Source organism: Bufo bufo, chromosome 8 (assembly GCF_905171765.1).
Source record: "Bufo bufo chromosome 8, aBufBuf1.1, whole genome shotgun sequence".
Taxonomy (NCBI): Eukaryota; Metazoa; Chordata; class Amphibia; order Anura; family Bufonidae; genus Bufo; species Bufo bufo.
This window is the reverse complement of record NC_053396.1, coordinates 173,163,760-173,235,848: the sequence shown is the minus strand read 5'-3', so window position 1 is coordinate 173,235,848 and position 72,089 is coordinate 173,163,760.

Here is a 72,089-nt window from a genome sequence, read left to right as displayed (position 1 = left end):
GCCTACGGTTCTTAAGAATCTTAGGTCCGCGCTTGTTCACGCGGGTGTTGTGGCGGAAAAGTTGAAGAAGGAGGTGGAGTTGGGGCGGATGGCGGGTCCATTCAAGGAGCCGCCGATTCTGGGATTGAGGGTGTCCCCGTTAGGTGTAGTGCCAAAAAAGGAGCCGAACAAGTTTCGGCTCATCCATCATTTGTCTTATCCAAAAGGGGCGTCGGTCAATGATGGCATAGATCCTGAACTTTGTTCGGTGGTATATACCTCCTTTGATGCGGCTGTAAGATGGGTGAGGCGGTTGGGGCAGGGGACGTTGATGGCTAAGGTCGATGTGGAGGCGGCCTTTCGATTGCTTCCGGTACACGTGGAGAGCATGAGTTTGTTGGGTTGTTTTTGGGAGGGGGAATATTTTGTGGATAGGTGTTTGCCAATGGGGTGCTCTCTGTCGTGTGCTTATTTTGAGGCCTTTAGCTCATTTTTGGAATGGGTAGTGGTGGAAGTTTCAGGTTGTTCATCCGTTATCCATTATTTAGACGATTTTTTGTGTTTAGGGCCGGCGAATTCGCGGGTGTGTTCTTTGTTGCTGCACACGGTGCAGTCGGTTTTTGCGCGTTTTGGGGTACCATTGGCGCGGGAGAAGACGTTGGGGCCGGTGACAGAGTTGTGTTTTTTGGGGATTGTTATAGATACGGAGCGGATGGAGTGCAGGCTTCCGCAGGATAAGTTGGTGGATTTGCGTTTGGAGATTGGCAGGGCTTTGGCCAGGGAGAAGATTAGGTTGAGGGATTTGCAGTCATTGTTGGGTAAATTAAATTTTGCTTGTCAAATTATGTCAATGGGCAGAATTTTTTGCAGACGGCTGGCTGCTGCTACGGCGGGGGTGGCAGCGCCGTATCATTTTATCAGGTTACGCAAAGAGTTAAAAGGGGATTTAAGGGTGTGGGCGGAGTTTTTGGGGCAGTACAATGGAAGGTCTTTAGTGATGGCGGAGTTGTGTGATAGTGTGGAGTTCGAGTTGTATACCGATGCATCGGGGGGAGTGGGTTTTGGGGCTTATTGCCAGGGACAATGGTGTGCGGGCGTATGGCCAGATTCGTGGGTAAGTCGGGGTTGGGTGAGGAACATGGCGTTGTTGGAACTTTTTCCCATTGTGATGGCTGTAGTGTTGTGGGGTGAGAAATTTGAGAACAGGAAGGTGCGTTTCCATTGTGACAATTTGGGGGTGGTTCAGGCTATCAACAGTTTGTCCACATCTTCGCCGCCGGTGGTTAGGCTTTTACAGTTTTTGGTATTACGATGTTTGTTGATTAACATGTGGTTGGTGGCAGAACATGTGGCTGGAGTGTCTAATTCAGTGGCGGATTCTCTTTCTCGTTTACAGTGGGAGCGGTTCCGGCTTCTTGCGCCAGAAGCGTAGCTGGAAGGTCTGGAGTGTCTGCCGTGGCTGTGGGGGGATCCTGGAGGAGAAGTGATGGGGACGTTGAGGGATTTGTTGAGCCCTGGTACTTGGAGGGAGTATGGTAAGGCGTGGGCGACCTGGGAAACTTGGAATGGATCCTGGGGGGCTGGTGTTGGGGATGGTGATGTGAGGTTGTTGATGTTGTTAGGACAGTTGAAGGGCGAGGGGTGGTCGGTGTCAAAGGTGAATCATTTGATTGCGGGGGTAGCATTTGGTCTTAAGTTGCGTGGGTTGCCAGATTTGACTAAAGGTTTTTTGGTTAGGCAGGTGTTGAAAGGGTGGCGTAGGGGGGCAGGCAGGGTGCCGGATTATCGGAGGCCGGTGTCCTTTGAGTTGCTGGTGCAAATGGGTGATAAGTTGAGTGGTGTTTGTAATTCTGAATGGGAGTTAGTGCTGTTCAGGGCTGCATTTGCGCTGGCGTTTTTCGGTGCTTTTCGCTTGGGGGAGTTGGTGTGTGATAGCGTGAGTAGAGCGGGGGGACTTAGGAGTGATGATGTGGAATTAGCGGGGGATAGGGTGTATGTCCGGATTCGGAGGTCAAAGACTGATCAGGAGGGCAGGGGGCAGCGTTTTACGTTGTTCCCGGTACCAGGTTGTAGTATGTGTCCGGTGCGGTGTGCTGGGTCTTATGGGGCGGGGCTACAGCGTAATGAGGTTCCTTTTCTTAGGCATGAGGATGTCTCCTTTTTGTCTAGGTTTCAGTTCCTGGCGGTTTTTAAAAAATGTTTAAAGCTCTTGGGAGTGCTGGTTAAGGATTATTCTGGTCATTCGTTCAGAATTGGTGCGGCAACTGAGGCAGCCAGGTGGGGCGCCAGTGAGGAGGTGATTAGGAAGATTGGGCGTTGGGAGTCGGTGCGTTTCAAATCATATGTGAGGCCTGCATTATTGTAGTCGTATGGTGAGTGATAGGTGGGTCTTAATTTGTTTTTTGTGTTCACAGGTCGGACGGTGGCGGCTTTGGTAAGGATTCTGGGGCACTCCTATGTGTTCTGGGGTGCGATCAGAGCAGATGTGAGGCCGAGTGGTCGTCAGTTGGGGATTAGTCCGGAGTGTGCTACGGTCAGGTGGTTAGGGGTTAGAGGCATGTTGTGGGGTGGAGTTTTGCGGGAGGTGCATCATTTTGTGCGATTGGATCGTCCTCCGGATGTGTTAGTTTTACATGTGGGGGGGAACGATTTGGGCAAGCGTCCTTTTAGGGAGTTAGTTCGGGATGTCAAGTTTGACTTGCTCAGGGTCTGGGCGTTGTTTCCAGGGATGATAACTGTTTGGTCAGACATTGTGCCGCGGAAGGTGTGGAGGGGTGCGAGGTCAGTGGAGAGCCTTAAAAAGGCTCGGATTAAGGTAAACAGAGCAGTTGGCCGGTTTATGGCAAGGAATGGCGGTGTGGTGGTGCGGCATGAGGTGTTGGAGAAAGGGGAGGGGGCATTTTGGAGGGCAGATGGAGTGCACCTGAATGCGGTGGGTACGGATTTGTGGGCTCTGGGGCTTCAGAGTGGTGTTGAAATTGCTTTGCGTATGTGGAGGGACGCGCAGGGTTGAGGTGGTCAAGCTGCGCGTTCTTGGAGGCGGGGGAGGTCCTTGAAGTGGAGGAATATGGTGGTACCTGAGGATGGGAGGGCCCCGCGGGAGGGGCTGGACTCTCATTGAGGAGCTGGTAGGAACTAATTACGCGTCCATCAGTTGCTGCCTCCGAGCTGGGTTCAACAGCTGGGGGCAAGATGGAGACGCAGGTGTTCCAGCGTTTATGGAGTTATTGGGGCTTCTAGGACCTCCCTCAACAGGGGTTAACTAATGTTATATATTTTGGATGTATTCAATAAACGGCTGCTGTGGCCGATTAAATCCAAGCAGTGGTGTGGTGTGTTTATTTCTTGGTTCATGATGTGGGGTTGGGGGTAGGATGATGGTGGAGCTAGTGGGACTGAACAAATAGCCAGTGCCTTCTTCAAGTCAGGCCGGACTGGAGCGCAGCGGTGGGGGAGGACGCACATGAAGAGGCCGGGCGGTGAAGGAGTGGTAAGGAAAGGGTTAGTGGTTTGCGGGGGCGGGTTAGGTAGTAAGGCGCGGGTTGCCAGGGCGGCGGGGGGCGTGGCCGGAGCGGAGAAGGAGGCGGATGTGAGGTCAGGTCGGCCAGGGGATCCAAACGCCCACCCACCCGACTCTAGTGGAGGTGGAATTGGGGGAGTGTTGTTGTGTTATATGTCGCGGCAGTCATGGAGGCGGGGGAGGTCCTTGAAGTGGAGGAATATGGTGGTACCTGAGGATGGGAGGGCCCCGCGGGAGGGGCTGGACTCTCATTGAGGAGCTGGTAGGAACTAATTACGCGTCCATCAGTTGCTGCCTCCGAGCTGGGTTCAACGGCTGGGGGCAAGATGGAGACGCAGGTGTTCCAGCGTTTATGGAGTTATTGGGGCTTCTAGGACCTCCCTCATCAGGGGTTAACTTATGTTATATATTTTGTATGTATTCAATAAACGGCTGCTGTGGCCGATTAAATCCAAGCAGTGGTGTGGTGTGTTTATTTCTTGGTTCATGATGTGGGGTTGGGGGTAGGATGATGGTGGAGCTAGTGGGACTGAACAAATAGCCAGTGCCTTCTTCATGAGGAGAGCGTCAAATAAGGGATGTGGCCCTAGTCATGGTGCTGCTGGTGGAGCTCATGTTGCAGGGAGAGGACATGGTTGATCTGTGCCAGCTACACGCACAAGTGAAACCCCTTCCTCAGGTGCGAGTAGGCGACAGAACCTTCAGCGTATTTGGTAGGGCCGAATGCGGCTCTACGAATGGTGAGGCCTGAACAAGTACAGGCGATAGTAGATTGGGTGGCTGACAGTGCCTCAAGTTCCTTCACATTGTCTCCCACCCAGTCCTCTGCTGAAAGATCAGAGTTGGCACCTGCAGCCCATGGCCATCAGTCTTTCACCTCACCCCCTTGCAAATCAGCCAAGCAGTCTGAGCCCCAAGTCATGCAGCAGTCTCTTCTGCTTTTTGATGACTCTGCTAGCAGGGTTTCAGTGGGCCATCCACATAGCCCTGCCCCAGAAGTGGAAGAGATTGAGTGCACTGACGCCCAACCACTTAAGTTTCAGGATGAGTACATGGGAGGACCACCGCAGCACGTCTCTGATGATGACGAAACACAGGTGCCAACTGCTGTGGCTTTCTGCAGTGTGCAGACCGACAAGGAGGGCAGGGGTGAAGACTGTGTGGAAGATGATGTGGAGGACGATGAGGTCCTCGACCCTAGATGGAATCAAGGTCATGCGAGGGACCTGTGTAGTTCGGAGGAAGAGGCGGTGGTTGCACATAGCCACCAGCACAGCAAAAGAGGGAGCAGGGTGCAAAAGCGGAGCGGCCGTCCCCTAGACAGTACGCCTGCTACTGCCCACCGCAGCAAGGGACCGAGCACACCAAAGCCAGCTCCAAGGAGTTCCCTGGCATGGCAGTTCTTCAGACAATGTGCTAATGACAAGACACGAGTGGTTTGCACGCTGTGCAATCAGAGCCTGAAGCGAGGCATAAATGTTTTAAACCTGAGCACAACCTGCATGACCAGGCATCTAAGTGAAAAGCACGAGCTGCAGTGGAGTAGACAACTCAAAAACTAAGAAAGGTCTCTGGGTCATCTTCATCCCCCTCTGGAGTGACAGTGGCACCTGCCACCCCACAAACAGAGGATGTGCCAGCAACGCCACCACCTCGGTCACCAAGCATCTCCACAATGTCCCATGGAAGCGTTCAGCTCTCCATCTCCCAAACACTGGAGCGAAAGAGGAAGTACCCCCCTACCCACCTGCGTTCCCTGGCCCTAAATGCCAGCATTTCAAAATTCCTGGCCTTTGAAATGCTGTCATTCCGTCTGGTGGACACGGAGAGTTTTAAAAACCTTATGGCGGTGGCTGTCCCACAGTACGTTGTTCCTAGTCGCCACTACTTGTCCAGGCGAGCCATCCCTTCCCTGCACAACCAATTGGGGGACAAAATCAGGTGTGCACTGCGCAACGCCATCTGTGACAAGGTCCACATAACTACGGATATGTGGACCAGTAAGCACGGTCAAGGATGTTATATCTCCCTAACAGCACACTGGGTAAATGCAGTGGTGGCTGGGCCTGAGGCTGATAGCAGTTTGGCGCATGTCCTTCCACCACCGAGGATTGCAGGGTGTTTCTCTTTGCCTCCTGTTGCTTCCTCCTCCTACTCCGCTTCCTCATCCGGTCAGCGTAACACCTTCACCACCATCTTCAGCACAGCCAGGGGTAAACGACAGCAGGCAGTTTTAAAACGTATCTGTTTGGGGGACAAACCCCACACCGCGCAGGCGCTGTGGGCGGGCATGGAACAACAGTCTGATGAGTGGTTGGTGCCAGTGAGCCTCAAGCCCGGCCTAGTGGTGTGCGATAATGGGCGAAATCTCGTAGCAGCTCTGGGCTTAGCCGGTTTGACACACATCCCTTGCCTGGCGCATGTGCTAAATTTGGTGGTGCAGAAATTTTTGGTTTGACGCACATCCCTTGCCTGACGCATGTGCTAAATTTGGTGGTGCAGAAATTCCTGAAAAATTACCCCAATATGTTAGAGCTGCTGCAGAAAGTGCGGGCCGTCTGTGTGCGCTTTCTGCGTTCTCACCCTGCTGCTGCTCGCCTGTCAGCGCTGCAGTGTAACTTCGGCCTTCCCGCTCACTGCCTCATAAGCGACGTTCCCACAAGGTGGAACTCCACCTTGCACATGCTGGCCAGACTGTGCGAGCAGCAGCAGGCCATAGTGGAGTTTCAGCTGCAGCACGCACGGGTGAGTCGCTCTGCGGAACAGCACCACTTCACCACCAATAAGTGGGCCTCCATGCGAGATCTGTGTGCCTTGTTGTACTGTTTCAAGTACTCCACCAACATGGCTAGTGCTGATGACGCCTTTCTCAGCGTTACTATCCCACCTCTATTCCTCCTTGAAAAAACGCATCGGGTGATGATGGAAGAGGATGTGACACAGAAGCAGGAGGAGAATAAGGGATCATTTACAAGGGTTTCAGGCCAGTCATTCACAAGTGGCACCGAGGATGGGTTCCTGCACCAACATATGCCAGGTACACAATTGTCCAGCCAGGACACGGTTCTGGAGGATGACGAGGTGGAGGATGAGGAGGAGATGGAGGAGGAGGAACCGTGTTCACAGCAGGGTGGCAGCCAAATCAGCTCATGGCCATCACTGGTGCGTGGCTGGGGGGATACAGAGGACACAGACGATACACCTCCCACAGAGGACAGCTTGTCGTTGCCTCTGGGCAGCCTGGAACACATGAGCGATTACATGCTGCAGTGTCTCCGCAACGACCGCTGAGTTGGCCACATTCTAACTTGTGCTGATTACTGGATGGCCACGCTGCTGGTTCCTCGTTACAAGGACAACGTACCGTCCTTAATTCCGTCACTGGAGGGTGATCATAAGATGTGGGACTACAAGCGCATGCTGGTAGACGCGCTGCTGATGGCATTCCCACCTGACAGCGGGGGCACAGTGGAAGCACAATGCGAAGGCAAAGGAGAAGGAAGAGGTCGCCAATGCAGCTGGGGCACCTCCAGCACCTCAGAAGGCAAGGTTAGCATGGCCGAAATGTGGAAAAGCTTTGTCAGCACGCCACAACAACCAGCACCACCAGCTGATATGGAATGTCTTAGCAGGAGGCAGCATTTAAGCAACATGGTGGAGCAGTATGTGTGCACACGCCTAAACGTACTGACTGATGGGTCTGCCCCCTTCAACTTCTGGGTCTCCAAATTGGGCACATGGCCTGAGCTTGCCCTTTACGCCTTGGAGGTGCTGGCCAGCCCTGCAGCCAGTGTATGTCTGAACGTGTGTTTAGCACGGCAGGGGGCGTCATCACAGAAAAGCGCAGCCGCCTGTCCACAGCCAATGTGGACAAGCTCACGTTCATTAAAATTAACCAGGCATGGATCCCACAGGACTTGTCCGTACCTTGTGCAGAATAGACATGTATACCGGCCTCACCCAACCACTGTTATACTCCAGCGCACTTTCTCATTGTTTTATTTTTTATATTTCCGAATGTTTTGGGGTGTACCCTAATTTAAACAACAACAAAAATTTAAATTATAATAAATAAAAAATACCAGGGTTGGCTGCCTCCTCTTCCTTTACCGCCGCTTCCATCTACACCGCCACGTCCACCGCCTCCTCAACCTCCTACTCCATATGGACCTCCACCTCCTAGATCAAGATTATTATTTTTATGTATTTTATGTTATTTTAAGTCATTTGACTAATTCGTCTGATACATTGTTGGGAGACATTCCCAAATTTTTGGCTGTGATATACCCCTGCTCTGCATAGCGGACAGGGAAATACATTTCACTAATTCATATGTTACATTGTTGGGTGATATTCACCAATTTTTAGCTCTGAAATACCCCTGCTCTACATAGCGGACAGGGAAATAAATTTCACAAATGCATATATTACATTGTTGGGTGACAAATTCTTATCTTTTGCACGAGAAAGTACATTTGCGGCCTACACTGTATTCAGGACAATACGAATGGTAAGGCCAGAACAAGTACAGGCGATAGTAGATTGGGTGGCTGACAGTGCCTTCAGTTCCTTCACATTGTCTCCCACCTGGTCCCCTGCTGAAAGATCAGAGTTGGCACCTACAGCCCATGGCCATCTGTCTTTCACATCACCCCCTTTGCAAATTAGGCAAGCAGTCTGAGCCCCAAGTCATGCAGCAGTCTCTTATGCTTTTTGATGACTCTGCTGGCAGGGTTTCCGTGGGCCATCCACATAGCCCTGCCCCAGAAGTGGAAGAGATTGAGTGCACTGATGCCCAACCACTTATGTTTCAGGATGAGTACATGGGAAGACCACCGCAGCACGTCTCTGATGATGATGAAACATAGGTACCAACTGCTGTGGCTTTCTGCAGTGTGCAGACCGACAAGGAGGGCAGGGTTAAATATTTGGTGGAAGATGATGTGGAGGATGATGAGATACTAGACCCCACATGGAATCAAGGTCATGCGAGTGACGTGTGCAGTTTGGAGGAAGAGGCGGTGGTCGCACGGAGGCACGAGCACAGCAAAAGAGGGAGCAGGGTGCAAAAGTGTCTGTTATATTCTTGGGTGACATTTTTCCATTTTTGCCGTGAATAAACCCCTGCTCTGCATAGGTGACAGGGACCTAAATTTCTAAAAATCGCCTGTTACATTCTCAGGTGACATTTTACCATTTTTGCCGTATACAAACCCCTGCTCTGCATAGGTGACAGGGACCTAATTTTTGTAAAATCGTCTGTTCAATTGGTGGGTGACATGAACCCAGTTTTGCCGTGAATAAACCCCTGCTCTGCATACTTGACAGGAACCAAAAATTTTTAAAATCGTCTGTTCCATTGGTGGGTGACATTAACCCATTTTTGCTGTTGAAAAACCCCTGCTCTGCATAGGTGACAGGGACTTAAATTTAAAAAATTTGTCTTTAATTGACGCGCGGCCCCTCCTCTTATTCGATTCTTCCGCTTTAATAACTTGTCCCATATTTCCGCCCGATCATATTTCAGCCATTGACCTCCCTTGGATGTGGTATCCCTATCTCACGCTCCCTCTCCAGTGTGGAACCCTGATTCCCCATTACCCGTGATCACCATGGTAGGCGCATAAAAGAACATCGAAAGTTGATAGAGAAGATATCAAATTGGATTGTGGACATTACAGGGAGGTGCGATCAGGCAGAAGTTATCTAGAGTTAACAAAGTGGCAGCAGGGCCTCTCCTGTATAACGTTTCCTAATCCAAAATACCCCAGTGACATTCCCTTTAATTTTTTATCACTCATTCCAATAACAGGGCATCTTAAGAGTCCTGTATTGTTATTTGTCGTCACTACCTCCCTGAGTCGGGAGTGGGTAATTGCCGCGCGCCCCCTCCTTTACTTGGATGCTTCTGCTTCAATAACTTGTCCCACATTTCCGCCCAATCACATTTCAGTCATTGCTTCCCTTGGATGTGGTATCCCTTTCTCACGCTCCCTCTCCGGCATGGAACCCTGATTCCCCGTTACCCGTGGTCACCATGGTAGGCGCATAAAAGAACATCGAAAGTTGATAGAGAACATATCCAATTGGATCGTGGACGTCACAGGACATGCGACATGGTGGGGCAGTATCTGTGCACACTCCTACACGTACTGACTGATGGGTCTGCCCCCTTCAACTTCTGGGTCTCTAAATTGGGCACATGGCCTGAGCTTGCCCTTTACGCCTTGGAGGTGCTGGCCTGCCCTGCAGCCAGTGTATTGTCTGAACGTGTGTTTAGCACGACTAGAGGGCGTTATCACAGACAAGCGCAGCCGCCTGTCCACAGCCAATGTGGACAAGCTCACGTTCATTAAAATGAACCAGGCATGGATCCCTCAGGACTTGTCTGTACCTTGTGCAGAATAGACAAGTATACCGGCCTCACCCAGCCATTGTTGTACTCCAGTGCACTTTCTCTTTGTTTTATTTTTTATATTTCCCAATGTTTTCGGTTCTACCCAAATTAAAAATAAAAATAAAAAATTAAAATAAAATAAAAAACAAAACAAAAAACCAGTGTAGGCTACCTCCTCCTCCACCGCCGCTTCCACCTACACCGCCACATCCACCGCCTCCTCAACCTCCTACTCCATATGGACCTCCTCCTCCTAGATCAAGATTATTTGTTTGCAGAGCACTTGCCATGCTCTTAACCACATTTTGATGCCATTTGCAGCCCTGGGTACTGGGTACTGGGTGCCTGCTCTTTAAAAGAGCAGACACCCATCGGCCATGGTGTCCACTGCACGCGCCAGCGGGCACCATTTTTAAATGCCCTGCCATGACATAAATTTACTTTAGGTGGTCGGGAAAGGGTTAACTTCCACACCTTCACACTGAGATTGTTCCACCAAGTGGAAAGAATATGATTATGCAAAGTGACCTGGGTATACCTGATTTATAGCAATTGGTGACAAATTAATTTGGAACAAATTAAAATTTTTGGTGAATTTCGTTGAATCGGCCAAATCTAATTTTTCAAAACTTTGCTCATCTCTAAAAAAAAAAAAAAAAAAACATTTGGCCCCCAAAACAAAATTTTTCGGACATTATTTTTTAACTTCATTATTTTTAAAATAACTTCAAACGTGTCTGTTTTCCACAGCTTGGGCTACTTTCACACTTGCGGCAGAGTGATCCGGCAAGCAGTTCCGTTGCCGGAATTGACTGCCGGATCCGTCAAAGTCAACATTACCGGATATTTTTCATGCAACGGATCCATCGTTCCGGCAATAGTATTTTATGCCGGATCCGTCATTCCGTTGCATCCGGCATACACTTTTCGACGGATCCGTCTGCCGGATCCGTCGTAATAACGGATCCGTCTGTTCCGTTTCCTTCCGTTTGTAAACGGAAAGACGGATCCGTTATTCAAATTTCAGAGATAAAAGATTTTAATCTGTTAAGCAAATACTACAAGTGGTAAGCAAATACTACAAGTGGCTATAAAAGAAAAAACAAGGTCACTTACCACTCAGAAGTTCCTTCTGCAGAGTGCAAAGATGATGCCAGGCCATATTAGTTTTGGATTTCAGGCTCTTATTCTGGTTTCGCGCTGGAGAAGACGTCTTCGAGACAGACAGCGTAGAAAGCGTCGCTATTGGGTGCATCCAATAACCTCTGCAAGGATAAGAAGGGGAGTTTTTGAAACTCTGTTTCCCGAATTGAGGAATTATCCAGACAAATTTTTTAATTACTTGTACTAGTTTTGATGATCTTTTACAACGGGTGTCACCTCACATTCAAAGACAAGACACCACTTTCCGCCGCTGTGTTTCCCCAGCAGAACGCCTGTTGTTGACCATAAGGTAAAGTAGATAATTATTATATATAGTACCAATTCTGTCTATATTTTTTAAAGCTTCTCTAAAACTATAAAAAATTAAAAATTTTAACTATTTTCCTGTGATCATTGTACAAAGTGCATAGGCCACAAGTGATGATCAGCATTATTATTTTTAATTCTGTATCTTTTAAGGTTTCTATCCATATAATAGTCAAATAATGACAGATGAACTGTGATCAATATAGGTCACCATGGAGAAGAAACCTTTATCCTTTTATTTTTTATTGTCTACATAAAAAATATTGATAAATATTAATAAATTGTCACATAGAATTGTGTCTAATTGATATACCTTGTACATTATATAATTTTTTTAAATACATAAAAAAAAAATTTCTATAGGTTTCTTGCAAGTGGAGAAAGTTTTAGCTCACTCCATTTCCAATTTCGCCTTGGCATATCGACTGTTTCAATTATTGTGAAGGAGACATGCCGTGTTTTGTGGGATCAACTTCATGATGAATTTATTCCACATCCAACTAGACAGCATTGGAAAGAAATTGCTGAAAAATATTGGCAAATTTGTCAGTTTCCCAACTGCATAGGTGCAGTAGACGGGAAACATATAAGAATAATCAAGCCCCAAGGAACCGGATCTGAGTTTTACAACTATAAGAAATATTTTTCTATTATTCTAATGGCTATCGCTGATGCAGAATATCGTTTTGTTGCCGTCGACGTAGGGGCCTATGGACGCACCAACGATTCAATGGTTTTTAAAAATTCTTATATGGGACGGAGTCTATATAACAGACAATTTGATTTCCCTCAGCCTCAACCACTGCCAGGTACTGATGCCCCACCCATGCCGTTTGTATTGGTTGGTGATGAGGCATTCCAAATGTGTGGAAATCTTCTTAAACCTTATTCAAGCCGCGGATTAAATTTAACGAAACGGACATACAACTACCGCTTGACCAGGGCTCGGAGAATGGTTTAATGTACATTTGGAATTTTGGTTGCAAAATGGCGAATTTTTACAAAACCAATTCATATGAAGGTGGAATCGGTGGATGAGGTTGTAAAGTGTGCTGTTGTGTTACACAACTACCTCCTTAAAAAGGAACCACTCAATTTGGACCAGATACCGGAGGACAGCGAGATGGCAAGCATTGAAAGTTTTGGACCACGGTCAAGTGTTGCGGTATCACGGATGAGAGACTGTTTTACAGATTATTTTTGCTCGGAGGCAGGAAGGGTGGACTGGCAGGACCGATTTGTCTAAACATTTTGGATTTAATTTTACTGTTAATTTCTGTTTATTTGGTGGTTTACAGATTTTTGTATTACTTTTAAATAGGATTTGTGTTTGAATAAATATTGTTTTTCAAAGTATTTGAATTTTTAATTATATACCACGATAGAAGAGAAATACATTCTTTGTTTTCAACACTGATGTTATATTATTGTGTTGTTATATACTAATTTTCAATCTTCTATATCACTAGAGGAGCGACACATACTTGTGTCGCTCCGCTGGCGCAGGTAGATTTTATCAGGCCTGTTATTGTGTAGTGATCTGACCAACGCCAGAGGAGCGACACATACTTGTGTCGCTCCGCTGGCGCAGGTAGATTTTATCAGGCCTGTTATTGTGTAGTGATCTGACCAATGCCAGAGGAGCGACACATACTTGTGTCGCTCCGCTGGCGCAGGTAGATTTTATCAGGCCTGTTATTGTGTAGTGATCTGACCAATGCCAGAGGAGCGACACATACTTGTGTCGCTCCACTGGCGATTGGACATTTTTAAAGACCTTTCCTACATACACTAAAGTCATATCCCATCGCTGGTGGAGCAAACCAAGTATAGTTCACTTCAAAAGCGATGTGGATGTTCACTTTTATTAAAAAAAAAAAATTAATAAATACAAAGCAAATAAAATTTTGAAACAATCAAATTTTTATTTTAAAATTAAACATTTTTAAATAATATAAATAACTTTTTGCAATAAAAAAATAGTAAAAGAAAAGGCTACAAATGCCTGTAAGTAGGACCAGTGGGAGTGGTGGGAGTAGAAGGTTGGGTGGTGGTGGAGGTTTGAACACTGGTTGGTCCCCCTCGTTCCTGTGCCCCTGTGGACATAAAAGTGTGTGTTGTGGCAAGCAGAGGGAGTATTCAATCTGGATGGGGGAGCGGGAGAAGGAGTTGACCGAGCAAGAGTAGAAGGAGTGTTGAAACTGGCAGAAGGAAAATATTGAGGAGGAGAAGGAGAAAAGTGGTGAGAAAAGTGCTCGGTGGAATGGGGAGGCTGGGATGGGGGCTGAGGAGGTAGGAAAGGGGGGTAGGTAGTTTGGGTAGGGGGTTGTTGAGGTTGTGATGGGGGATAGGGCATGGATGGGGGATAGGGCATGGATAGGGGATAGGGCATGGATTGGGGATAGGATGTGGGGCGGTGCTGCACTTGCCACAAGACACTGTCCACCTGTCTTCGGGCCTCAAACAACTGGTCGGGCGTAAATCGTTCCATCACGGGGAGCAACGAATACCAATAGTGATGCACAGGACCCAATTGCGATGTATGCACCGCCCCCTCCTGCAGACGTCGCACTTGTTCCTCCAAAGCTGCAATTCTATTGGTATATCCCATCAAGGACTCGTAAACGAGCCTTGTGAGATCCTCGTAGTCCGCCTGACAGGTCCTACCGGTCCTCTGGCGACGCATCAATGCCTCAAAAAGTGGTGCCATTGTGGCCATTGTTGCACCACATGCAGTGCCCATGCAAAACTACATAGCCACTGCATGTGGTAGTCAACAGGACTACTACCCCTAGCATCCCCTATTTACTTGCACCACATGCACTGCCCATGCAAAACTACATAGACACTGCATGTGCTGCAAGTACATAGTGGATGCTAGCGGTGGTAGTCAACAGGACTACTACCCCTAGCATCCCCTATCTACTTGCACCACATGAATTGCCCATGCAAAACTACATAGCCACTGCATGTGGTAGTCAAAAGGACTACTACCCCTAGCATCCACTATTTACTTGCACCACATGCATTGCCCATGCAAAACTACATAGCCACTGCATGTGGTAGTCAAAAGGACTACTACCCCTAGCAACCCCTATTTACTTGCACCACATGCATTGCCCATGCAAAACTACATAGCCACTGCATGTGGTATTCAAAAGGACTACTACCCCTAGCATCCCCTATTTACTTGCACCACAACACATGCAGTCCCTATGCAAAAGTACATAGGCCCCACTGGTGGTACAAGTACATAGTGGATGCTAGGAGTAGTAATCAACAAGACTACTACTCCTAGCATGATCTATACAGCTCCTATGTATAATAGGAGCTGCTTATATATTTTTTCCCTGTAAAATTGAAAACAAACAAAAGAAAAACTAACTTTCTACTCACCTAGACTGGCGTCCTCCCTTCTCCCTCGCAGGCAGGATCGAAGAGAGACAGGAAGTTGACGGCGCCCACAGCTCCTCCTATTCGATTGCGCAGGCGCAGAAAGAAGAGCCGGATCCGTCGATCAGGCAAACAACGGAAATCTTTGTGACGGATCCGGCTCTAATGCATTCCTATGGAGAAAAACGCCGGATCCGTCATTCCGGCAAGTCTTCAGTATTTTTCGCCGGAGAAAAAAACGTAGCATGCTACGGTTTTTTCTTTTGCCTGATCAGTCAAAATGACTGAACTGAAGACATCCTGATGCATCCTGAACGGATTACTCACCATTCAGAATGCATGGGGATATGACGGATCAGTCGTTTTCCGGCATAGAGCACTTTTGACGGAACTCTATGCCGGAAAACAATAACGCAAGTGTGAAAGTAGCCTTATCACAATGTACATGAATGTTTTCCAAAAGAAAAAGCTACTACATTTCCAAAAATCATGACAACAAAAACTATAGGCCTTATGAAATATTCTTAAACTTGGTTAAACTTTATTATTATTATTATTATTATTATTATTAGATTTACTAATGTGTTTGTGTGTAAACTGTGTCTAAAAAGTGGGCAAACTGACGGAATTTAGGTGCAGTTTTCGCGCAGCTAGGGTTTTTAACCTTTTTTCTGACACAGTTTAGTGGGGAGGGGCAGGGCTTTGTGGGAAACAGGGCATGACCTAAGATGTACCGTCTTGTGCCAAAATTGTGTCAGAATTCTGGCATGAAATTCTGTCTCAAAGTAAGGCACCTAATAGCATAGAGTTGGGCAAAAGTGTTTGTCCTTGTACCACATTTATTATCCGGCATGAGCCCCTGGGATAAATCTGATGCAGCTCCAGACGGTCAGTCTAAGCTTATGCCATCTACAGGATTAGTAAATCTGGACAATATGTTTTTGTCTACAGTGAAACAAGTAAAAATAAAGTCCATAAAACAATAGCATAATTCTTTTTTTTTAAAGTTCCATCCCATTAATAATTTTTTCCAGCTTCCCAATACAATGTATGGAATATAAAATTAGAAAATACAACTTGTCCCACATAATACAAACCCTCATATGGCTATGCGAATGAAAACATAAAAATTTTTGGCTTTTGAAAGGCAGGAAGTAAAAATGAAAAAGAAAAAAAGAAAAATTGTTTATGATAGTGTTGAGGAGCGGTTGAGACGTATGCATATATCCATGCATGCCTGCAAACACGTGCGGGCATGTATGGTATATATATGCATACATTAACCACCGCATCATGGGGTGATGTGCGCAGATGTGCCCAGCATCTGCGCACTGTCGGGTATATAAAGCAAATACTTTATATAAAGATGAAAAAATTTAGCGGATCAAAAGAAAAACTATGCAAAGGATATTGATCCGGGAGATGGACATAATTCATCTCCACACGAGTTCGATCAAGAACCTGATTATTTTGTGCAATCAGTAAAACAGGGTACAAGCGTCTATGCAAAAATATAAATGGTTTATTATGCTATAGTTTAATACAATCAAAAATGAATCAACATAAATTTCAAGAATATACAATGATATGCAGTACCCAGAATTCACCACTATATGATGCCAACAAAACAATACTCAACCAACACAAGAATATAATGCAATACAGCTTTAAATCTGTGAGAGAGATACAATCAATGGATTATGCGGAAAACTCAATCAAGAAGATGACAGATACGAGCCCTTGCTCCGCCCAAAAATGATGACCAGTCTCAGATATGGGGTAGTATGGTAGTATTGCATAAAACTTATAAATTATTGGCTTGATGTCAAACTAGGGAATACTAAGATTCCCAACAGAGAGTTTCTCCAATATTATCCCCTTTATTCAGTTATATGCATCGTAACTGAAACAAGAGAGAATACTGATGTGGCAACTAACGTTACACGTCCGCAAATGAGCGGGTATCTGACTAAGTATCAAGCCAATTAATTTAGATCAATACTACATAAAACAAAAATATACATTACCCAAGGGTCAAGTGGTGTGCAGAGTCTTGGGGCAGCCAGCTCTCGAGAGTTTTTCCCGATAATCCCAATGATTCTCCAGAGATCTATAATCCCAATGTTTCTTTGTTTGTTTGTTTTTTTTCCTTTCCCTCTCCTCTTTTTCTTTCCCCGTAACTGGTTTCTTAACCCAAAACTTATCAGATGAACACGCCCTCCGAGTTTGGAACTTTCCAATCATTGTTGGGTGGGCGTGGGCATTGATAAGGAGCATGACGTCATAATACTACCCAGAATGCACTTTTGCTACTGATGTAGTATTAACTGCTCATATCTAGGTGGCACTGTTGTGTAAGCAATAGGCATCATACCATTAAGGGTTAACTCATACATGCCTGATATTTTCACTACTACACCTCTGACGTCTAGAGGCCTTGTCTCAGGGCCGAGGGACAAACTTGGATACATGAATGTATACTTTGAGGAACATCTAGACAATTCTCACACTGTGAAATTCATGTTCAGATATGAAAAACAATGAAGTCTCAGAATCTGCAGGTGCGGTGTATCTTCTAACTTTCTAAATGTATAATATATTGTTACTATAACACTAGCTTTTGAACAGCACAGTAATCTTCTCATGGACTTACTTTGGCCTACATGAAAATCCATTCAAAACAGTGAATATAAATCAACATTGCTCTTAAAGGCAATGTATACCCATTATAACTAAAATAAGTAGATATAACTGTTTACACTTATGAAAAAGCACAACAAATCCCCCTTCATTACAATGTAATCCAATAGAGAAGTTGGACTACATTGGAATGTCACAAAGGGCTTTTCATTCTGATTCCTCAGAGACATTAGTTCTTGTTTAAACTGTTCGTGACTCTCATGAAGATCTATTGAGTGAGTCAATAATTTTGAGTGTAAGTCGGTGGTAACGACAGTATCCTCTACAACTGAATATAAGTCCAATAAATGTTTTTTCTGATTCTCCATCTCTGCATGAATACTCATTAGGTTCCTTTTCAGTGAACCAATCTCAAGTTCCAATGTCTTAATGGAGATGGAATTAACAGCTGATACACCGGTGGCAATGACAGTGCCCACTACGGCAAAGATTATGGCGGCTGTAATCGCAGAAATGAATCGCTTTGGTCGCTGACTTGTTGAAAACTGTTCTCTAGTCATGGTTTTCCTCGTCTGTTCCAGGATCTGTGTAATCCTTTCTTGGGAATAGCCGATGTGCATTTGATTCCAAATCTTTATCTCCGGAGACGAAATCTCGGAAATGTTGAACTGTCTTTCGATGAAGACACGTGGATCCAAACTGACGTAGATCTTTTGGGATAGAATCCTCTTATTCGTCAAGAGGAATCCCGTGGTATCCTGTAGCATGATCCCAGATGAAGGGCCTGGTACAGCAATCGGCTCGGCCTGGAACTCCTTCCCCAAGATCAGGATGATGTAGACAACGGCAACAACACTCAATGCCATCTTGCGCCAATCCTGGGTTTCCATCTTTAGCTGGAACCTTGATATCTCTTTACTCCTCATCATCCAGCAATCCTTCCATTTGGCGAAGTTGTGACCTAGGATGACAAACACGTAATTGATTAATATGCACCCATTTCTCTATAAATTCATCCCCCTTAGGAATTTCGATCTTGTAGACCACAGGTGACAATTTGTCAATGACGACATAGGTCCCTTCCAGGAAGGCAGAAACTTCTTTTCCTTCACCTGATCCCGGGCGAAGTTATAGAGATAAACCTGATCGGAAATTTGGTACTCCTTTTGAGTAGTCTTCAGATCATAATGGGTTTTGGCGCTTACGGCTGCTTTCTCCAGATTCTTCTGGGCAAATGCAAAAGCATGTTGAAGGTGCTTACGTAGATTCTCTATGTATTGATGGGCTGTTGAAGCATTTATCAAATTTTGGTCTGTTGTCCGGTAGAGTAAATGCTGGGGTAACACCATCTTCCTTCCTGTGATCATTTCGAAGGGAGAAAGTTTGGTTGCTACGCTTGGAGTGGCTCTGATGGCCATGTTATGAATTACCATATGCAATGGATCCTGATGAATGTTTACCATAGGAGTCGGCTTTACCTTCAGGCCGAGTGGCTGCATCCGGTTGGACAAACAGATCAAAGCATCTGCATTCTTCAGTCTTTGTCCCTTCTTTACTTGAATGGGAAGAAGAAATGGTTTACAGCCTTCAGGGATTTTAACTTCATCTGCAACCACGATACTCACGGCATAGGACATCTGTTGTCCCCATCTCAAGGCTTGGTCTTCATTCTGGAATCCCTCCGGGTTCCCAGGTAATCTGGACCATAGAGTATTGTTGATCATATCAATCTGCACGGCAAATCAGTGTAGAAGATCATTACCTATGTACATCTGGTACCGTGGTTCATTCAACACAATGAATAAATGTTCCGTAGTTTTATCTCCTATGGAAATAGACAAAAGACATCTTGCAATCACATTATGACTCTGTGAATCTCCATCCAGATCATGAGCCCATTGGTCCTGTGGAGAGGAAACTTTAATCATTTTAGGATTAGCAATCTGTTTCAAGAGACTCAGGCTTATGTAACTGGCTTCGGATTTCAGATCCAACTTGGCGTATTTCACCCGGGCCATATTGTTCACCTGTACGGGAATCAATAAGTTATCATTAACCTTCTCAATCCGTACCATGGATTGAGTATGCCTGGTCAGGTCCGCGACTTCGTAACTTCTCCCTTTAAGAGAAATAGTTAATGCATCCCCATCCAGGGTTACCTTTTCAATTCTGTCCTTCTGGATGGTTATGGTATGTGCGGCACCATTGACGGCTTCCTCGGGCTCACCATTTTTCAGGATCGTGACATCCGGTGTTTGATTGTTCCTAAAATGCACTTCAACAGAGTTAAACCTTTCCTCAATCACATGACAATTACGTTGGGATTGTGCATTGCAAGAGTACTCATAGGCAATGGGTGCCTTCACCTGAGTCCAGACGGCTTCATTGATGAAGTCTACTATGGAACTCAATCTTCTCAGGAGGTCGATTCCTATGATCAGCCGATCATAGGGAAGGTCCACAATCAGTGTGGGATGTCTAATTATCTTCTTGCCAATTTTGAATTTTAACCATGATGTACCTTTTACCTGCAAAGCGTCTCCGCCGACACTTATCAAAGAGCCATCAAACGATTTCAGTTTCGGCTTCTTTGCTGTCCCCTCCAATACTTGTTTGAAATAACTATATGACAATATAGTGGCTTGTGATCCTGTGTCAAGTAAACCCCTGATTGGCCCAATAAGTTCATCTTGGAGATAGGAATCAAGAAAATATCGGCCTTTGATCTGAAACAAATCACATAAAAAATTAGGGTGATCACTTATTTGACATTTGTTAAGGATTTGACCTTTCTGCAGCGTCGCAACCTCTGGTGAATTCTTGGAATTCCTGCTGCTCGCGGCGCAGCAGCAGCCCCCACCTTTGGAGAACACTGGATCACATCACAGCTTACAGACGGCAGCTCGCAGGTTGACGCTGAGAGGATAGGATCACTCACTGGAGAGGACACATTAGTGCAGGAATCATCATGATTAGACTGTAATATAGACAACATGTTAGACATCTCCTCCTTGGCCTCAATTTTAGGGTCAAGAACACTGCAAGGCAAAGTAGGATTAGAAATCATATTAGATTCTGTTACAACCATCTCTGTAGCCTTGCACTGGCCTGGGCTCTGACCCTGCCCTGCCTGCATTATGGGGCTGAGCTGGGTCCTGCAGTTACCCCTAAAAAAGACTCAGGCTGTTTTCCAGTTGACAACTGGGACATTTTACTAATAATCTCCTGTAATTTGGCTACTTGATCTGCCAAATGATCCAAACGATTGTTTGGTTTGCGCACAGTTTGGACTCCTGGTGCTCCCTTATTGGAAGTGGGTGACCGACCTCTAGGTGAGGTAGGGGATTCAGGCCTACTTTCCTTCTGTTGTCTGGGCCTGTTGTTCCAGCGCCTGTATCTCTGGGGACCCCTATTGTAATATTGGGGACGGTAGTTAGACCTCCCAGCACTGGAGTTACCCCCCTCTGGCCCATTGGGGCTCTGAGGTCTTGCTTGCTTGGGTCCTACCTGTTGTTGCTGGGTTTGTTGGACAGGTCCTGTAGCCTGAGGGTACTTACGTGGCTGCGTTTCAAATTTGAAGCCAGGGTTTACCTTAGCTTCTGCTATGCTTTGTTCTGGGGACTTTTTATATCTCCTCTCACCTGTAGCATGGCATTCACTGATGTTATACAGTGAGGTGGCAGCCGTCACCAACCTGTCCAAGGGGGCTTGGAGATCAAGATCTCTAGCCAAGCTAAGTTTAATTTGCATGGGCATTGCATCATAAAACAGCTGTTTGAACTCCTCAGACTCCCAGTTTGGGGATCTATACGCCAACCCATAAGCATTTTTAAGGATGGGGAGGAATTCCCGGGGACTCTGACTGGGTCTACATGTGAGTTTATAGATATCACGTTTTGCAGCAGTCACAGTACGGTAAGGGCCAAATTCTAATTTGACCTCATGCAAAACATCCTGCCAATCCAGAATTCCTCTCTCCCTAAATGAAACAAAGTAGTGGCGATATTTACCATCAAATGCCCATGGTAGGAATCTGATCCTGTCCGCATCAGAATACAATTTTAAAGAATCCATGGTGGATTGGTACAGTTCTAAGTGATTGGCAATTTCAGCAGAACCCTTTTTAGAGAATTTGGGCACAGTGACATTTAGAAACTTAATAATACTCGAGGAGTTCTGATCCTTTTCTGAACACTGAGTATTTTTCTTTCTAGAGACCACCTCAGCATATGTTGGTCGTCTGAAACTCTCATCCCCCTGATGGGCAATCTTATGCCTGCGCGGTAGGGAATGGATCACACGCTTTCCCACATCACTGTCACAATCACTCACGCTCCGCTCACTTCCATCAGACCCACTTGGCACAGGTGACTTAACCCTAACATTCCTCTCTAGAGGAGGACGTGGAGGGGCACTTCTGTACCCTTTTGCGTCGCTGGCACCTAGTAAGGCGGTTACAGCTTGAAACGCCTGATTTAATTGGTTTAAGGCCTCCTGTTTAATCATGCCATCACCCTCGGGTGGCTTAGGGTCTCGGATGGATTGCGCTTTAAGAGCATGTGATGATGACATATCTACATTTTGGGGTGTGAGAATTGGAGGGTCTGGAGATCCCTCATGATCAGACAGATCACTTTGAACATTGGCTACAGTTTGGCTTAGTTCATTTGTTTGCTGCAGACTGCTATAACGGATGTGCAGCTCCTCTGCCTCACTTTTTAATTTGTGATAGGCAGCATGGCTGTGATCGAGCTCGCATTTTAAATCCTCGATCGATGCCTTTGCAGATTCTAATCTTTCTTCCATATGGGATACATATGCTTGCACTTTCGTTATATGCACATGTCTACTCTCTGAGAGAATGCTGACCTCTAATAATGCATACAACATTGATGGCAACATCTTTAAGAGGTGTTGGTTTTTACTGGCAGTATTTTTAAGCACATCAAGATAAGTTAGATGTCTTCTGACTGTGCCAAGTGGCGTCCATACATCCACACGTTCTCTCTTGGCTTCTGCCTGCAACTCATTTATCCATGCAGCCACATCATGATCCAATTTTAAATGTGAATTTACATATTCAACAACGTTCTGGATTAACTGCTCCGGGCTGGATGGACTATCTCCTGTTGCAACGTCACTACCGGCTTCACTACCGGCTGTACTCATTTTCTTGCAATAAAGTTATACACAGATTTATTAATAATCTGGTTAGCCAAGAAACGTATGGAACGGTTTACTATTTGCACAAATAATCAAAGAATTAACTCGATCTCGCTACCGGGGCCTCCATTTTATGTCGGGTATATAAAGCAAATACTTTATATAAAGATGAAAAAATTTAGCGGATCAAAAGAAAAACTATGCAAAGGATATTGATCCGGGAGATGGACATAATTCATCTCCACACGAGTTCGATCAAGAACCTGATTATTTTGTGCAATCAGTAAAACAGGGTACAAGCGTCTATGCAAAAATATAAATGGTTTATTATGCTATAGTTTAATACAATCAAAAATGAATCAACATAAATTTCAAGAATATACAATGATATGCAGTACCCAGAATTCACCACTATATGATGCCAACAAAACAATACTCAACCAACACAAGAATATAATGCAATACAGCTTTAAATCTGTGAGAGAGATACAATCAATGGATTATGCGGAAAACTCAATCAAGAAGATGACAGATACGAGCCCTTGCTCCGCCCAAAAATGATGACCAGTCTCAGATATGGGGTAGTATGGTAGTATTGCATAAAACTTATAAATTATTGGCTTGATGTCAAACTAGGGAATACTAAGATTCCCAACAGAGAGTTTCTCCAATATTATCCCCTTTATTCAGTTATATGCATCGTAACTGAAACAAGAGAGAATACTGATGTGGCAACTAACGTTACACGTCCGCAAATGAGCGGGTATCTGACTAAGTATCAAGCCAATTAATTTAGATCAATACTACATAAAACAAAAATATACATTACCCAAGGGTCAAGTGGTGTGCAGAGTCTTGGGGCAGCCAGCTCTCGAGAGTTTTTCCCGATAATCCCAATGATTCTCCAGAGATCTATAATCCCAATGTTTCTTTGTTTGTTTGTTTTTTTTCCTTTCCCTCTCCTCTTTTTCTTTCCCCGTAACTAGTTTCTTAACCCAAAACTTATCAGATGAACACGCCCTCCGAGTTTGGAACTTTCCAATCATTGTTGGGTGGGCGTGGGCATTGATAAGGAGCATGACGTCATAATACTACCCAGAATGCACTTTTGCTACTGATGTAGTATTAACTGCTCATATCTAGGTGGCACTGTTGTGTAAGCAATAGGCATCATACCATTAAGGGTTAACTCATACATGCCTGATATTTTCACTACTACACCTCTGACATCTAGAGGCAGGGGCGGGCTGGGCCGGGGGGCAGGGAGGCAATTGCCCCCCAGGCCGCCCTAAATAAACGGCCGCTGGGCCGCCCGTCTTAAAAAATATTTTTTTTTTTTTTTTTTTTTTTTTTTTTTTCTTCAGGGCCGCACCGCCGATCATCACCACAGGCGGCGCGGCCCTGGATGTCATTGCGGCCGTGCTGTGTGTGTGCTGTGGGGCAGGGGAGGGAGAGGCGTGTCCCTCCCCTGTTCTTCTGATAGGCCGCAGGCACTAATGCCTGCAGCCTATCAGAGGCCGGCTCAGGCAGAGCGATGACGTCATTATCATCGCGACGCCTGAGCCCGGCAGCACACAGCAGGGACACAGGCCAGAAGAGGCTTGCATCGCTGCTGATGGAGGTAAGTATTAGTGTTTTTTTTTTCTTCTTTGTGGGGGGCTGGCACTATAGGGGGGGCTGGCACTATGGGGGTGGGCTGGCACTATGGGGGGGATCTGGCATTATAGGGGGGGGATCTGGCATTATAGGGGGGATCTGGCACTATGGGGGGGGATTTGGCACTATGGGACTATGGGGGGGATCTGGCACTTTGCAGGAGCTAGCACTATGGGGGGGCACTATAGGGCGATCTGGCACTATGGGGGGGGGGATCTGGCACTATAGGGGGGGCTTGCACTATAGGGGGGGCTGGCACTATGGGGGGGGGGGATCTGGCACTATGGGGGGGGATCTGGCACTATGGGGGGGGATCTGGCGCTATGGGGGGGGATCTGGCACTATAGGGGGAGCTGGCACTATAGGGGAGCTGGCACTATGGGGGGGATCTGGCACTATGGGGGGGATCTGGCACTATGGGGGGGATCTGGCACTATGGGGGGGATCTGGCACTATGGGGGAGCTGGCACTATAAGGGGGCTGGCACTATGGGGGAACTGGCACTATAAGGGGGATGGCACTATGGGGGGGGGAGCTGGCACTATGGGGGGGGCTGGCACTATGGGGGGGGGGGCTGGCACTATGAGGGGAGCTGGCACTATGGGGGCATTTCTTGCTGGCACATTATGGGGGGCCCCATGGGGGAGAGGAGCACTATGGGGGTATCTAGGGGCTCTAAAGGGGCTTTTTTTTTTAATTATTGGCACATTCTGGGGGGCACTATAGGGGAGAGCAGCACTATGGGGCATCTGGTGTTACTATAGGGGCATTATTTGGGGGCACTATGGGGAAGTGGGGGCTCTAAAGGGGCCTTTTGTATTGGAACATTATGGGGGGCACTATGGCATTTGGTAGCACTAAGGGGGCATTTTTTACTGGCACATTATGGCAGGCACTATAGGGGAGAGCGGCACTATGGGGCATTATTTGGGGGCACTATGGGGGAGTGGAGCACTATTGGGGCATATGGTGGCACTAAGAAGGGGAATTTTTTTACTGGCACATTGTGGGGGAGAGGAGCACTATAGGGGCATCTGCTGGGGGCAATAAGGGGCATTTTTTTACTGGCATATTATGGGGGACACTATGGGGAAGGGGGAGAGGAGCAGTATGAGTGCATTTACTGGGGCACTATATAGGGGTATTTTATACTGGCATACATTATGGGGACATTAGCTCAACTGCAGGCACTAAGCGGGGGTATTTCATGTACTGTCATATTATAGGGAAAATTAGTACTACTAGGAGGTATTATGGGGAGCTTTACTACTACTGGGGGGCTATGAGGAACATGATTACTAGGGCACTATAGGGGCATTATTACTACTAAGTGTGCTCTGGCAGAGAATTATTTCTATTGGTGGGATTTTGGGGGGCACTGTTACTTTGGGGGCACCCTGGCATAGTATCAGCTTAGCACAATTATTTTTGGGGGACATTATCTTTATACTATTAGTGTCTGAGCGCAGTTATTTTTTAGAGCACTGTATGCCAATAATTGTTTAAGGGGGCACTATCTGTGTGGTAGTAGTATTCCCAGGGGTACTGTTTCTGCAGTATAGTATTGGGGGTGGCAGGAAACTAATGTCTGTTTCTCAATCTCTGCAGAGACGGGAGATGGCAGAAAAATCATCATGGCAGTCTGGTCTGAATGGAGAAGATGAGGAAAGAGAACGTCTACAACAAAGGTGACATCACTGGATGTAAGAGGTAGGGGGCGCTATGTAGGAGAGGAGATGCTCCGGCTCCTCCCCCTGCCATTTGCAGAAGGAGGATTCAGAGCTGGGTGAGGACGACGAAAGGGGGCAGCAAGCCACGGGCGGGTGGCAGATGTTGGGGGGGAACCACAGGCCTTGAGCAGGATCTGGGAGGGAGGAGAGCGGAGGAGCTTCCTGGCTGTAGCTTGTTGTATAAGCAGGCAGTGCAGCCAGGACAGACCCTCCCCTCTCCGTATGATGTGTAGACAGGCCGCAACTATAGAATGTCAGCTGTACAGTGTGTGTTGGGAGTGGCCTATTATATGTAGGAGGGGCTTCTAATAATGGGCGGGGCTAAAAATGGGCCACTTGACTGGATTTGCCCCCCAGGACAAAGGCTGCCAGCCCTCCCCTGTCTAGAGGCCTTGTCTCAGGGCCGAGGGACAAACTTGGATACATGAATGTATACTTTGAGGAACATCTAGACAATTCTCACACTGTGAAATTCATGTTCAGATATGAAAAACAATGAAGTCTCAGAATCTGCAGGTGCGGTGTATCTTCTAACTTTCTAAATGTATAATATATTGTTACTATAACACTAGCTTTTGAACAGCACAGTAATCTTCTCATGGACTTACTTTGGCCTACATGAAAATCCATTCAAAACAGTGAATATAAATCAACATTGCTCTTAAAGGCAATGTATACCCATTATAACTAAAATAAGTAGATATAACTGTTTACACTTATGAAAAAGCACAACAGCACGTCTGCCCATGGTGATCCCCAGGGGCTCATGGTGGCCCCTGTGGGAAATATGTGGTCCCTGGAAGCTGTGCCCCCTTATATTAGTATATATATGTGCCCTCTTATATATGTCCCCTGTATGCCCCAGATATATGCGAGGGTGTGTGTATATATAGATATGTGTGTATGTATTTGCACACGTGTCTATGTATATACACTTATGTCAGCATGACAGTATGTATGTGGGCTTATTGCTGCCCATTCATACCCCCGGTTTTGTATGTGTTTATAGATGAGCCCCCAAACATCTGTGGATATATATATGCATATATGCAATTCCAACTGTTATCTACAGAGTTGTTATAGCCTGTAGGATAACAGCTGATTAGCATCTAGTCCCCTTTTGTTCAGGCCCAAAGCAATCAGACGCTTTGGCACCGTTTGTGAGGGGACCTTCTAACCAGACATCAAGAACCTGAGAACCTGTTTTTCCACACCTCTGCCCATGGCTAAAACTCCATCCCACTACTCCCAGCATCTTTGGGACTGGGGGGGGGGGACTCTGGGGATTGTAGGCAGGCATACGTCACAGTGACACTATGATGTCACATCCCTGAGGAGGGGGTTGCTTTTGGGCTATAAAACCCCGAACCGGCCAGAGGTGCGCTCTCTTGCAACCAGACTAGATTCAGAGATGCAGGGGAGAGAGCAGCTTCATGATGACCACCTGGATAAGGCCTAAGTATACCTGTGTAGCCCCTACCTACCCCTCACATATCACCCCTGGTCCTGTAACCCCTTACCCTTGCCATGTTACTGGACACCCTGATCCCCCAAACCCTTGCTCCACCGTGTAACCCTTTCCCTACCCTGATTAACCCCTGGTGGTAACCCCTGCTCTACCCCTGCCACCCCCCCCCCCCCCTCTGTACACTTGCAGGGTATTCACCCTTGCATTGCTGTACAGTTCTGATATTATCCCCATTGTTAACCCTTTGTGTTTGTGGTCGGTTTACACCCCTGTGAGGCCACCATTAACCGTCGTCGTACCCCGTAGGGACAGTGAATAGTCAGGTGGGGTGGGTTACTGATATTTGTGTGTATGATGTATTATTGTAATGTATAGATAGTATGTGGGGTGGAATTTGGGATTGTGTAGTGTAGTTAGGCTTGTATTGTGTTTATTGTAGTACTGTTTCTGTATTGCGGTGTGTACGTCTATATGTATATATATTCATATCCATTGATCCATGAATATATATAGATATAACGTATTGCTAGACTGATATAATTGTATTGTGTAATAAATATTCCTTATTGTTCATAATGCAGTGTATGGTGTTTTTAGTAGTCGCCGCCGTAGTATAGTGATAGTAAGGCGCTTGCAGCTAGCGTAGTGATTAGTGTAAAGCATAGCAAAGGTATTATTATTATTATATAAAGGCATAAATGGGCGGAGTTATCACTAGGTGGCTCCTCCCATTTATGAATATTAATTATCGATATTTGCATAAATATTGGTGATTAATATTCCCCCTTTACAATGGCGAGCCAGGCCCACTGCGTGGATTTTGTGCTTATTTTTGGTCTTAAGGTTGAGGGTCGCTAGTACTGTGAATTAGCGGGCAGGAGAGACGCGGTCAGCGGAGTGTCTGAGCGTCTAGGACCCGATAATTCGTACAGGAGAAGCGATACTTCCCTTAGAGTACCAGAATTAAAACAAAATCTTTTGCAGAGAATCTATAATTGTTCTGTGAATTAATACTTTTGTATTTGCTTTACACGGTCACCGTCGCTGGGGTACACGGAAAAGTACAGCACCAACAAGCATCGCTCAAGTGATTGCAAGGGAGAAGACACATCACTGAAGGAGATCCATCTTCGGGGGAGCGGCGTACAAGTCAGGCTGGTCGGGAAGAGGCGATCCGGGAAAATGGACTTCTTCCAAGCAGCTGCGAAATACGGCGCCAAGGAGAAGATGGACACTCATCAAACGGTGAGTATGGACTTCCCCACACTGCAACACTTGAGCAGACACAGCACATTTAACCCCATCCTCCCCACTACATACAAGTCAGCAGAAATGCTGTGGTCCGATTTGTTAGCACAGGCTTGTAGTTACGACAAGCTTTGTGTTAACAAACGGACGGTTTTGAACAAGGCCACCAAACGGCTTCGGATGCTAGCCAAACTCGTTCATACGTTTGAGGCTAGCATCTGTAAGCCAAAGGAAGTGGCGCTGGTGTCTCAGTCAACGGAGACAATTCCTCCGGCCATTCACTGCCAGTGCTCTGCTAGTAATTCGGACCAGGTTTCGACATTGCAGGCGCAGCTGGCAGAGAATGTGCAGTCTACTGTTGACCGAGATGCGCAGGTGGCTAGGATAGAGTCACAGTTGGTAGAGCTGCAGAGGCAGAAGGAGGAAATTGAGGCTAAGTTGACTCAGTCTTATACTGAAGTCAAAGCCTTCAAGGAGCGGACTGCCTCTACTGACGTGACGGTAGCCAAATTGAAGGCTCAGGTTGCTGTAAGGTCCCAGCTAATGTCTGGCATGCAACAGGTTATCACCAAGTTGGTGCCGGCCCTTTCTTTTTCCGTAAAGCCAGGGTCGGAATCTCCCAAAATGTTGCCCTGTGCAGGGCCACAAGGGGGGAGAGTAGTCTGTGACCGGTCTGATCATCAGGTCAAGCCGGTCCAGACTAACAGAGATTTTTCCCTGACTTTGGGAAAAAGAACTGTGAAGAGTGCGTCCCTGAGTATGGTACAATTCAGAAGAAGGGAGCACGGCTGCAGTGTAGATGGACCTGGGCCATGCAGAGCAAACATCAGATGTTTTGCATGTGGTGGCCTAGGTCACATAGCGAGACACTGCAAAACACACAGGTCAGGAAACCAAGTCACGTGTTTCAGGTGTGGGAACAAAGGACACATTGCAAGGAATTGCCCTTGTGCAAGTAATTGCAATGTGTCCAACAGTATCAGCCAGGTAACAAATTGTGCAGTGGGGTCTAGTCAGCCTGGCCTTAACGGGGTTACCTCTCGGCAGCATCACCAGCTGCTGAGGGGTCAGAGTGGCCAGGCTAGGCTAGGCAACATTTGACACCCCTGTACTATTTGTTACACCGTGTGTTCCCTGTGTATGTCCATGTTGTGTGTTTTTGTTATCTGTTTGTAAGTTTTTCTTGATGTTGATGGTGGTAGTCCTTGTCTACGGATGTGTTCCACCATGCTGATTTATGTAGTGTTGTAAGTCCCATCTGCTGTCTTTGATTATTCTGTGTCCCCTTGGAGTGGAACAGTGTTATACTGTGGATCGAGAACGTATAGGTTTGCGAGCAGATAATATCACACGGGAAATCCTGCTGGTCGGGAGAAGGCATAAGGACCTTCTCCATGCAGCACACAAAGGATGATGTGATATTATTCTGGGCAACCAGGGTCTCAGATCGATACAGATAGCACTGTTGTGCTCCAGGTTTTCGGTAGGGCTGTGTTGCGCTGGGGACTGGGGTGGACAGACAACATTGGTGTAATGTTGTGCTGCGCACATAATTCTAGTCCGGTCAGGTAGCACAGCTCTGATAGGGATTGGACGCAGAGTGTTGGGCAGCAGAGTGTGGACTGTGTTCTTGTGTTGTGGGGTCCTGGGGAGCCAGGGCATAACTATGCCATTGGTTCTGCGGGCCCCCACAGGATGGGATCACAGGGGGAGGTCAGCCTGGGTGCACATGAGTGGACAGGGATGCGGTACCATCAATAACAAGATGGTGCTTTGTCCACAGAACTCCAGTTATCCCAACCTAGTAGGGTGGCCATCCTTATCTGTTGGTGCAGAGGGATGTGCAGCAGAGGATGCAATCCTCTGAAGGTACGGTGTTAAGACACCAGTGTTGGGATAACGAGGGGTCCTGTGAGATAAAGGGCAGCTCAATGCCTTTCTCTACCCATGGGTCAAAGGTATTGGTGCTGGAAATTTTCACATTAATTGCACTGTTAGGGGAGAAATTCCCCTGGGAGCGCCTGGTATTTTCTTCTGCCATAGGTGTGATTTTATATGGAGCGGAAGAAAAACCTAGGAGACGCCACAGAAGAGACCAGCTATTCCCCCTGACACTGTTGTGAAGCTCCAGAGGATCCCACTGGATTTTGGCAACTAAGCGACCTCTGCCTAGAGGTGTTATAGCAATGAAGACTGCCACAATCCAGCGGGAGCATTATTTAGGCTCTGGAGGAAGACTTGGGAGACGTTCGGGTGGAAGAACTTATCACTTGTTTCACCCAGTGAAACTTCTTCTGGTTCTGGTCATCGTAATCGGAGGGTCAAGGGACTTATTGACCAAATACACCAGAACCAGACAGAACTTTACAGAACTATCCGGAGGAGGAGGCTCAGGACATAACTCTAACTTTGTCCTGTAGCCAAATATTTTATGGACACTTTGTTTCCTATGAGGGTTCGGAACGTATAACATGTACTACCCTGAAACCCCATAGCACATTGTATTGTATATATATTGATTATGTTTGTTGGTTGATTGTGTACCCATAGACACTCTAGGTACAAATGTGTGACAGCCTATAGAAACTCGCCCAACGCATTGCGGTGAGTTATAATTTGGCTGTACACATTTGCATCCTATAGTCGTTTCCCATTGACACAGGGGTCTGCGACCTACCTGTGTCTTTGGAGGTGTAGAGATATGCCAGGTTGCATTAGTCTCTATGGGTACACATACATATAATGATTTTGGTGGTGTTGGGAGGGATGTGACATGTGTTTTGTGTGAATGGGGATAAGGTTAGGTCACGATAGGAACAGGCATCATTCATTTGCCACCTTGAACCCTGGAACGGTGAGGTTCTTAAGGGAAGGGCTGGAGGTGTAGTGTGGCGGAGGTGTTCTCCGCAGTAGAATTTAGGTACTATGACATCACCGCTTAAGAGTCTGACCTGCCTGGTAAAGACCTATTAATCTGTCCACGGGAGAACCGCACCCATCAAGATGGAAACAGATGTTGGATAGAAGAAAGGTAAAGACTGTAAGGGTGAACCCGCTCCAGAATTGGGGGGGACGAAGATACCTGAAGATCGGCAGAATTACCGAGAGACTGTGGGGGTGTGGTCACTCCAAAGTGGGGGTGGCCGACACCAAGAGACTGTTAAAGAAAGGCCAGTTAAAGACTGTAAGGGTGAACCCACTCCAGAATTGGGGGGGGACGAAGATACCTGAAGATCGGCAGAATTACCGAGAGACTGTGGGGGTGTGGTCACTCCAAAGTGGGGGTGGCCGACACTAAGACTGTTAAAGAAAGACCAGCTAACCAAGAGACTGTGGGTGTGTGGTATCCTAAAGATGTCAAGAAGAAGACAGAAGGGCAGGTCGGAGGAAGCTGGATTGGGGATGTCTAAGTACCTAAAGATCAGTGTGCACTACAGTTCTTCCTGAACTTCCACCAAAGATGGGGTTGAAGGGGGGCAAACATATCTCAACCCGTTCCCCCATTATATTGTCGTATTATATTCCGACAACAGGGGGATTGTTGAGGAGCGGTTGAGACGTATGCATATATATCCATGCATGCCTGCAAACACGTGCGGGCATGTATGGTATATATATGCATACATTAACCACCGCATCATGGGGTGATGTGCGCAGATGTGCCCAGCATCTGCGCACGTCTGCCCATGGTGATCCCCAGGGGCTCATGGTGGCCCCTGTGGGAAATATGTGGTCCCTGGAAGCTGTGCCCCCTTATATTAGTATATATATGTGCCCTCTTATATATGTCCCCTGTATGCCCCAGATATATGCGAGGGTGTGTGTATATATAGATATGTGTGTATGTATTTGCACACGTGTCTATGTATATACACTTATGTCAGCATGACAGTATGTATGTGGGCTTATTGCTGCCCATTCATACCCCCGGTTTTGTATGTGTTTATAGATGAGCCCCCAAGCATCTGTGGATATATATATGCATATATGCAATTCCAACTGTTATCTACAGAGTTGTTATAGCCTGTAGGATAACAGCTGATTAGCATCTAGTCCCCTTTTGTTCAGGCCCAAAGCAATCAGACGCTTTGGCACCGTTTGTGAGGGGACCTTCTAACCAGACATCAAGAACCTGAGAACCTGTTTTTCCACACCTCTGCCCATGGCTAAAACTCCATCCCACTACTCCCAGCATCTTTGGGACTAGGGGGGGGGGGGACTCTGGGGATTGTAGGCAGGCATACGTCACAGTGACACTATGATGTCACATCCCTGAGGAGGGGGTTGCTTTTGGGCTATAAAACCCCGAACCGGCCAGAGGTGCGCTCTCTTGCAACCAGACTAGATTCAGAGATGCAGGGGAGAGAGCAGCTTCATGATGACCACCTGGATAAGGCCTAAGTATACCTGTGTAGCCCCTACCTACCCCTCACATATCACCCCTGGTCCTGTAACCCCTTACCCTTGCCATGTTACTGGACACCCTGATCCCCCAAACCCTTGCTCCACCGTGTAACCCTTTCCCTACCCTGATTAACCCCTGGTGGTAACCCCTGCTCTACCCCTGCCACACCCCCCCCCCCCCCCCCTCTGTACACTTGCAGGGTATTCACCCTTGCATTGCTGTACAGTTCTGATATTATCCCCATTGTTAACCCTTTGTGTTTGTGGTCGGTTTACACCCCTGTGAGGCCACCATTAACCGTCGTCGTACCCCGTAGGGACAGTGAATAGTCAGGTGGGGTGGGTTACTGATATTTGTGTGTATGATGTATTATTGTAATGTATAGATAGTATGTGGGGTGGAATTTGGGATTGTGTAGTGTAGTTAGGCTTGTATTGTGTTTATTGTAGTACTGTTTCTGTATTGCGGTGTGTACGTCTATATGTATATATATTCATATCCATTGATCCATGAATATATATAGATATAACGTATTGCTAGACTGATATAATTGTATTGTGTAATAAATATTCCTTATTGTTCATAATGCAGTGTATGGTGTTTTTAGTAGTCGCCGCCGTAGTATAGTGATAGTAAGGCGCTTGCAGCTAGCGTAGTGATTAGTGTAAAGCATAGCAAAGGTATTATTATTATTATATAAAGGCATAAATGGGCGGAGTTATCACTAGGTGGCTCCTCCCATTTATGAATATTAATTATCGATATTTGCATAAATATTGGTGATTAATATTCCCCCTTTACAGATAGGAAGTGGTTATTGAATGTGGGTGCACTATACTGATACAATAATGAAATAAAGTGCCATGATCAAACTAAGGCTACATTCACACGACCATATATGTTTTGCGGTCCGTAAATTGCAGATCTGCAAAAAAAAAAGGAAAATGTTCCGTATAGCATCCGTCTTTTTTTGTGGATCCATTGTAACAATGCCTATCCTTGTCCGCCAAACGAACTAGAATAGGATATGTTCTATTTTTTTTTTGGTGGGGTTACAGAACGGACATACGGATGCGGAAAGCACACAGTGTGCTGTCCGCATTTTTTGCAGACCCAGTGAAATGAATGGGTTCTCATCCAATCCGCAAAAAAAAACGGAACGGACACGGAAACAAAATACGTTCATGTGAATCTAGCCTAATATTCAGAGACAGTCCCGACAAATTTGGACCAGTCCCAACAAATTTTCCACCCATAGGTTGGGTGGTCCAAGGTGGGTTAGGGGAGTTCCCAGAAGATGGGGCTTACTGGGACCTGAAAAATCCCACGCCCATTGGTTGGTTGGTCCCAAGTGGTTTTAGGGGAGTTCCCAGAGGCAGAGGCGTACCAGGACGTATGGTTGGAGCAATTAATGGGAAGCTCAAAGAAGGGTGCAAGCAGGCAGGACCAACTAGAAAATACATATGAACATTGATGTAAAAATATTGGAGGATTAGCATGATGATCAAACTGTATAATCCCACTTACTACTTCATGATGACCAGTTGCAACCTCATTAGGACTGCATAGAAACTAATGAGGTAGCAGCTGGAGAAACCTACTGTAATGACCCAACTTACATTAATCAGGTGGTCACAGCAGTCAAATAGAAATGCTGAATTTCCAGAACTGGCTGGGAGCTGGCAACTCAAAGCAAAAAGCCTGGAGCAGGGGCTGCAGCTTTGCCTATGAAGAAGCACCAGACCACAGACCCTTTTGAGAATAGATACTTATCCTTCTGTCCATTCTTATGGTCTCACCCATAGCTCTTTGGTGTTGTTTTGTTGTTGTTTTTTTTCATTTACCAGAAGAAAGTTAATTCTGAGGTCAAAAAGCAAGACTTTGTTGTCTTTTTATTCCAGGAACCCAAACAATAAATAATTTACCATATTTTCCACCACTGACAACATGTGATTCCTGAATAAGACATTATTTTATCTTTTTTTTTTCTTTTTTTTTTTACAACCTAAGTGCTTTTGTCATAGTTTGGTTAGTGCTTCATTAAAAGCTAAGAGAAGCATGTTTTTATATTACGAGAATTGTTTATCTGTATCACATCACATGGGCTTTCAAAGAAACATTAAGATAGAATAATTTATACTGATACATTATAATATACAACATATACATATAATAATCACTATATATATTAAAGTGGTTATATGAGATCTGAAAAAAGAGCCTGCTTTAATCTCAAAAATGGCACCACTTTCTTCAATGGGCTACACCTGGAATTGCTTTTTAGCCCTATCCAAATAAATGGGGTTGATCTTCAATACCAGAAATGGCCCATTGACACGAGTGCTGACCTTTATTTTTCTATTCTCAGATATCCAATTTAAAGAAAACCTGTCACCATGAAAGCCAGTGTGATCTGCAAGCAGCATGCTATAGAGCAGGAGGAGCTGAGAAGATTTTGTGGGAAACTATTCAATAGAACTTACAATGTATACATTTATATCTCTGCTTTTTCTGAGCTCAATTATACATGGTGCTGTCTTATCAGTGATTGATAGCATTCTCTATGTTTGTATACAGTGATAGCTGTCAGAAATAGAAGAGATATAAATGAGTACATTTCAAGTTTTAGTCAATCTTGTCACACAAAACTATACAGTCAGGTCCATAAATATTGGGACATTGACACAATTCAAAATTTTTGGGCTCTATACACCACCACAATGGATTTGAAATGAAACAAACAAGATGTACTTTAACTGCAGACTGTCAGCTTTAATTTGAGGGTATTTACATCCAAATCAGGTGAACGGTGTAGGAATTACAACAGTTTGCATATGTGCCTCCCACTTGTTAAAGGACCAAAAGTAATGGGACAATTGGCTTCTCAGCTGTTCCATGGCCAGTTGTGTGTTATTCCCTCATTATCCCAATTACAATGAGCTGATAAAAGGTCCAGAGTTCATTTCAAGTGTGCTATTTGCATTTGGAATCTGTTGCTGTCAACTCTCAAGATGAGATCCAAAGAGTTGTCACTATCAGTGAAGCAAGCCATCATTAGGCTGAAAAAAAAAAAAAAAACATCAGAGAGATAGCAAAAACATTAGGCGTGGCCAAAACAACTGTGTGGAACATTCTTAAAAAGAAGGAACGCAACGGTGAGCTCAGCAACACCAAAAGACCCGGAAGACCACGGAAAACCACGGAAAACAACTGTGGTGGATGACTGAAGAATTCTTTCCCTGGTGAAGAAAACACCCTTTACAACAGTTGGCCACCTCAAGAACACTCTCCAGGAGGTAGGTGTATGTGTGTCAAAGTCAACAATCAAGAGAAGACTTCACCAGAGTGAATACAGAGGGTTCACCACAAGATGTAAACCATTGTTGAGCCTCAAAAACAGGAAGGCCAGATTAGAGTTTGCCAAACGACATCTAAAAAAGCCTTCACAGTTCTGGAACAACATCATATGGACAGATGAGACCAAGATCAACTTGTACCAGAGTGATGGGAAGAGAGGAGTATGGATAAGGAAAGGAACTGTTCATGATCCTAAGCATACCACCTCATCAGTGAAGCATGGTGGTGGTAGTGTCATGGCGTGGGCATGTATGGCTGCCAATAGAACTGGTTCTCTTGTATTTATTGATGATGTGACTGCTGACAAAAGCAGCAGGATGAATTCTGAAGTGTTTCGGGCAATATTATCTGCTGATATTCAGCAAAATGCTTCAGAACTCATTGGATGGCACTTCACAGTGCAGATGGACAATGACCCAAAGCATACTGCAAAAGCAACCAAAGAGTTTTTTAAGGGAAAGAAGTGGACTGTTATGCAATGGCCAAGTCAATCCTCTGACCTAAATCCGATTGAGCATGCATTTCACTCGCTGAAGACAAAACTGAATGGAAAATGCTCCAAGAACAAGCAGGAACTGAAGACAGTTGCAGTAGAGGCCTGGCAGAGCATCACCAGGGATGAAACCCAGTGTCTGGTGATGTCTATGCGTTCCAGACTTCAGGCTGTAATTGACTGCAAAGGATTTGCAACCAAGTATTAAAAAGTGAAAGTTTGATTTATAATTATTATTATGTCCCATTACTTTTGGTCCCCTAACCCCTTAAGGACTCAGCCCTATTTCACCTTAAGGACTTGGCCATTTTTTGCAAATCTGACCAGTGTCACTTTAAGTGCTGATAACTTTAAAACACTTTGACTTATCCAGGCCGTTCTGAGATTGTTTTTTCGTCACATATTGTACTTCATGACACTGCTAAAATCGGGTCAAAAAAGTAAATTTTTTTGCATAAAAAAATACCATATTTACCAAAAATTTTGAAAAATTAGCAAATTTCAAAGTTTCAGTTTCTCTACTTCTGTAATACTTAGTAATACCCCCAAAAATTGTGATGACTTTATATTCCCCATATGTCTACTTCATGTTTGTAGCATTTTGGGAAATATATTTTATTTTTTGGGGTTACAAGGCTTAGAAGTTTAGAAGCAAATCTTGAAATTTTTCAGAAATTTACAAAAACCCAATTTTTAGGGACCACTACAGGTCTGAAGTCACTTTGCGAGGCTTACATAATAGAAACCGCCCAAAAATGACCCCATTCTATAAACTACACCCCTCAAGGTATTCAAGAGTTATTGCAAATGGGGATGTTGCACAAGAGTTATTGGCAAATGGGGATGAAATTTGAGAGTTTCATTTTTTTGCCTAATTTTCCATTTTAACCCATTTTTTTCACTAACAAAGCAAGGGTTAACAGCCAAACAAGACTGTATCTTTATTGCCCTGACTCTGCCGTTTACAGAAACACCCCATATGTGGCCGTAAACTACTGTACGGCCACACCGCGGGGCGTAGAGTGAAAGGTGCGCCGTTTGGTTTTTGGAAGCCAGATTTTGCTGGACTGTTTTTTTGACGCCATGTCCCATTTGAAGCCCCCCTGATGCACCCCTAGAGTAGAAACTCCATAAAAGTGACCCCATCTAAGAAACTACACCCCTCAAGGTATTCAAAACTGATTTTACAAACTTTGTTAACCCTTTAGGTGTTGCACAAGATTTAATGGAAAATACAATTTGAAAATTTCACTTTTTTGGCAGATTTTCCATTTTAATATTTTTCTTCCAGTTACAAAGCAACGGTTAACAGCCAACCAAAACTCATTATTTATGGCCCTGATTCTGTAGTTTACAGAAACACCCCATATGTGGTCGTAAACCGCTGTACGGGCACACAGCAGGGCTCAGAAGGAAAGGAATGCCATACGGTTTTTGGAAGGCAGATTTTGCTGGACTGGTTTTTTTGACACCATGTCCCATTTGAAGCCCTCCTGATGCACCCCTAGAGTAGAAACTCCAAAAAAGTGACCCCATTTTAGAAACTACGGGATAGGGTGGCAGTTTTGTTGGTACTAGTTTAGGGTACATATGATTTTTGGTTGCTCTAGATTACACTTTTTTGTGTGGCAAGGTAACAAGAAATAGATTTTTTGGCACGTTTTTATTTTTTGTTATTTACAACATTCATCTGACAGGTTAGATCATGTGGTAATTTTATAGAGAAGGTTGTTACGGATGTGGCGATACCTAATATGTATACAATTTTTTTTTATTTATGTAAGTTTTACACAATGATTTCATTTTTAAAACAAAAAAATGTTTTAGTGTCTCCACAGTCTAAGAGCCATAGTTTTTTCAGTTTTTGAGCGATTATCTTAAGTAGGGTCTCATTTTTTGCGGGATGAGATGACGGTTTTATTGGCACTATTTTGGGGTGCATATGACTTTTTGATCGCTTGCTATTACACTTTTTGTGACGTAAGATGACAAAAAATGGCTTTTTTTACATCGTTTTTATTTTTATTTTTTTACGGTGGTAATCTGAGGGGTTAGGTCATGTGATATTTTTATAGAGCCGGTCGATACGGACGCGTCGATACCTAATATGTATACTTTTTTTTAATTTATTTAAGTTTTACACAATGATTTCATTTTTGAAACAAAAAAAATCATGTTTTAATGTTTCCATAGTCTAAGAGCCATATTTTTTTCAGTTTTTGGGCGATTATCTTGGGTATGGTATGATTTTTGCGGGATGAGATGACGGTTTGATTGGTACTATTTTGGCGTACATGCGACTTTTTTGGGAAGTAAGGTGGGCAAAATTTCAATTTTCTCATAGTTTTTATTTTTTTATTTTTATGGCGTTCACCGTTCGGGTAAAGTAGCATGACCGTTTTATAGATCAGGTCGTTACGGACGCGGCGATACCAGACATGTGTAGGGAATTTTCTTTCTTTTTTTTTTAATCAGTGATAAATGTGTTTTTTGATTTTTACATTTTTTTCACTTTTTTTCACTTTTTTTTGGACCCAGACCCACTTGGTTCTTGAAGATCCAGTGGGTCTGATGTCTGTATAATACAGTACAATATATATTGTACTGTACTGTATTTTACTTACACTTTGTCTGAACAGATCTCTGTCTTTAGCACAGATCTGTTCAGCACCATGGACAGCAGGATGCCTGAGACGGCGTCCTGTTGCCATGGGAACCTTCCCCGTCTGCTCAGTAGTTGTCAGAACTTCGCAGACGGGGAAGGGTAAGGTCTGGGCTGCCGGGGGGCTGTCTGTGGCCTCTCCATCAGGGGGCTGCAAAGGCACAGCAGCCCCCCAATGGGAGAGGGAGGGAGCTCCCTCTTACTGTTAACTTTTTCCATACAGCGGTCCGTACGGACCACTGTATGGAAAGGGTTAAACGGCTGACATCGCATCACCGATGTCAGCCATTTATACCAGGGTGTCAGCAATGTGCTGACACCCTGGTATAACCACTGTCCACCAACGATTATTCAAGGGGAGGCGGGGGATCGCGATCCCGCCTGCTGCACCGCCCGCCTCCCGCACCTCCAGCGACACCCCCCCTGCACCACCCGCCCACATAATATCATTCAGGGGTGCAGGGGGGGTTAATAAAACATTTTTTCGGGCATTTTAAAGTTTGATCATAATCGTCTAAAAGCGCAGCAAACCGCAGGTCTGAATTGACCTGCGGTTTGCTGCGATCGCCGATACGGGGGGGGTCACATGACCCCCCCGGCGTTGTAACAGGATTCCGACTGAATGATTTCAGCCGGCATCCCGTTCGGATTAACCCCTGGGGCGCCGCAATCTTATTTTAAACTCATGATGTACCGGTACGTCATAGGTCCTTAAGGACTCGGGACCCATGCCGTACCGATATGTCATGGGTCCTTAAGGGGTAAACAAGTGGGAGGCACATATGCAAACTGTTGTAATTCCTACACCGTTCACCTGATTTGGATGTAAATGCCCTCAAAGTAAAGCTGACAGTCTGCAGTTAAAGCACATCTTGCTCGTTTCATTTCAAATCCATTGTGGTGGTGTATAGAGCCAAAAATGTTAGAATTGTGTCAATGTCCCAATATTTATGGACCTGACTGTATATCAATCTGCTCAGCTCCTCCTGCTCTATAACATGCTGCCTGCTGCATGCACTGCATTTCATGGTGACTGGTCCTCTTTAAATCTAGAAATAAATTGTTTATACAATTTCATGTAATCATATTATAATTCAGTATAGGTATAACTGTAAATAAGAGTGAAGTGAAACAAAATCCTAAAGTAGGAGAAAAATCTGAATAGACATTCAGAAACCAAGCTAAGGAGACTATGGGCAAATTGTGAGGGATGACCGTATATAAGGATGTAACATCCGCTGTGATCCAAGAGAAGTGCTGTTCCCATTTAAAATCATAAAATGCTTGCAGCACCGCTCTGGTATACTGCAGATAACCAGGTATAGATTGTACTAGCGGCTGAAAGATGCTGTCCACCCAGGCGGACAATCTCTCAGTGAAAGAGCCTATGCCAGCGACTATGGGCCTCATGGCTGGAGGGAAACCTCCCTTATGAATTTTTGGTAGGGAATGGAAAATTGGAACCACTGGATGTTGGATAAATATGTAATCCAGCTGTTTCTGGTTAATGAAACCATTCTCTTGGCCCTTATTTCAGACCAGTTGTAGACAGTGTTGCCTTTATAGTCTTGTAGATCACGAGCAAATTTTCCTTGCTTGACTGTCATGAGGCTCTTGTCACAGCTGAAGGTGGGGGAAACCCTCAGCCGTGCGATGTCAATATGAAGGAAAGCTGCTAGGTCAGGACAGGAATCAGGGAGCAGGTCACCTCTTATCACATCCCTAATTCTGACCCTGTCTCCTAGCCGTATGAGCCAACCCTGATGGTAGGAGGGCTCATACACCAGAACCTAGGGTCCCTACTAGCCCTCAGGGTATCCCTGGACGAGGAGCAGGGTAAGACGACCTGTTCCTCCTAGACACGGATGAACAGGAGTCTCACTGGCCAGGCTGCAAAGGAAAGGGGAACAAATACAGCATATGGCAATGGCAGGTAAGTAAGACTAGTACCACACCTACCTGCCACAGACACATAGCCTGGAAGCCATGCACAAGTGCTGCTGTCCACGACAACTAAAATGGACACAGCACACAGCACACATCACACAGGAACCCAGGACCATAAGCTGCAATAAATATAGAGACATTATTAGACATATAATAACATGAGAACAATAATGTCTAAACATAACTTACGACCACACAGGGTGGCCCTCACTGGATAGATGGTAAATAAACCAGGAGGATGACTCCAGCATAAACCATGGCTGGAGTACCCCTCAGACTTCTGGCTTCCAAATAGGCCAAGTAGCCACACCCACACAACGAAAGGAGTTAACCCTTCCATCACCAAACAAGGAAAGTGTCACTAAAGGTAAATGCACACGCAACTAAATCTCGTGCATACCAAACATAGACAGTGAACACATTCAACCACACGTTGCCGGAGGCAACTGCATGCTATGACAGCGAGCAGTCTAGCCACCAGCTCCGGCTGCTACACTGCCAACCACATCATGTTGCCAGCGGCAACCACACGTGAGGCAACATACACAGAGCCCTCACCTGTGATTGACAACAAAAAGGAAACCGCTGACAACTGCATGCGACCAAAGAGTCACGACCATGACCATGGTCGTGACAGCTCTCTTCCATTTTATTAAGGTTATCTTGTAAACCAACATCCATTTCTTTGAAAGTGTCCAAATTTGAAAAGGGTATGATAGATTCTTGCGTGGCCTTAATTTCTTCCCTTAAATTGCAAATGGCTTCTTCCTCATATGACACTATCAAGCCCATAAGTTTGATGGAACAATCAGATAGAATATTGTGCCACTGGGTTACAAAGCCATCAGAGTAGAGAGTGGTGTTTTTTTCTCGGAATCTGAGTCCACGAGGAATCATGTTCTTTTCAATATAACGTTGAAGCGAGGTTAGGTTCCACCAGGTTCGCATTTCCTTTATTAATAGTTTCTCCAGGGAGGTCATTTAAACTTTGAGTTCTAGGGTATCCTGGGATTCCTTATCTTTGTTGTTAAAAATTGCATCCATTTTCTTAAGGCGTTTATTGCAGTCATCTATGACACGAAGAGATGAATGATTCATGTTCAGCTATGCAATGCAGCCGTTGGAAAAATATAAGGTAGCAGTGTGGGAATAATGTTCAGAACATAAGATCAAGGAGCAGCACGTCGATTTCCAAGTGGTGAAAACACAAAGGTAAAACGTTCCGTGGGCTGCGCTCACCTGATCAGTCTTCCGGTGGAAGCACGGACTGTGCTTGGAAAAGGCACCAGTTAGAACTATATAGAAATAAGACATGATGTCCAGCTTCCAAAAAAGACGTAGTTCTTTATTCCAAAGTCACACAGAATAAAAAATCCAACACGGCAAGCAAGTCTACATGTTTCGGATGCTCTAATACTGATCCTTATTCATGACAAGTTTGTTGCTGAATGGCTACATACTTAAAGGGATTCTGTCACCAGGTTTGACCCCTGTCAGCTAAACATATGCTGATGTTCAGGGCCTCATCAGGATTCCTAATGTGGGCTTCTAAATGTGATCCGTAGCCTAATTTTGCTAAAAAAAACTGGTTTTACTAACCTGTCACTCAAAGAAATAAGGTGCCCAAGGGGATGTCAAGGGATGCAAGGTGCCGGCCGCACCCACCGCCGTTCGTGCCCAGGTCCGCCTTTCCAGACTTCTACACCGCCTCCTAATACTCTGTGCCGCCTTAATCCACTTGTTCGCGCTGCCCGGCTACTCTTTTGTCTTCATCTTTGATGTGCAGTAGGAAAATGACCTGTGGTGACGTCACTGCGCTCATCACATGGTCCTTCACATGATCCGTCACCATGGTGATGGATCATGTGACGGAGCATGTGATGAGCGCAGTGATGTCATCAAAGGTCCTATTCCTACTGCACATCAAAGATGAAGACAGCAGAGAAGCCGGGCAGCGCGAAGGTGAGTTAAAAAAAAAAATTCTACCCCTCCAGCGCTATTGTACTAAGCATTCTGTATTAAGAATGCTATTATTTTCCCTTATAACCATGTTATAAGGGAAAATAATACAGTCTACACAACACCTAACCCAAACCCGAACTTCTGTGAAGAAGCTCGGGTTTGGGTACCAAACATGCCGATTTTTCTCCCGCGCGTGCATAACGCATTACAATGTTTTGCACTCGCGCAGAAAAATCGTGCATTTTCCCGCAACGCACCTGCATCTTATCCGGCCCAAAAACATGACGCCCGTGTGAAAGAGGCCTTATTGTGTGTGCATTAGACCTACATAGCACTAATTGTCCACCAGGTGGCGACATATCACCTCTCCAGTGAACACATATTACTATCCAATGCATTGTTCCCTAAAACAGTGACATATCCTTTTGGTGCATTTTCTTCAGTGATTTATATAATTGTATTTTCATCCGCACAATGCTCTGCCTGTGCAGGATGCTTTTGTGGTGCATGTGGACCGCGCTGGCGTCCTCCTTTGTATGCATTAATTGCTCGGGATGGTCGTTTGTTGCGGTCCACATGCGGTGGGACTGCTCCCCCAATGAGAAACACGCTACAGTGTTTGGGGTTTGAGCAGCTCCTCCATATCTGCCACGATATTTCTGTGGTTCACATGCGATGGGACTGCTCGCCCAATGAGAAACACGCTACAGTGTTTGGGGTCTGAGCAGTTCCGCCATATTGGCCACTGCAATTCTACAGTGATTTTGTTTTATATGTCTTGAATGTGCCTTCATCTGGCAATTGAACATTCCTTTGCACCTGGAATCCTCCATCACATGGTCTGATATGGGTGGGGCTCACAGTCTTGCTTTGTTCACATTGCACTGGCTGTCCTGCTAGGCATTTGTGTGCAGGCTGGGCTGTGAGCTGGATCACATCACCTTCAGACCGTGTTCACACCACAGTTAGCGTAGTGGTAGGACCCTTTGCCATGCTGAGTGACCGTGACGTGGTGCAATGATGGGCTCCGATATCTTCCTGACAGGAACATATTGGCGAAAGTCTCAGCTTTTAATATCTGCTTGTATGACCAGCTAGTTTAGTCAGTGACATATCCTTTTGGTGCATTTTCTTCAGTGAGGGATAACTATGAAGCTTTAATAATGCTGCAATAACTACAGTCCCACCTACTATAGGATATGTATAATAACTACACGGGGCAATTTAAATGCAATCTTATGGTGAAGATCGGAAGATACCCTGTGTCACGAGGGTATCAAGAGCCACGTCTGACTCCGTTATACCCGGGGTCAGGAAGTCGCAGCGGGTGGCTGCGCACTCTATATCTAAAGATCATGGTGTTTCTTAGTTATTGTTTTCTGTGTTTGCCTTGCTATCCTTTTTGTCTCTCTCAGGGATCCGTAGCTTCTCCTCCTCAGCTGTTTCGTGTCTGCCACTCCCTACCTCCTTATATTCTCCCCTCACACTTCTCTAGTTGCCAGTTATAGAGCTTCCTGCCTGGACATCTATACTGACCCACTGGAGTGGTTAATCCTGGTTGTTGTTCCGGTGTGCTACCCTCCGGATCCCTGTTTGGCTTATTGTTGTCTCCTGTTGTCGCCCACCTGGGAATATATGTTGAGTCTGTGTTGTCTGTCCTCCCCTTGGTGTTTTCCCTTAGAGTTAGTGGTGCGGACTAGTGTTCCCATCGCCCTGTTCACTACCTAGGGCTCAGCTCAGGGAAAGCCAGGGCTTTAGGCACGTGATCGGCGTACGGGTGAGGAACCCGTCTAGGGACGTCAGGGCAGCCAGGTGCCAGCCGCCAGGTGAGTCAGGGGTCACCATCTTCCCTCTCACTTGTGCAGGGCCTTCCTCGTTCCCTCCCTCTGTGTCACGTATGTGATAGCCACGCCGACCGTGATACCCTGGTTCAAGACCAGATCCTCCTAAAAAACGTCAACTTTCTCATATGCACCAACCTGGTCTTGACAAATACATGATTAAAAAAATCTAATTCTTTAGTGAACGTAAACGCTTCACACGTTAAAACTGCTGCTTCTAAACTAGTTCCTTCTCAAGCTGACAACGAAAGTGATCATGAGGACTCAATGGAAGCTACATCTGAACTCCCTCTTTCAAGATCCTTAATCTCCAAGCTCTTACTAAAGCCGTCAATCCCATTCTTGAGGAACTAGCAGACCTGAAAAGAGAAATAAAACAAGTGGGACACAGAGTGGAGAGCCTTGAAGTCACTCAAACGGCATTGGTGAGCTATACAAAAACAAACTCTGATGCACTCTACACCTATCAGCAACATATCAACTACCTCTATGACCACATAGAGGACCAAGAAAATAGGGGCCGTCGTAACAATATACGCTTCAGAGGTGTCCCTAAGTCTGTAGCCTCTGAGGCGGTTACCAAAGTTGTTCTAGAAATATGCTCCTCCTTGCTGGGTGAAGATCAGGAAGCCCCAATAGGACTCGAAAGAGCTCACTGTGCCTTAAGACCTAAACCAAAACCAACTGACCCACCTAGGGACATTATCTGAAGGTTCCTGAATTACTCTCAGAAAGAGCTAGTTATGAAAAAAGCTAGAGAAAGCTTGAATATCAGGGTGCGAAAATAATGCTGTTCCAAGATCTGGCCCCCGCCACACTGCAAAAAACGTATCTTAGCTTGTCACTGTGGGGTGATCAAGCTGGTAGACGATCATAAGGCGCATTACCACGACCCGGTACAGGATACAATAAAGTTTATTTTGAGACAACGCGTTTCGGGGTCTCGACGGCCCCTTTATCAAGTCTACATGGAACATAGATAATAGGAAAAGTACAGTAAAAAATTATAATAAATAAAAACATATATATGTACGTTTCAAAGTTGTATATGGAATTTGGTATAGACAGATGTGTACATGTATATGTACATTTAAGAGTCGTATATGGAATTTAGTATATATAGTTATATATTTGCATGGATGAATATATAGATATTGATAAAACATGTAGATATCAATAAAACAGGGGAAAACACACTCCATTGGGTGGGCAGGTGCATCAATAATTATATGAATATATAAATAAATGTATATAAAAATATATAAAAGAAGGCTGTAAGAAATCTCTCTGTATACATTCATAAATAAATAGGTTAATTATAAAAAATATATAAAACATAGATGATAAAATATTCAAATACTCGGTTAGGTGAGTAGATATCTCATTGGTACTGATTCATTAGCACATGTGAAAATGCCGTATATATATAATTAGTTGACGTATATTGGTAAGACTGTCATATGTAGGCACATATTTGGCAGGAAATATTTGCGTATTAAAAAATACCTGTGTCACCCTAGTTTTTTGTGCAGCTGGGTGTGTACTGCCTGGTTTCTTCTAAAAAAGGCGCATGTCCGTACCTGTGGGGTCATGTGAAACAAAAGAAAGGGGGGGGGGGGGGGGGGGGTACTTTTAAGACTTTGGCTAAAACTGATCAACCAGTAAATATATATACATTATGACCCTCTGACCCTATTTTTCTTCTTTTCTCTCCTTTCCCTCCTCTCTCTCCTTGCTTTCTCCTTCTTTATCTTCCTTTCTCCTCCTCCCTCACTTTCTCTCTCTTCCCCTCTTCTTTTCCCTCCATTCCTCCCATATCTTTCTCTTCTCAATCCTATATATATATATATTAAACTTTCTATTCTCCCTTTATATGTTCATGCCTTATATACATAAAAGAAAAGGAGATGGGTTATCAGATAAGTATACACAAATGTATCTATTTTAGGTTGGTTACCTTAGTTTTGTTCTTGTTACACTTTGAGTGAGAGCAGCGGTTCACCACTACAGTCCTATGTGTGGCACGTGTAGAAAGGGCGCGCAGGCAAAGAGGTCTGCGCGCGCTGTGAGGGAATTGATATCGGGAGGTCGGGCGTGGCTATGCAAATGAAGGGGCGTGGTTATGCAAATGCGGGAGTGTCGGCCGCTTCTTTGAGCGGCACGGCTGATGTACTTGTTAGCCAGAGCAGTTCTATAGAAGCAATTGGTCTGGGGAAGAGAAATGATGTATTGTAGGATCTTTGTCCAAAGGGGGGTGACAGTATTAATGGGACATGCTGGGTATTAAGGGTGGCAGGACCTGGTGGGAGGATATTAGTAGAGTGGGTGTGTGTATTGATATATGAAAAATTGGAGGGATGATTGATGTGACTGGAGGGGAGGACTATGAATGAGATTGGAGGGAGGTAGTGATATAAGCAATGTGCTATAATTATATGGTGAACTATGTTGATGTGCTTGGTGATAGTACTACTCAGGTGTAATGATGAGATGAATATGTATGATTCGTTGTTATTAAGACATGCGATGGAGTTACTCTGGGATTGAGTTCCGAGTTTGTAGGTTTGCAGCCGAAAGGATGGATGCGCATTTGCGTATATATAAGGAGCAGAGTTAGTGGAGGAAGAGGGGGGGGGGGAAGAATAAAAAATAATAATGATAAAACAATGAAAATATATATATATATGTATATATAATAAAAAATGGATAAATAAATAAATAAATATTAAAAAAATATACGGGGGGGGGACCCCGAATCAGAAACATTTGCTTTCCAGGGTTTCATTGAGTCCATGTGGTTCTAATGTATATAATTTGAAGATCCAAAACATTTCTCTCCTCTGGAGAGTCTTATATCTTGCTGAGCAGTTTGCGTCAATCTGTTCAATAGGAGTAATCGTCAGCTTTGTAGGGTCTTTATTGTGGACGTTGAGAAAATGTCGGGACACGCTATGCTTCATGAAGCCCTTCACGATATTTGACCTATGTTTGTTTAAGCGTTCTCTGAGTGTTTGTATCGTGCGACCTACATATTGTAGTCCACACTCACATTCCAGGAGGTAGATTATATATGATGAGGAGCAGTTAGCAAAACTTTTGATGTGAAACTCTTCTTTTGTGAAGTTGCTCCTAAACTCTTTTCTACGATGGGTTATACTATTACAGCACTTACACAAAGTGTGATTGCATTTGTAACTGCCTACAGTATCGGAATGTACATTGATTTTTATAGGGGGCTCTTTCTGTTTCAGCTTGCTGGGGGCCAGTGCATTCTTCAAGGTCCTTGCTCTCCTGAACGTAATCCGTGGTTTTTGCGGAATATTGTGTCTGAGGTAGGGGTCGTTTTTCAGAATATGCCAATGTTTTGTTAGAATGTTCCTAAGTTTGGCATGATTTGAATTATAGGTGGTGATGAACGAAGGTCTGTACTTCTTTGATTCCTCTATTCCTTTTGCTTTTGTTTTGGTCTTGAGGCATTCATTTTGTGTGAGGTTCCTTGCACGTTCATATGCCCCATTTATAATTCCATTTGGGTATTTTTTATTTTGGAATCTAGATATTAATATTTCGCTTTGTGTTGTGAAATCAGCTGTGGTTGAGCAGTTCCGGCGTATTCGTTTGAATTGGCTGAAGGGTATGTTCTTTTTCCACTTACTATAGTGTGCGCTTCTGAAGTCTAAATAGTTGTTTCCATCCACCATTTTGAAAAATGTTTTGGTCAGGATAGTTTTATCATCAGTGTAAAAAAGGAGGTCCAAATATTCGATTGAGGTTATTGAGCTGTTAACCGTGAAATTATGGTTCCACTCGTTGGAGTTCAGGTATGACACGAAGGCCTCGGCTTCCTCATCATTTCCCTTCCAGATGATGATCAAGTCGTCGATGTAGCGTTTATAGAACACAATCTTGTTTCTCCATTTGTGTTGGTTATAGATGAATTCCTCCTCGAAGCGACCCATATACAAATTCGCGAAGCTTGGCGCGAAACGCGTCCCCATTGCGGTTCCTTTCCGCTGTTTGTAGATGTTATTTTCAAACATGAACACATTGTGTGTCAGGATAAACCTAATTGCTTTGCTTATGAAAATCTTATGTTTGGGGGACAATTGGTCATCAGTGTCCAGATAATAGTTGGATGTATTAATGCCTGCCTCGTGCGGGATGTTTGAGTAGAGGGAGGCAACGTCCAATGTCAGCCAGCAGTAAGTGGGGTCCCAGTTGGTGTCTTTGAGCAGTGAAATGAGTTGGGAGGAATCCCTTAGGTAGGAACAGAGGTTGGTGACATGTTTTTGTAAAAACAGGTCTACGTAGTGCGAGAGGTTACTGGTTAATGAATTGATACCTGAAATTATAGGTCTTCCGGGAGGGTTATTTATGTCCTTATGTACTTTGGGGAGAAGGTAGAATATCGCCATAGTGGGAAAGTCGATGGTTATAAATTCTTTCTCCTTTTTGTTCAGGACATGGTCGTCTTCTGCTTGTTTTAATAATATTTCCAATTTCTTTGCATCTTCTTTAAGGGGATTATGGGGGAGGGGTTCGTAGTATATACGGTCTCCCAGGATCCTATATGCTTCCGAGACATAGTCTTCTCTTTTTTGTATCACTATTCCACCTCCTTTGTCCGCACTTCTGATGACCAGTTGTTTGTCATTGCTAAGTTCTTTTAAAGCTTTTTTCTCCTCTAGACTGAGATTGGGTTTGATCCTTACCTTGCTGTTAATATTCCTGACCTCGTCGGAGACTAGAGAGAAAAAAGTATCTATATGATTACCTTTGTGATACGTTGGGTTAAAAGAAGATTTCGGTTTTAGATCTGTATGTGTTGTAGCGATGGGGTCTGGGGTTCCTAGATCGTCGTTCTCTTTATTTTTGATGACTTGTTTCTCTTTAATGGCGAAATGCCTTTGTAGTGTAATACTTCTAATGAAACTATTCAGGTCAATAAAGAGTTGGAACTCATTAAACTTCTCCACCGGACAGAAGGAGAGCCCTCTTTCGAGTAGCGACATTTGTGCAGTGGTCAAGTTGGATTTAGAGAGGTCGAAAATCTTCATTCTTGTGAGGTTTTGTTCCTTTTGGGGCTCTGTTGGTCTTGAGGGGGTCTTTTTGTGGTCTGTTCTATTACTATTCCTGTTTCCGTTTTTGGTTCCTCCTCTCCGGCTTCTTCTGCATTTTTTCTTTTTTTGCCTTTTTGGGGTAGCTCTGTTTTTGGTTTGAAGAAGTCTGTTATAATTGAGGTGGTCCCTGATGGTTGTTTTATGGCATAACTTGCGTGTGGGGTCAGGGTCCCCGGAAGCGGTAAAAAAGACACAGAAGTTGGGTAGGTCTGGTCTAGGGATTCATGCAGATCCACGGGACTACATGTGTTGTGGATGGTGAGCAGAGAGTCATTAAACGTGGATGTGTCTTCATAACAGGTGGTAAGGGCTGAGGAGAAGGAAGTGGGGGGAAAGTTAAGGGGGCAGCCTTGAGGTAGGTTTATGGGTAAAGGGGATAATTGGCGATCGCGGAGTGGTATGGATGGAGGGGTGAAAAATATGGGGGTACCTGTGTTGGATTCCGGGTGGATGGAAAATGAGTGTGAATGTGTTGTTGTGGCAGTGTCAACCTTGTTGGATGGGCTGGACGGAGTGTGGGTTGAAGCTGGATCGGTTATTGGTCTAGATGGAGTTGGATCAGTAGCTATTTTAGAAGATGAAATATGTGGTTGTATTAGTGTCTGTTTGACCATGGGGGTGGGTTGAGATAAAGTAGGACATTGAGATTTGGACCTAGTGTATTGATGATTTTTCGGACGTACAATTTGTGGTTTAGGGTGTTGCGTAAAGGGAGGTCCCATATTGGGTCTAGCTTGACTATATGGTTCCATCCCATTCAGGGTGCGTTTAGTAGTGGGGGGCCTGGAGAAAGTAGGGTTTTCATTAGTAACATTCTTATTTCTCAAGTCATTTCTACCTGTGTTTCTATCTTTGTTTTTGCTCAGCCAAAATTGAATGTTTTTAGTCCTAAAATCAGTTCTATCTCTGTTAAGCTTTGATGTTTTCTTTTCAATTGTTTCACGTTCGTATTGTGACAACCTGATTGTGATTTGTCTGTCATATTTGGTGTAGTCTGTATGTTCTTTGTGTTTGTACAACTGGTCGGAGTGTGTCTTGATTTGGTGTTTGAGGTCTTGGCATAAAGTTTCTCGTTTGCTTATGAGGCGTGTAATAAGGCCTCTTGCGCACTCTAATAGGTAGTTATTCCAGTCTTTTGTAAAGTCTATATCATTCAAAAAAGGGCTATTCAGTCTAAACCTCAATCCGCGCGGGATGAGGGATTCTTTTTGGTAGGTTTCCAGAAGAATCCAGTCCAGATGGTGCTGTATCTCTTCCTTCAAACTGGACTCCAGTTTGTAGAACAATTCTGCCAGTTCTTTGGAGTCGATCGTCTGTTTGCAGGATGGGTCTATTGTTTCTTTTTGGGGATCAGCCGTAGTTGTTGACCATACGTTGGTTAGTTTCTTCCGCTCGTGTAGTCGATGTTCACAATAATCCATGTTTGTTTGTAGGTAATTTTCTTGGAGGGACCTAGAGCCGCCGTATCTCAGAGTGAGTTAAGCACTCTTAACCCGAATAACTCGGGACAATACAGTAAGGTAACGGCCAAAGGGTGAGAAAGGCGCTCATAGGGTAAGTAAGTCGAGGTGCAACAGCTTCTTTCAGAGAGCTGGTGGATGCGATAGACTCACCTGTTATGGTTGCACCGAAGTTAAGTGCAACCGTATTGTAGGTGAGCAGTGAAGTATAAAAGGTGCAGGTCAGTGCTGCCAGATGCGTCAAGAAGCCCCTTGGGACGAAGGCCAAGTCGCCACTCGGGTATATATTGGAAAACGTATCTTAGCTTGTCACTGTGGGGTGATCAAGCTGGTAGACGATCATAAGGCGCATTACCACGACCCGGTACAGGATACAATAAAGTTTATTTTGAGACAACGCGTTTCGGGGTCTCGACGGCCCCTTTATCAAGTCTACATGGAACATAGATAATAGGGAAAGTACAGTAAAAAATTATAATAAATAAAAACATATATATGTACGTTTCAAAGTTGTATATGGAATTTGGTATAGACAGATGTGTACATGTATATGTACATTTAAGAGTCGTATATGGAATTTAGTATATATAGTTATATATTTGCATGGATGAATATATAGATATTGATAAAACATGTAGATATCAATAAAACAGGGGAAAACACACTCCATTGGGTGGGCAGGTGCATCAATAATTATATGAATATATAAATAAATGTATATAAAAATATATAAAAGAAGGCTGTAAGAAATCTCTCTGTATACATTCATAAATAAATAGGTTAATTATAAAAAATATATAAAACATAGATGATAAAATATTCAAATACTCGGTTAGGTGAGTAGATATCTCATTGGTACTGATTCATTAGCACATGTGAAAATGCCGTATATATATAATTAGTTGACGTATATTGGTAAGACTGTCATATGTAGGCACATATTTGGCAGGAAATATTTGCGTATTAAAAAATACCTGTGTCACCCTAGTTTTTTGTGCAGCTGGGTGTGTACTGCCTGGTTTCTTCTAAAAAAGGCGCATGTCCGTACCTGTGGGGTCATGTGAAACAAAAGAAAGGGGGGGGGGTACTTTTAAGACTTTGGCTAAAACGGATCAACCAGTAAATATATATACATTATGACCCTCTGACCCTATTTTTCTTCTTTTCTCTCCTTTCCCTCCTCTCTCTCCTTGCTTTCTCCTTCTTTATCTTCCTTTCTCCTCCTCCCTCACTTTCTCTCTCTTCCCCTCTTCTTTTCCCTCCATTCCTCCCATATCTTTCTCTTCTCAATCCTATATATATATATATTAAACTTTCTATTCTCCCTTTATATGTTCATGCCTTATATACATAAAAGAAAAGGAGATGGGTTATCAGATAAGTATACACAAATGTATCTATTTTAGGTTGGTTACCTTAGTTTTGTTCTTGTTACACTTTGAGTGAGAGCAGCGGTTCACCACTACAGTCCTATGTGTGGCACGTGTAGAAAGGGCGCGCAGGCAAAGAGGTCTGCGCGCGCTGTGAGGGAATTGATATCGGGAGGTCGGGCGTGGCTATGCAAATGAAGGGGCGTGGTTATGCAAATGCGGGAGTGTCGGCCGCTTCTTTGAGCGGCACGGCTGATGTACTTGTTAGCCAGAGCAGTTCTATAGAAGCAATTGGTCTGGGGAAGAGAAATGATGTATTGTAGGATCTTTGTCCAAAGGGGGGTGACAGTATTAATGGGACATGCTGGGTATTAAGGGTGGCAGGACCTGGTGGGAGGATATTAGTAGAGTGGGTGTGTGTATTGATATATGAAAAATTGGAGGGATGATTGATGTGACTAGAGGGGAGGACTATGAATGAGATTGGAGGGAGGTAGTGATATAAGCAATGTGCTATAATTATATGGTGAACTATGTTGATGTGCTTGGTGATAGTACTACTCAGGTGTAATGATGAGATGAATATGTATGATTCGTTGTTATTAACCCCTTAGTGACCACCCATACATGTTTTTACTGACGTAAACAAAGGGGGTTTTAGCTAAACGGCTGGCTTTAATCAATCATTACATGTACTTAAAATGGTGTATTAAAAACTATAACTTGTCCTGCAAAAAATAAGACCTCCTACAAGTACATTTATGAAAAAAAAAAAAGTTCTAGCTCTTGGAATGCAATTTTTTAAAAATGTGCTTGGTCACTAAGGGGTTAAGACATGCGATGGAGTTACTCTGGGATTGAGTTCCGAGTTTGTAGGTTTGCAGCCGAAAGGATGGATGCGCATTTGCGTATATATAAGGAGCAGAGTTAGTGGAGGAAGAGGGGGGGGGGGGGGGAAGAATAAAAAATAATAATGATAAAACAATGAAAATATATATATATATGTATATATAATAAAAAATGGATAAATAAATAAATATTAAAAAAATATACGGGGGGGGGACCCCGAATCAGAAACATTTGCTTTCCAGGGTTTCATTGAGTCCATGTGGTTCTAATGTATATAATTTGAAGATCCAAAACATTTCTCTCCTCTGGAGAGTCTTATATCTTGCTGAGCAGTTTGCGTCAATCTGTTCAATAGGAGTAATCGTCAGCTTTGTAGGGTCTTTATTGTGGACGTTGAGAAAATGTCGGGACACGCTATGCTTCATGAAGCCCTTCACGATATTTGACCTATGTTTGTTTAAGCGTTCTCTGAGTGTTTGTATCGTGCGACCTACATTTTGTAGTCCACACTCACATTCCAGGAGGTAGATTATATATGATGAGGAGCAGTTAGCAAAACTTTTGATGTGAAACTCTTCTTTTGTGAAGTTGCTCCTAAACTCTTTTCTACGATGGGTTATACTATTACAGCACTTACACAAAGTGTGATTGCATTTGTAACTGCCTACAGTATCGGAATGTACATTGATTTTTATAGGGGGCTCTTTCTGTTTCAGCTTGCTGGGGGCCAGTGCATTCTTCAAGGTCCTTGCTCTCCTGAACGTAATCCGTGGTTTTTGCGGAATATTGTGTCTGAGGTAGGGGTCGTTTTTCAGAATATGCCAATGTTTTGTTAGAATGTTCCTAAGTTTGGCATGATTTGAATTATAGGTGGTGATGAACGAAGGTCTGTACTTCTTTGATTCCTCTATTCCTTTTGCTTTTGTTTTGGTCTTGAGGCATTCATTTTGTGTGAGGTTCCTTGCACGTTCATATGCCCCATTTATAATTCCATTTGGGTATTTTTTATTTTGGAATCTAGATATTAATATTTCGCTTTGTGTTGTGAAATCAGCTGTGGTTGAGCAGTTCCGGCGTATTCGTTTGAATTGGCTGAAGGGTATGTTCTTTTTCCACTTACTATAGTGTGCGCTTCTGAAGTCTAAATAGTTGTTTCCATCCACCATTTTGAAAAATGTTTTGGTCAGGATAGTTTTATCATCAGTGTATAAAAGGAGGTCCAAATATTCGATTGAGGTTATTGAGCTGTTAACCGTGAAATTAAGGTTCCACTCGTTGGAGTTCAGGTATGACATGAAGGCCTCGGCTTCCTCATCATTTCCCTTCCAGATGATGATCAAGTCGTCGATGTAGCGTTTATAGAACACAATCTTGTTTCTCCATTTGTGTTGGTTATAGATGAATTCCTCCTCGAAGCGACCCATATACAAATTCGCGAAGCTTGGCGCGAAACGCGTCCCCATTGCGGTTCCTTTCCGCTGTTTGTAGATGTTATTTTCAAACATGAACACATTGTGTGTCAGGATAAACCTAATTGCTTCGCTTATGAAAATCTTATGTTTGGGGGACAATTGGTCATCAGTGTCCAGATAATAGTTGGATGTATTAATGCCTGCCTCGTGCGGGATGTTTGAGTAGAGGGAGGCAACGTCCAATGTCAGCCAGCAGTAAGTGGGGTCCCAGTTGGTGTCTTTGAGCAGTGAAATGAGTTGGGAGGAATCCCTTAGGTAGGAACAGAGGTTGGTGACATGTTTTTGTAAAAACAGGTCTACGTAGTGCGAGAGGTTACTGGTTAATGAATTGATACCTGAAATTATAGGTCTTCCGGGAGGGTTATTTATGTCCTTATGTACTTTGGGGAGATGGTAGAATATCGCCATAGTGGGAAAGTCGATGGTTATAAATTCTTTCTCCTTTTTGTTCAGGACATGGTCGTCTTCTGCTTGTTTTAATAATATTTCCAATTTCTTTCTTTAAGGGGATTATGGGGGAGGGGTTCGTAGTATATACGGTCTCCCAGGATCCTATATGCTTCCGAGACATAGTCTTCTCTTTTTTGTATCACTATTCCACCTCCTTTGTCCGCACTTCTGATGACCAGTTGTTTGTCATTGCTAAGTTCTTTTAAAGCTTTTTTCTCCTCTAGACTGAGATTGGGTTTGATCCTTACCTTGCTGTTAATATTCCTGACCTCGTCGGAGACTAGAGAGAAAAAAGTATCTATATGATTACCTTTGTGATACGTTGGGTTAAAAGAAGATTTCGGTTTTAGATCTGTATGTGTTGTAGCGATGGGGTCTGGGGTTCCTAGAGGAACCTCACACAAAATGAATGCCTCAAGACCAAAACAAAAGCAAAAGGAATAGAGGAATCAAAGAAGTACAGACCTTCATTCATCACCACCTATAATTCAAATCATGCCAAACTTAGGAACATTCTAACAAAACATTGGCATATTCTGAAAAACGACCCCTACCTCAGACACACTATTCCGCAAAAACCACGGATTACGTTCAGGAGAGCAAGGACCTTGAAGAATGCACTGGCCCCCAGCAAGCTGAAACAGAAAGAGCCCCCTATAAAAATCAATGTACATTCCGATACTGTAGGCAGTTACAAATGCAATCACACTTTGTGTAAGTGCTGTAATAGTATAACCCATCGTAGAAAAGAGTTTAGGAGCAACTTCACAAAAGAAGAGTTTCACATCAAAAGTTTTGCTAACTGCTCCTCATCATATATAATCTACCTCCTGGAATGTGAGTGTGGACTACAATATGTAGGTCGCACGATACAAACACTCAGAGAACGCTTAAACAAACATAGGTCAAATATCGTGAAGGGCTTCATGAAGCATAGCGTGTCCCGACATTTTCTCAACGTCCACAATAAAGACCCTACAAAGCTGACGATTACTCCTATTGAACAGATTGACGCAAACTGCTCAGCAAGATATAAGACTCTCCAGAGGAGAGAAATGTTTTGGATCTTCAAATTATATACATTAGAACCACATGGACTCAATGAAACCCTGGAAAGCAAATGTTTCTGATTCGGGGTCCCCCCCCCCCCCGTATATTTTTTTAATATTTATTTATTTATCCATTTTTTATTATATATACATATATATATATATTTTCATTGTTTTATCATTATTATTTTTTATTCTTCCCCCCCCCCCTCTTCCTCCACTAACTCTGCTCCTTATATATACGCAAATGCGCATCCATCCTTTCGGCTGCAAACCTACAAACTCGGAACTCAATCCCAGAGTAACTCCATCGCATGTCTTAATAACAACGAATCATACATATTCATCTCATCATTACACCTGAGTAGTACTATCACCAAGCACATCAACATAGTTCACCATATAATTATAGCACATTGCTTATATCACTACCTCCCTCCAATCTCATTCATAGTCCTCCCCTCCAGTCACATCAATCATCCCTCCAATTTTTCATATATCAATACACACACCCACTCTACTAATATCCTCCCACCAGGTCCTGCCACCCTTAATACCCAGCATGTCCCATTAATACTGTCACCCCCCTTTGGACAAAGATCCTACAATACATCATTTCTCTTCCCCAGACCAATTGCTTCTATAGAACTGCTCTGGCTAACAAGTACATCAGCCGTGCCGCTCAAAGAAGCGGCCGACACTCCCGCATTTGCATAACCACGCCCCTTCATTTGCATAGCCACGCCCGACCTCCCGATATCAATTCCCTCACAGCGCGCGCAGACCTCTTTGCCTGCGCGCCCTTTCTACACGTGCCACACATAGGACTGTAGTGGTGAACCGCTGCTCTCACTCAAAGTGTAACAAGAACAAAACTAAGGTAACCAACCTAAAATAGATACATTTGTGTATACTTATCTGATAACCCATCTCCTTTTCTTTTATGTATATAAGGCATGAACATATAAAGGGAGAATAGAAAGTTTAATATATATATATATAGGATTGAGAAGAGAAAGATATGGGAGGAATGGAGGGAAAAGAAGAGGGGAAGAGAGAGAAAGTGAGGGAGGAGGAGAAAGGAAGATAAAGAAGGAGAAAGCAAGGAGAGAGAGGAGGGAAAGGAGAGAAAAGAAGAAAAATAGGGTCAGAGGGTCATAATGTATATATATTTACTGGTTGATCCGTTTTAGCCAAAGTCTTAAAAGTACCCCCCCCCCCTTTCTTTTGTTTCACATGACCCCACAGGTACGGACATGCGCCTTTTTTAGAAGAAACCAGGCAGTACACACCCAGCTGCACAAAAAACTAGGGTGACACAGGTATTTTTTAATACGCAAATATTTCCTGCCAAATATGTGCCTACATATGACAGTCTTACCAATATACGTCAACTAATTATATATATACGGCATTTTCACATGTGCTAATGAATCAGTACCAATGAGAGATCTACTCACCTAACCGAGTATTTGAATATTTTATCATCTATGTTTTATATATTTTTTATAATTAACCTATTTATTTATGAATGTATACAGAGAGATTTCTTACAGCCTTCTTTTATATATTTTTATATACATTTATTTATATATTCATATAATTATTGATGCACCTGCCCACCCAATGGAGTGTGTTTTCCCCTGTTTTATTGATATCTACATGTTTTATCAATATCTATATATTCATCCATGCAAATATATAACTATATATACTAAATTCCATATACGACTCTTAAATGTACATATACATGTACACATCTGTCTATACCAAATTCCATATACAACTTTGAAACGTACATATATATGTTTTTATTTATTATAATTTTTTACTGTACTTTCCCTATTATCTATGTTCCATGTAGACTTGATAAAGGGGCCGTCGAGACCCCGAAACACGTTGTCTCAAAATAAACTTTATTGTATCCTGTACCGGGTCGTGGTAATGCGCCTTATGATCGTCTACCAGCTTGATCACCCCACAGTGACAAGCTAAGATACGTTTTCCAATATATACCCGAGTGGCGACTTGGCCTTCGTCCCAAGGGGCTTCTTGACGCATCTGGCAGCACTGACCTGCACCTTTTATACTTCACTGCTCACCTACAATACGGTTGCACTTAACTTCGGTGCAACCATAACAGGTGAGTCTATCACATCCACCAGCTCTCTGAAAGAAGCTGTTGCACCTCGACTTACTTACCCTATGAGCGCCTTTCTCACCCTTTGGCCGTTACCACACTGCAAAAAAGACGCCTGCTGAAACCCTTTACTGACAACTTAAGGCACAAACATATTGCCTTATTTTGGCTTTTTCCCTATGGATTATTGATACAATGGAAAGAAAAAAGGCTGGTCATTAAAACGCATGGAGACCTCCAAGATGCTCTGAAAATTCTGGACATTGGTGATCTAGATGTTCCTGATTGGTCATGACAACTGACATCTGCATTCCATTAGAAATCACACCTCCGACTTCGTGGGAACTGGTCGGCACAGGGAAATCGCTGAAACAGAGGAAGAAGCAAGGCAAACTGACACCCCGCCGCAACATCTCAGATGGAGAGGGTTGAGGACTCTAGCTTTTCTCTTCTGACTTGCTGATACATTCTTTATTAGTACCGTGCTATACTGTATTTGATGGAAATATCCTTTCTGACTGTGGTGGCCCCTCTTGATCTGCGTCATGGTCACTGATAGAACCTTTATAGATGTTATGTAATCTGAGTTTCAGATGTGGCGTGGTTGAGGGGGGCTCTTACAGTTAGGAATAGCACGGTTTAATTTCTCTTCTACCTCTCCCTTCTAGGAATTCTCCTCACTTCACTCTCAGCTCAATATACTTATACTCTACTACTTCCTATCTTACTCTCCTCACATACCTATATATCCCTTTCTACCCACTATTTTATGTTTCCCCCATCTCTCCTCCACTTGCACCGGAGTAATATATTCTGGTGTAAAGACCAGATTTGGTCTCTCCCGGAGACAAAAGATCTCCCATACATTTACCTCCTCTTGAGGATACTTTCTGATATTGTCCATTGTTTGGTTCATATTGTTAAAAATTGCCAGTTAATGTTTTTTGTTCTTCTTTTCCTCCTAGACATCCTATTCCAATTTAGACTCAGAGACATCCGTACAGGTGAATTGATTCATAATTTGCATCCACCACTCAGACAACGGGGTAAGACTCGCTCTCACATACATCAAACCTCTACCTCACCATGACTAACCTACAAGTAGTGACATATAACGTCAGAGGCCTAAAACCCCCGATTAAAAGAAGCCAAATCTTAAGACATTTTCACAAAGAAAGAATACAAATTGTGTTTCTTCAAGAAACACACTTTAAACACCAGAAAACACCTGATCTTACGCACTCTCCCTATAATTTATGGTTCCACAGCACCTCTGACTTTGCTAACAAATTGGGCACCAGTGTGGGCATTCATAAACATACAAACTTTTCCTTGGTAGGGACTAAAACTGACTCTGGGGGTAGATATGTATTCATTAAAGGATATATTGATTCTCAACTCTACACATTGGCCAACTTTTACGCCCCTAATTCTTCACATAAACAGTGGTATGAAACAGTGATGAGAGAGCTTGAGCTGTTTAGGGAAGGTTTGGTCATAATCGCAGGAGACTTCAACATCTCATTACAGCCTACTCTTGACTGTTCTACTGGTAAAACTTCAGTGCCTTTTAAATCCTTAGCCGCTATCAATAAACTAACCCATAAACAATCCCTGGTGGATGTATGGCGGACCTTTCACCCCACTACAAGATATACATTCTACTCGGCACAACACAATTCTTATCATAGAATTGATTATATTCTCTTTCCTGCTGCCCTCATGCACCTATGTACAGAAGTACGTATTGGCACTATGATTCACTCGGATCATTTCCCGGTTTTCATGTCCTTCGCATTCCCGGACAGTCGCCCCAAAGTTTTTCACCGGAGGCTGAATGAGACACTTCTTGATAAACCGACAACCAAAAATCGTATTGAATCTAGCTTGAAAGAATACTTCTCACTAAATAACATTGATGACATTTCTCCACACACTCTGTGGGAGTCCCACAAATCGGTTATCATTTTTTTTTTCCATATCTATAGCTTCCCACTTAAACAAGATAAGAAAGGAGAAGCTGGCCTTCCTTTATAGTAAAATTCCGAAAACAGAATCTGTACACAAACAATCTCTGTCCGCGAAGCACTTAGATGAGCTCGTCAAACTGAGAGAAGAACTGAGAGACCTACTTAATACTCAATTGGCCAAATTCTATCTCTCCTTGCGACAGAAATTTTTTGCCCATGGCAATAAACCAACAAAATTTATGTTGGCCATGTTGAAACAGAGAAAACGGAGGACTAGAATCATGGCCATTAAACAACATGATAACTCTGTTACCTCAGATGATATTGGTATTGCCAAGGCGTTTCACGCCTATTACTCTGACCTTTATAATATCGATACTTCTGACACAGAAGTCATAAAACAGAAAAAGAAAAAACTCACTTCCTTTCTGGATAAGCTCAAACTCCCTTCCCTCTCAGCAGACCAGGCTCTTTCTCTGTGCAGTCTTATCACAAAGTCTGAATTACTGCCATCTTTTTTTTTTTTTTTTACAATATTCTTTATTAAATACTTATTTATTACAATTATTGATACAAGTTATTGTTTTCATTTTTCTTTTCTTTTACACAGTAAACAATAGAAACAGTGTATATTACCCTCACCCTCCACCCTCCCTATTGCTTTGTCCACTCCTGAGGGTGGACAGAGGAGAAATCAAAGAAAAAAAAAAAAGAGAGATCTCGCTACTCACCTACTCATCTCCCTCCGGCCCTCCAATCCCTCCCCCCCGCCTCCCCCGTCCAGCCCCCGCCACAATCTGCTAATTCAGCCATCTCTGCCACCTTGTAACAAACATATATTTTTTCTTGGGTGATACTAAGTGAAATTCCTCTCTGACAAGTGAGACTCTAGTCAGGTTCTCCCATTCCCTAACTGTAGGTATGGCGCTATCTCCCCAGTGTGCTACAATACATTTCCTCGCATAAAAAAGTAATTTGGATGCTGCTTCTCGATCTCTAAGGTTGTCTATTTTGTCAGTCATACCCAGAATACAGGTTTTAAGGCAAAGGGGAACTTTAAACAGATGATATTCCTCTATTTTTTCATTCACTATCCCCCAAAATTCGGAGTCTTTGTGCATGTCCAGAGTATATGAACGTCATCTTCGAATTACTGACATCTTTAAAGAGCATCGCCAAGGGGAAAGCACCTGGCCCAGATGTCCTTCCTTTATTATACTAAACTGCTCAAAAAAATAAAGGGAACACAAAAATAACACATCCTAGATCTGAATTAATTAAATATTCTTCTGAAATACTTTGTTCTTTACATAGTTGAATGTGCTGACAACAAAATCACACAAAAATTAAAAAATGGAAATCAAAATTTTCAACCCATGGAGGTCTGGATTTGGAGTCACCCTCAAAATTAAAGTGGAAAAACACACTACAGGCTGATCCAACTTTGATGTAATGTCCTTAAAACAAGTCAAAATGAGGCTCAGTAGTGTGTGTGGCCTCCACGTGCCTGTATGACCTCCCTACAACGCCTGTGCATGCTCCTGATGAGGTGGCGGACGGTCACCTGAGGGATCTCTTCCCAGACATGGACTAAAGCATCTGCCAACTCCTGGACAGTCTGTGGTGCAACGTGACGTTGGTGGATAGAGCGAGACATGATGTCCCAGATGTGCTAAATTGGATTCAGGTCTGGGGAATGGGCGGGCCAGTCCATAGCATCATTGCCTTCGTCTTGCAGGAACTGCTGACACACTCCAGCCACATGAGGTCTAGCATTTTCTTGCATTAGGAGGAACCCAGGGCCAACCGCACCAGCATATGGTCTCACAAGGGGTCTGAGGATCTCATCTCGGTACCTAATGGCAGTCAGGCTACCTCTGGCGAGCACATGGAGGGCTGTGCGGCCCTCCAAAGAAATGCCACCCACACCATTACTGACCCAATGCCAAACCGGTCATGCTGGAGGATGTTGCAGGCAACAGAACGTTCTCCACGGCGTCTCAAGACTCTGTCACGTCTGTCACATGTGCTCAGTGTGAACCTGCTTTCATCTGTGAAGAGCACAGGGCGCCAGTGGCGAATTTGCCAATATTGGTGTTCTCTGGCAAATGCCAAACGTCCTGCACGGCGTTGGGCTGTAAGCACAACCCACACCTATGGACGTCGGGCCCTCATATCACCCTCATGGAGTCTGTTTCTAACCGTTTGAGCAGACACATGCACATTTGTGGCCTGCTGGAGGTCATTTTGCAGGGCTCTGGCAGTGCTCCTCCTGTTCCTCCTTGCACAAAGGCGGAGGTAGCGGTCCTGCTGCTGGGTTGTTGCCCTCCTACGGCCTCCTCCACATCTCCTGATGTACTGGCCTGTCTCCTGGTAGCGCCTCCATTCTCTGGACACTACGCTGACAGACACAGCAAACCTTCTTGCCACAGCTCGCATTGATGTGCCATCCTGGATAAGCTGCACTACCTGAGCCACTTGTGTGGGTTGTAGACTCCGTCTCATGCTACCACTAGAGTGAAAGCACCGCCAGCATTCAAAAGTGACCAAAACATCAGCCAGGAAGCATAGGAACTGAGAAGTGATCTGTGGTCACCACCTGCAGAACCACTCCTTTATTGGGGGTGTCTTGCTAATTGCCTATAATTTCCACCTGTTGTCTATCCCATTTGCACAACAGCATGTGAACTTGATTGTCACTCAGTGTTGCTTCCTAAGTGGACAGTTTGATTTCACAGAAGTGTGATTGACTTGGAGTTACATTGTGTTGTTTAAGTGTTCCCTTTATTTTTTTGAGCAGTGTATAACACCTTCTCAAAACTCTTGGCACCATACATGTTAAATTCTTATAACTTCGCAATTAGAGGCTCCCCATTTCTACCTCAGATGCTATCTGCACATATCTCACTGATACACAAACCCAACAAAGACCCTACATTATGTTCAAACTATCGCCCCATCTCATTATTAAACCTTGATGTGAAGGTCTTTGCAAAGATATAGGCCTTAAGGATAAAACCATTTTTACAGTCACTTATACATTCCGACCAATGTGGATTTGTCCCTAATAGGGAAGGCAGGGACAATACATTTAAATTGATTAATGCCATTTCTCTTACTAAGAAAATAAGGTCCTCACTTGTCCTGTTAAGTACGGACACAGAGAAAGCCTTTGACAGGGTGTCCTGGTCCTTCCTGCGGAGCACCCTGTCAAGGTTTGGCTTCCACACAATCTTCATAGATGCCATATTTTCTATGTATGCCTTGCCTAGTGCCCAAATAAAAGTAAATGACATGATGTCACCGACTGTCCACATTCAAAACGGCACTAGACAAGGCTGTCCTTTATCACCGATTCTCTTCATCCTGTCACTGGAACCACTACTTCAACACATGCGTCAATCACCAGATATCCTAGGTTTAAAATGTAAAAAGATTGAGATAAAACAAGCTGCTTATGCAGATGATCTTCTCATGATGATCACGAACCCAATACAAGCTTTCCCGGTTCTGTTACGAGCCTTTGACTCTTTCAGATTTATCTCCAACTTTAAAATAAATCCAACGAAATCTCAAGCCATGGGTATCAATGTACACACTTCAGTTGTTTGTGAACTACAAGCCACTGCTCCATTCTTATGGACAAAAGAATATATTACATTTTTGGGGATTATTGTCACCCCTAATTTGGATCGATTATTTAATGCAAACTACGAGCCCCTATTGAAAAGTATCCCTGATATATTGAAATCCTGGTCACCCACCTTTATTTCTTGGTGGGGTAGGAGAAATATATTCAACTCATTAGTGATACCAAAATTCACCTACCTTCTACAGACATTGCCCATTAAATTGCCCCGGTAGTTTTTCAACCAATTCTGGAAAATAAGCTCTAGATATATATGGGGAAATGCTAAACCTAGGCTGGCATTTAAGATTTTACAATTGCCTTCTGATAGAGGCGAAATCGGACTATCTTCCATACAGAGGACATATAATGCGATTCATTTAGGCAGAGTTCTGGATTGGGTGAGGAGACCCCCACATAAGCAATGGATATTGCTGGAGGAGGAGTTAGTAACACACTGACCCAAAATGCCTACACATTCCCAGAGATTACTCACAGGCACTTTACAAACTTTACGAAATGACAAGATCAGACAGGTCTGTATGGAATACCCCTCCCCCTTAACGCTTGTATCAGATTGCTTACACCGAGATAGGGAAATATCACAAACCCTACCCCGTCAATTAACTGAAAGTAACATGAGATTGGAAGACCTATTAGATAATAATGGGGTGTTTTTAAGTAAAACAGACATCTCATTCAGGCTATCTATACCTGAACTGCATATAATACAGTATGAACATTTAAAATCACAAGTTAAGACTTTTCTCGCCCATCCAAGGTCTACAACTGACCTCTCCTGGTACGAAAAACTCTTAACCCAGACAAAACATCCCACAAAAACGATCGCCAATATCACGAGACACCTCAGTTCACTTGACGCCCCCAACTCTTTACACTATATCAGGGAATGGGAGATTTACCTAAAACTGACATTTTCTGATACAGATATACGTTCTCTGCTGCTCGCCCCAAAACAGATATCCAGATGTGTCACTATACAAGAAAATGCTTATAAACTCCTCACTAGATGGTATGACACCACACAAACTTAGCAAAATATATACCCTTACCTCCAATAAATGTTGGAGATGCCTCACACATATGGGAGATTTCCTCCACATTTGGTGGTCCTGCCCCAAACTAACAGACTTTTGGGATGATATTTTCCTCCAGATCAGGAAGATTCTAAAAACTTTCAGACGGCAAATTCCCCTGCCTTTCAGAAATAGCCCTACTCTCCCTTTTGCCTTTCTACTTAGAGAAATGCTTGATAAGAATATTACTAGCATCAGGTAAACAACTCATTGCTACTAAATGGAAGTCGGGGGAAGTACCATCTAGATCCCAATGGACTGCCAAAGTCAATGACATTGCCAGGCTGGAGGAACTCTTCCATTGGGAACTCAGGAATCATCATAAGTATGACAAGATTTGGGAGCCATGGAGGACAAAGGCATAATTAGGTACTCTTTAACTAATATGGTCACCCCATTGTAATGGATCGAATACCCTCCCTGCCTCTCTGGAAATGGATGGAGTAATAGAGTGTTGGATATCGCCAACATGGAGTCTCTAAGTCTTAAATTCCAGGTGCTGATATTGGCCATACAGATCTAGTCAGTGTCTGAACTTTCAAATACTTAGACTGTCTAGAGGAATATTTGTTAAAACTCACCCCCCTTTTCTCCGTTCACATCCCTTCCCCCCTCCCTATGTTTTCCCTCCCTCTCCCTCCTACCCCTTATTTCCTTCACAACCCCCCCCCCTCCCAACCAACCCCACTGTTTTAAATACAAGATGTCTTTGAATATGGTCTGGATAACCGAAGGATACCCTTAAATCCGCTGAATTTACATGACTATACTGACTCACTATGCGGTTTAAGTTTTAAAAAACAAATGATATAATGTGAAATATTATACAGGATAATCTAGATATCCCTGTTATACTATTCAGCCTTTAACCTAATTATTGGTACAACAATGGTTGTGCTACATGTCATTGTATACTTTTCGCACAAGACCTCTTCTGACTTAAGTAGACTGTAGACTGTCAGGGATGTGATTTAGATACTGAGTGAGAAAAAGACTAGTATTCATGTCTGGGTGTAGTAAGATGGCCACATCTAGTGGGAGTAGCTCCTGCAGATTGAACAGTGTGGGGGCGGGGCCAGCCTGAGACTCATCACTCTGCAGTGCAGCCAGGCTTTATCAATAAAGTTACCTATTCAACGAGACAGGAAGCTAGGAAAGTAAGTAGATCTGCCAGGATAGTCTGATGTTGAGACAAGGGGAAAGAAAGCACATACATGAAAAACAGGTATTGGGGGCATATGTATGCATGGTGAGGGGTGAGGAGTGTTAGAAACACATAAAAAGAATTTTATTTTTGGGACTGGACAACCTCTCATTAAAACTGCACAATATATTAATGCAATACAGTCTGCTGAATAAAATGGGTACATTAATGCAGTTATTACATTACAATGCTTTTACTAAAACTGCATAGTATATTGACTCAATACAGTGCATTGACTGATACTACTATATTGATGTACTGAAATGCACCGAAATGGTAGCTAAATTGAAACAGTTTTTTGGCAAATAACAGAAGTGCCATCAAAGTGTCCTGCTACGAACACACTTGTAAAATGCGATGAGCTGATAAAACCCTGACTTTTCTACCCATTGATTCAATATATCTAACTACTGTCTTCCTATACTATTATACCAATTAAAAAATCAAGTACAACTATGTTCCCTTTTAAAAAAGAATTATCTTTTATTTATATAATATAGAAAATTACATTTCATTATAATAGTAACAGGAAATTCAAATGTGAAACACCATCTTTAACATTCAATATAGCACTCTGAATAATACCATTTAATTATACCAATGATTGCACTTATTCCCTTGGACCTAACTAATACTATGATGTACGGCAGGTGAAAGGAAAGGACTTAAACTATTGTGACACAAAAGGCCTAAGTATAAATGACTATAAGCTCTGATAAATAAGTCAGCCCCCTAAAAATAACCTCAGTAGTAACTAATAATGCTCTCTGGGCAATCGAGAATTATATAAATCATATAGTAACATACCGTGAGCAGAATTAAGATGGCGTGTTCCCTCAATGTGCGTTTTGTGTAATCCTTCTTCAGGAGGGGAGGCTTAGGGGAATGCTGGGATATGTTTTATATGGTCAGTCAGCCAATCGAGGAATATAAGCCCTAACATGTGACAGAAATATACTACAGCCTTTGTCTCGGCGTGTGACCAATCGCCATCCACTACATCATAACTAGAGATGGCCTTGCGGTTCGCCCGGCTGTTGTTTCGTGGCGAATTTTGCTCATCCTCGATTTGCCAAACATGCAAACATATGGCGATGTTCCCATGCGCCATATTCTTTTGCATTGCGCCGAACTTGGTTGGGACAGGACAGGTGGGACAGGACAGCCAAATGAGACATTTCAGCACATGGACACACCCCCACCCTATGACAGAACCCGATCTGGCAGCCATTTAACATTCTGTGTTTTGCCAGTGTAGGGAGAGGTTGCTTTGTGGAGCAGGGACAGACTGTTAGGGACACCAAACGCTAGCTAATAGGGCCACAAAAGTCCTTTTAAGGACTGGAATAGGTGTGCTATCGATAGGAGTGATATACTGAGGGGTGTAATATACTTATAATATACTTTCTAACATAGAAAGTATATTATAGTGCATTTGTATTGTGCAGCAGTTGTGTGCGGTTCTGCTGCAATACCGCAGCTACACAGAGTGACAAACGTTATTGGAACAACTATTTGCAATAGGTGTTATATACCGGTTGCCCCCCAAAAAAGCTGATTGAGGGGAGCTATATACCTGCTTTCACAAAATACTGATTAAGGGGTTCTATATACCTGTTTCCACAAAATACTGATTGAAGGGTGTGATATACCTGCTTCTGCAAAATACTGACTAAGGGGTTCTATATACCTGCTTCCACAAAATACTGATTGAAGGGTGCAATATTCCTGCTTTCACAAAATACTTAATAAGGGATTTGATATACCAGCTTCCACCAAATACTGATTGAGGCCTGCGATACACCGGCTTCCACAAGATACTGATTGAGGGGTGTGATATACCTGCTTCTACAAAATACTGATTAAGGGGTTCTATATACCTGCTTCCATAAAATACTGATTGAGGGGTGTGATATACCTGCTTCCACAAAATACTGATTGAGGGGTGCGATATACCTGCTTCTACAAAATACTGATTAAGGGGTTCTATATACCTGTCTCCACAAAATACAGATTCAGGGGTGCGATATACCTGCTTCTACAAAATACTGATTAAGGGGTTCTATATACCTGCTTCGACAAAATACTGATTGAGGGGTGCGATATACCTGCTTCCACAAAATACTGATTGAGGGGTGCGATATACCTGCTTCCACAAAATACTGATTGAAAGGGTGCGATATACCTGCTTCCACAAAATACTGATTAAGGGTTTGATATACCTGCTTCCACAAAATACAGATTGAGGGGTGTGATATACCTGCTTCCACCAAATATTAATTCAGGTGTTCTATATACCTATTTACACAAAATCCTGATTAAGGGGTGCAATATACCTGCTTCCACAAAATACACATTGAGGGGTTTGATATAGCTGCTTCCACAAAATACTGACTGAGGGGTGCGATATACCTGATTAAACCAAATATTGATTCAGGGGTTCTATATACCTGCTTCCACAAAATACTGATTGAGGGGTGCGATATACCTGCTTCCACCAAATATTGATTGAGGCCTGCGATACACCGGCTTCCGCAAAATTCTGATTGCGGGGTGCAAAATACCTGCTTCCACCAAATATTGATTCAGGTGTTCTATATACCTGTTTACACAAAATACTGATTGAGGGGTGCGATACACCTGCTTTTACAAAATACTGATTAATGGGTACTATATACAGTACCTGTTTCCACAAAATACTGATTGAGGGGTGTGATATACCTGTTTCCACAATATACAGATTGAGGGGTGCAATATACCTGCTTCCACAAAATACTGATTACGGGTATGATATACCTGCTTCCACAATATACAGATTGAGAGGTGCGATATACCTGCTTCCACAAAAAACTGATTAGGGGTTTGATATACCTGCTTCCACAAAATACTGATTGAGGGGTTTAATATACCTGCTTCCACAAAATATCGACTGAGAAGTGCGATATGCCTGCTTCCACCAAATATTGATTCAGGTGTTCTATATACCTGTTTCCACAAAATACTGATTAAGGGGTTTGATATACCTGCTTCCACAAAATACACATTGAGGGGTTTGATATAGCTGCTTCCACAAAATACTGACTGAGGGGTGCGATATACCTGATTAAACCAAATATTGATTCAGGGGTTCTATATACCTGCTTCCACAAAATACTGATTGAGGGGTGCGATATACCTGCTTCCACCAAATATTGATTGAGGCCTGCGATACACCGGCTTCCGCAAAATTCTGATTGCGGGGTGCAAAATACCTGCTTCCACCAAATATTGATTCAGGTGTTCTATATACCTGTTTACACAAAATACTGATTGAGGGGTGCGATACACCTGCTTTTACAAAATACTGATTAATGGGTACTATATACAGTACCTGTTTCCACAAAATACTGATTGAGGGGTGTGATATACCTGTTTCCACAATATACAGATTGAGGGGTGCAATATACCTGCTTCCACAAAATACTGATTACGGGTATGATATACCTGCTTCCACAATATACAGATTGAGAGGTGCGATATACCTGCTTCCACAAAAAACTGATTAGGGGTTTGATATACCTGCTTCCACAAAATACTGATTGAGGGGTTTAATATACCTGCTTCCACAAAATATCGACTGAGAAGTGCGATATGCCTGCTTCCACCAAATATTGATTCAGGTGTTCTATATACCTGTTTCCACAAAATACTGATTAAGGGGTTTGATATACCTGCTTCCACAAAATACTGATTGAGGGGTTTGATATACCTGTTTCCGCAAAATACTGATTAAGGGGTGCGATATATCTGCTTCCACCAAATATTGATTGAGGCCTGCGATACACTGGCTTCCACAAAAAACTAATTGAGGGGTTCTATATACCTGCTTCCACAAAATACTGATTGAGCGGTGCAATATAACTACTTCTACCAAATATTGATTCAGGTGTTCTATATACCTGTTTCCACAAAATTCTGATTGAGGGGTGCGATATACCTGCTTCCACAAAATACTGATTGATGGGTGCGATATACCTGCTTCTAGAAAATACTGATTGAGGGGTGCAAAATGCCTGCTTCTACAAAATACTGATTTAGGGGTTCTATATACCTGCTTCTACAAAATACTAATTAAGGGGTTCTATATACCTGTTTCCACAAAATACTGATTAAGGGGTGCGATATACCTGCTTCCACCAAATATCGATTGAGGCTTGCGATACACCAGCTTCCACAAAATACTGATTGAGGGGTGCAATATACCTGCTTCTACAAAATACTGATTTAAGGGGTTCTATATACCTGCTTCCACTAAATATTGATTCAGGTGTTCTATATACCTGTTTCCACAAAATTCTGATTGAGGTGTGCGATATACCTTCTTCCTCCAAATATTCATTTAGGTGTTTTATATATCTGTTTCCACAAAATACTGATTGAGGGGTGCGATATGCCTGCTTCTACAAAATACTGATTTAGGGGTTCTATATACCTGCTTCTACAAAATACTTATTAAGGGGTTTGATATACCAGCTTCCACCAAATACTGAGTGAGGCCTGCGATATACCTGCTTCCACAAATACTGCTCTTCTCTAGGGACTTTGGCATAGGGTCATTTTGAAAATGACAGGCAGAGGAAGAGGCAGGCCATTCCATATGGGTGGTAGGGGTTGGCAGATGCACCAGGCGGGGCCTAAGTGGGAAGTTCGAGAAGGTGTATGTGATTACGTCAAAGGACGCACCAGAGTTGGTTGAGTGGCTCACGCAGCCTTCTGCTTCTGCACCCTCCTCATCCTCTGTATCTGCATCCTCCTCACTCTCTGCTGTGTGCACCCCCAAAGACACCACCACCACCACCACCTTATCCCCTCCACTCGAGTTAGAGGAATTATTTTCCCATCCATTCCCAGACCATACAGATGCGCAGCCATTCTTGGCATCGGATGAGGAAGAGGAGGTAGCAACAGCC